This window comes from Zingiber officinale, chromosome 3A (assembly GCF_018446385.1).
Source record: "Zingiber officinale cultivar Zhangliang chromosome 3A, Zo_v1.1, whole genome shotgun sequence".
Classification (NCBI taxonomy): Eukaryota; Viridiplantae; Streptophyta; class Magnoliopsida; order Zingiberales; family Zingiberaceae; genus Zingiber; species Zingiber officinale.
The window spans coordinates 141,116,400-141,188,488 of NC_055990.1; the positions used below are offsets into that span (position 1 = coordinate 141,116,400).

The 72,089-nt window shown below is 39.6% G+C and overlaps 1 long non-coding RNA gene across 1 annotated transcript; it reads left to right on the forward strand.

Annotated features, from left to right (window-relative positions):
* Nucleotides 1-44,028: 44,028 nt before the first annotated feature.
* LOC122054080 lies at nucleotides 44,029-45,291 on the forward strand. The gene is made up of 3 exons (XR_006132549.1): nucleotides 44,029-44,096; nucleotides 44,621-44,715; nucleotides 45,249-45,291. It is a non-coding gene; the product is annotated as an uncharacterized LOC122054080 (long non-coding RNA).
* Nucleotides 45,292-72,089: the final 26,798 nt, after the last annotated feature.

The window sequence follows — 72,089 nt, forward strand, 5'->3', positions numbered from 1 at the left end:
TTGCCATGACTGAAGTATCAAGAAAAAGAAAGAAGGAAGCCGAAGGAAACTCGGAAACGGAGGACAGACAAGAGTTCGCAAGCAGGGGAACGAAAGGAGTTCCACGCGAAAAGGAAAGGCCGAACGAAAGGAAGGGAGAAGCTTACTGAGGAAAGGTGAACGGAGAAGATCACCAGAAAGCCGAAAACCACCAAGAGGCGAAAGCTAGGACAACCGGAATGAAGCAGCCGCGGGCACCTTCGACGGAGGACGAGCGATGAAACAGAGAAATGCGGCGTAAGGGTGGAGACGAAGGCTTTATGCGAACGAGGCTGATCGACCTCGTCCGTCGGATGCAGGTCACGAGAGACGAGGTTATCATCTAACCGCCCATTTCAAAGTAATCGCGTCCCATCGTACGGATCATCACCGCCACGCGAGAAGAGCCACGTGGCACTCTGTCACCAGGCGCAATTAATGCGCCCATACCGCGCATGCTTCGACTTAATGGAAAAGATTTGCGCGATTTTCGAGAAGATTTAGACAAGCAAACATCCACGCGGGAGGCCAAGACATTCAGAACGAAGAGCCGAGCGGATGATGAGTTATGAGGGCCGAACGGCTCTAGGTATATCATAAGCGGCGGTAAGATGACGACCGCCCGTTCGACAGTCCAGTCAGTCGGACTTCGCCTCCTTCGACTAGACTCGAGGGGGAGGCAAGTGATCCGGTAGTAAGAATGGGGGACCCCATTTAGCAGAGTCAACGCCGCGAGGAGGGCCAAAGGCCTTGGCTGAGCGGATAAGGAGGGCGACGACCGTGAGGCTTCGGCGGAAGCAATATACCCGGAGGCGGGTTCAACGCTCATGATGAACGGTAGGAAAGGTCGGCGGAGGGCCCGCTTGCCGAAGGAATAAAACATCAACGCTGCGAACAGTCCAGAGCACATGACCCGGAAGCTCCCGCGCGGATCAGGACATCCGATCGGCCGGACGCGAGGAAACGGCCGACCGGTCGGACGATTGATGGGGAGTAAGAAAAGGCAAGGATAGGAACATCTTCTGACAGCAGATGATATGCAGGATCCTAGGACATGGGCTCACTGTCCCATCAAGGACATGGGCTCACTGTCCCATCAAAGACATGCTCACTGTCCCATCAAAGACATGCTCGTACTGTAGCAGTAATGAGTCAGGCAAGCTCCTCTGACAAGCCCATACTGGGTATGGGTTGAGGACACGTGTGTGTGCCTCGGTATATGTACATCAGCCTCCTCAGAAGTCTATATAAGGCCTCCACTTCTTCAACCGGAGGTACGCGAGTCTTCATCCGGCAACCACTTTCATCTATTCCTTCGCCTGACTTGAGCGTCGGAGGGCCGTCGCCGGGACACCCCTCCCGGCTCGGTTTTGTTGCAGGTTCGCCGGAGCACTCGAGGATTCCGCAGGGAGTGCCACGTCCCCAGCGTTCGTTGACCCCTGGTTCGGACAGGATCAGTCTCATCATAGTCAATACCATGAATCTGCTTGAAACCTTTAGCTACCAAGCGACCCTTATAGATAAGTCCATCCATGTCAGTCTTTCTCTTAAAGACCCACTTACACCCAATGGGTTTTACCCCTTCAGGTGGATCAACCAAAGTCCTTACTTGGTTGGTGTACATGGATTGCATTTCGGATCTCATGGCTTCTAGCCATTTCTCGGAATCTGGTCTCATCACAGCTTCCTGATAGGTGGTAGGCTCATCCTCTATGAGCACAACGTCATCATGGTCAGACAAGAGAAATGAGTATCTCTCAGGCTGACGACGTACCCTATCAGACCTGCGAAGAGGAATGTCTACTTGAACTGGTTGTTGTTCCTCAACTCCTTGTGGAACATCATCCACAACACTTTGTGGTTCCAGTTCAATTTCCATCGAGGCATCAGTGCTATTGTTCGCATCTTGAACTTCTTCAAGATCGAACGCGCTCCCACTAGTCTTTCTAGAAACAAAGTCCCTTTCTAGAAAGACCCCAGTCTTTGCCACAACTACCTTGTTGTAGAAGTAATATCCCTTAGTTTCTTTGGGATATCCAATGAAATAGCACTTGTCGGATTTGGGTCCTAATTTGTCTGAGACTTGACGTCGTACGTAAGCCTCACAATCCCAAATCCTCATGAAAGACACCTGGGCATCTCTCCTAGTCCATATCCTATATGGTGTCTTAATCACGGCCTTGGATGGAACTCGGTTGAGTATAAAAGTTGTCGTGTCTAGAGCATAGCCCCAAAGGTATGTCGGAAGATCAGTGTGACTCATCATAGATCGTACCATATCTAATATGGTACGATTCCTCCTTTCGGATACACCATTCCACTGTGGTGTTCCAGGAGGAGTGAGTTGGGATAGAATCCCACACTCAGCTAGGTAGTCACGAAACTCATGGCTAAGGTATTCTCCACCTCGATCTGATCGAAGTATCTTAATACTCTTGCCAAGCTGATTCTGTACTTCATTCTTGAATTCTTTGAACTTTTCAAAGGATTCAGACTTATGTGTCATCAAGTACACATAACCATATCTACTGAAATCATCAGTAAATGTGATGAAGTACCTATAACCACCTCTAGCAGCAACATTGAAAGGGCCACATACATCACTATGTATGAGTCCTAACAAATCAGTTGCTCTCTCGCTGTGCCCACTAAAGGGAGTCTTGGTCATCTTGCCTCGTAGGCATGACTCGCATATCTCATATGATTCAAAATCAAATGAGTCCAACAAACCATCCTTATGGAGTTGGGATAAGCGCTTGTCATTTATATGACCTAAGCGACAGTGTCAAAGGTAAGTTTGGTTCATGTCATTTGACTTGAACCTCTTGGTATTTACGTTATAGATAGGGCTCTCAAGGTCTAGACTATAGAGTCCGTTTAATAGAGGTGCACTACAATAGAACATATCATTTAAATAAACGGAACAATATTTGTTCTTTATAGTAAACGAGAAACCTTTCTTGTCCAAACAAGAAACTGAAATAATGTTCTTAGTTAATGCAGGCACATAACAACAATCGTCTAACTCTAGTACAAGCCCAGAGGGCAGAGATAAAAAGTAAGTCCCTACAGCAACAGCAGCAACCCGTGCTCCATTACCTACTCGTAGGTCCACCTCGCCCTTTGTCAATGCCCTGCTATTTCTCAGCGCCTGCACATCAGTACAAATGTGAGAAGCACATCCAGTATCTAATACCTATGATGTAGAAATAGATAGATTGACTTCTATAACATATATACCTGAAGTGGAAGTCTCACTTCGCTTCTTCTTAAGATCCTCCAAGTATACCTTGCAGCTCCTCTTCCAGTACCCCGTCTGACCGCAGTGGAAGCAGGTAGCATCCTTGGCGACCCCTCCTTTCGGTTTCAGTGCCTTGCCTTTGCCCTTGGCTTGGGACTTTCCCTTCCCTTTGGGCTTTCCCTTGCCCTTATGTTTCTGAACCATCAGAACAGTGTTGGGCTTAGCCTTCTTAAGGTTTAGCTCAGCAGTTCTTAACATGCTGAGCAACTCGGGTAGTGGCTTGTCAATCTCATTCATATTGTAGTTTAGAACGAATTGACTGTAGCTATCCGGCAAGGATTGCAAGATCAGGTCAGTGGCCAACTCTTGGCCAAGAGGGAACCCCAACCTTTGTAGGTTCTCTATGTACCCAATCATTTTGAGTACATATGGGCCTACTGGAGCCCCGTCTCACTGAAACAGTGCCCTTGAGATCTCAAATCTCTCATGCCTCGCTTGACCTTGATACAGTTGACGAAGATGTTCAACCATATCATAAGCGCCCATTAACTCGTGTTGCTTCTGAAGCTCAGAGTTCATGGTCGCGAGCATTAGACAGGACACATCTAATGTGTCATCTTGATGCTTCTTGAAAGCATCTCGGTCAGCTCGCGGGGTAGTGGCAGGAGGAGCCTCCGTAATGGGCTGCTTCAGAACGTACAGTTTACGTTCCTGAGTGAGAACTATTCTCAGGTTCCTGTACCAGTCCAGGAAGTTTGCTCCGTTGAGCTTGTCCTTCTCAAGGACAGATCGCAGGGAGAAGGTGTTCGTATTTGACGTCATGGTTATCTACAACAGAATAAAAGTAGAAATAAATATCATATTCTTAATCATTTAATTAGGCCTTTAACTAAATGATGCTCCCACTGAATTCTATAATTCATGTGGGACAAGATCCACATCATACTAACCCTTAAGTTAGCTTTGGCTAATACGCCCAAGATTTAGTATGATCGGTAGGTAACGATTACCAATTACATCTCTATGCAACTCTTGTTTATAGGATAAAATCCGCATTTATATTAAAACTCGAGTTAGCTTTGGCTAATACGCCCGAGAATTAATATAAACGTGATTTTGTCCTACCTTTCCAACCATTGGAAGAATGCTTATAGTTGTACTCGATCCAACCGAGTAAACTAGGAATACTCAATCTAATTGAGTTTGTATTCACCCATGCGTTGATAGGCGGGACCAAGATTGTCCCTCCGCACCCTACCAAGATAGTATGCGTTGCTCTGCTTTGGCAGATTCAACAACATCATGCGATAGAGGTAGTGATGGGTATCACGGCATGGTAGGCATTTTGAGTTGTCGTGATTTAGATCTAATCTAAATGATGTTGTATCATATACTCGAAGTAGATCTAATCTAATCGATAGAGTGCATCTTGTACACGATGTAGATCTAATCTAATCGTAAGGGTGCATCTTGTGCACGATTTAGATCTAATCTTAATCGCTAGGCACTAATTAATTACTTAATTAAACATGCATCATATACACAAGTAATTAACTAAGTTTTGTGATTAGTCATGGCCCTACTACGATCTTCTCAAGCCAATGAGAAGATCGGATGGTCAACCTAAGGTCAACTTCTCAAGCGCCTTCCTTTTGACCACCTTGTGTTGCTCGCGCCTTCCTCGTAACTCCGTCTCGAGTGGACCTTCCATAGCTCCAATTTTTGTACATTACAATTTTTGAAACTCGAGTTACATTCGAGTCTAAATCTAATTTACAACCAGAATAAAAGAAAGGCACGACGCGCAGGTCACGAAAAATAAAATAAAAATAAAATACAAGCACGCACATCACATAACGGCACGCGGGCCATATTATGAATTACAACACAATTGTCCAATCGAATTGGGTCTTTGGGCCATGACTATCACAAAATTAATATATAATTCAAAATTATATATTTCTGTAATTTTTCTGTAATTTTTCATAATTTTACAGATTTTATGAGTAAATTTTTCCCGGGGTCTCGATTAGCGATTTCGGGCGCAATCGCGGAGCAAATCCCCTTGCGGGGTTAGGGGCAGTACCCCTAACCGCGATCTAACCATCGCGAGTTGCTCCTAAGCGATCAAAGAGCACCTTATCCCGCTGTCCCAAAAAGATTTGGGTCGAAACGATGCCGTTTTGGGAAAAACTTCTCGGTAGTCGAAGCCTACAAGTGTATAAACACTTGTGCTGCGCTTCTACGAGAAATATTACTCTTAAAACTATAAAAATCATAAATTTACAGAAATGTACAGTAGCTTTAATTTTTCATAAAAATCAAATTAAACTCGCACAAGCTTGTATGTGTTGGGTTTTTCGGGCCGCGAAAATCGCTTTTTCGCGTCGCGGAAACCCCGAATCACCCTAGCCAACGGATCTCGTGCGAAGAAAACTTCGAAGACATACAAGTACGAGTTACAAAACTTCTAGATCTACATGATGAAGATCTTTACCTTCGATGCGTGCCCTTTTTCGTATCCCGCTCGTCCAAGATTCGTCGGATCTCGAAAGTATCAAGGATAGATACTTCTCTATATGTATCCACACGAACACACTAGGTGGAGATGACCAAAACAAGGTGTGCTAGCACCTTTGGATGGTTCGGCTAAGAGAGGAGAGGGAGAGCAAAAATTGGAGCAAGGAAGAAGATGAAGGAATAAATGAGATTAATTCCAAAATGAAACTTATCTCTTCCATTCATGTGGCCGGCCACATTAAGAGCATGAGTAACTCCCATGGAATGCCAAGAGTCACAACTCTTGGTAACTCCCATGAGGTGGCATTCCACATAAGCAACCATGATGATGTGGAGCATTATCATTGGTCCACATCTTGCCCACTCACCAATTATGAGGTGGTATAAAGTCAAGTCAAACTTGACTCTTCATCTTCCTCTAAAGTCAAGTCAAACTTGACTTAATCTCTCTCATGGTTGATCTAATCCAACCATTTAATTCAAGCCAATTTAATATAATGAATCTAATTCATTTAATTAAATTGATTTAATGAGTCATAATCCAAATTAGACTCATTAAACACATGAATCAACTTGAGTCTAACTCAATTAGCCCAATTAGGATTACTCTTAATCCAATTTGATTCATCAAATGAATCTAATCCTCTTGGTTCATCATATGAACCTAATCTCCATCTAAATGTCCTTAGTGTGTGACCCTATAGGTTCTTGTAACGTTGGCAATGCCCCTAAACCCATTTAGAAGCATAAGTAATGAGCGGTATCTAGGAACACATCATTACTACCCAATGTTACAAGAATGTTGAGATCCAACATCACCTTGTGACTACTAATTGTGACTCCTCACAATATGTGACATTGTCCTTCTATCCTAGACACCTAGATTGATCAATGTGAGGCATAGACCGTGTCATCCTCTAATCAATCTAAATCTTGAACTCCAAGTAGACTCACTCGATAAAATGAGCTCAACATCTTATGTTGACTCATTTGGGCATGACCATGCACTTCGTGGTCTAACTCTATCAAGAATACCGATGTCGCTCCCGTCATATGGGAGGGATAGATCCCATCTACATCACTCACATACCTCTGCATAATTCGTTATATACCCAGTAATCGCCTTTATAGTCCACCCAGTTACGGGTGACGTTTGACGAAACCAAAGTACATAACTCCTTATGTAGGGAACCATGGTGACTTCAGGTCTAAGGACCAATAGTCATACTAATAGTCACATGAGAAAGTATATGACACTCATATAACGATCCATGATACTTTCTCAAGGCGGGTCATTCAGTATACATTCTCTAATGTATACCCATGTGTCAACTTGATATCTCTATATCCATGACTTGTGAGATCAAGTCATCGAGTTGACCTACATGCTAGTCTTATTGCATTAACATTGTCCCTGAATGTTAATACTCGACTAGGAATAATTAAGAGTAGTGTTCCCTATATCATCTCACTATCGGTTCAACTAACCGATTGATATAGGTGAGAACCGTCTACTCAAGGACATTATTATACTTAATTTATTTGGCACCAATACAACTAAGTATAATAACTAAAATCAAAAATGCCTTTATATATATAGAATATGATACAATAAGTCCAAAATACAATCATCAAATGATTGGCTCTAGGGCTCTAGCTAACACCCTCTGCTTCTACTTCTGAGATGGCCGTTATCCCTTCTGGGTCCTCTGCATCTTTGGCATTGGCCATGCCTCCCTTGGCTTCTAGGCCTCGAGCAAAACGGACTCCTTGCCGGAGATCTTCTCCTGGTGCCATTCCCTCGACTGTTAGTGTTCCCACAACTACATCAGCTCCCCCTACACTATCACCTTCTATTCCATCTAGGTCTTCCTCTGCTTCTCTTGTTTCTATTATTCCTTTCCCTGCTATTGCCTCCTCTTCTTCTTCGCCTCCTGCTTCCTCCCTTCCCCGTCCTTTATTTAAACAGGCTGTTGGTTTACCTTCTCAATTGGGACAACCCTCTAGTCCGCCTAGCTATGGTTACTTGCAACTACAAGGTCTATTAGCCGAATCTTGGATGCAGGGTTATGAACAACTAAGAGGCCTTAGTCTTCCACATCGAGCTGATCGCCATAGTCGTCAGGTAATGGCTGTAAGTATTTCTAGTTATATGTTATCAACTTTGTACCTTCATCTTTAACTTACATCACCCTTTCATTTAGTTTCTTGCTTCAAGTCTTCATATCGACCAGCTACTTACAGCTAAGGACCACGAGAACAATAAATTAAAAGCTCAACTGGAGGCGTTGAAGGCTACCTCACCTTCTTCCAACAGTGATATGGTTCAGTTGCAAGAGAAAGTGGCCTCACAAAATCAACAGTTGGGGACCTTGAAACAAGAATTGGAGGAGTGTCAGCAATTATTGAAAGATAAAGAGCTTGCCAGAAGAACTTTAGAATTACAGGTGGATCGGCTACATTCTGGTCTTCGATTAGAGATTGCTTTAAAAGAAAAAGCTCTCTCAGATGCTTCTCAAAAAAGTCTTATTTTAGAGAAAGTAGAGAAGCTTCATAATGCCTGTCTTTCTGACCAAGCTCAGGACTTAGCCTCTCATGATTTCATTCTCCTACAGGAACAAGAGCAGAGGAAAGCTCAAGAGGTTGAATTATCACTGCTCCAGAAGGAATTGGAAAAGCTTAAATCAGAAAAGGATGTTTTGAAAGAACAAAACACAAAACTGCAAGCTAATTTCCAAAGTTATAAGGAGCAAGAAAAGAGTCGGTGGGAAGAGTGGCGGCAGGCTTATTTAAAGTCTTCAGCATTTGCCCAAGAATTTGTCTGCAGGATAGTGGGTGCTTTGAATCATTTCGTATCGGGAGTTCTTCAACAACTAAGAGAGGGTGGTTATCTACCCAAGGAACCCCCCTTTCTTTCATAAATCGTCGCAGGCTTAATGAAGAACTGACCGCAGATTTGAAAGGTCCTTTTCCGAATGTTTAAGGAGATTATTCATAAAGAACTTGTAATATAAGAACTGATAATGAAAAGAAGTGCAATTAAAGCTTGGTAATTAAGTACTTGTAGTATATAAGAAATTTTTGATACTTACTTGCTTCTTTATTATGCTGGTTTGAGAATACCCCTTCTGGAATGCCTTTGAGTATTAAGTATAAGCTTTATTCGAGAATTCCTTGCTCATCTCGTGAAGTTAAGCCTTGTTCTGATGAATCCCTCTGCAGTCAACATCTGGTGTACTTCATAATTCCAAAAGAATGTATAATTCCAATTGATTTCTAGAAAAAGAACTGTATAAAACTCCTGAGTTCTGAGTTGAATATATTACTCCAAGCGAATTTTAAATAAAGACTTCTAGATGGATAGGCTTCCAAATGAATAATGTATCATATGCATCACATCTCTTTTTGAATCCTGGCTTCATGTCTGTATAATCCCGGTCGATTAGGCTTCGAAATTATAAGATTTCTCACTCGATTGCGTTCTGCGGTGGTTTTGAATCTCTGGTTCCTCCCATAAAGACCCGTCCGAGTTATTTCATGGGATTTCCTGATCGACTTATGCTTCTATGATAGTTTAGAGTCTCCGGTTCCTCCCATGAAGACCCGTTCGAGTTATTTCATGGGATTTCCCGATCGACTTATGTTCTATGATGGTTTAGAGTCTCCGGTTCCTCCCATGAAGACCCGTCCGAGTTATTTCATGGGATTTCCCGATTGACTTATGTTCTGTGATGGTTTAGAGTCTCCGGTTCCTCTCATGAAGACCCGTCCGAGTTATTTCATGGGATTTCCCGATCGACTTATGTTCTGTGATTGTTTAGAGTCTCCGGTTCCTCTCATGAAGACCCGCCTGAGTTATTTCATGGGATTTCCCGATCGACTTATGTTCTGTGATGGTTTAGAGTCTCTGGTTCCTCCCATGAAGACCCGTCCGAGTTATTTCATAGGATTTCCTGATCGACTTATGCTCTGTGATGGTTTAGAGTCTCCGGTTCCTCCCATGAAGACCCGTCCGAGTTATTTCATGGGATTTCCCGATCGACTTATGTTCTGTGATGGTTTAGAGTCTCCGGTTCCTCCCATGAAGACCCGTCCGAGTTATTTCATGGGATTTCCCGATCGACATATGTTTTGTGATGGTTTAGAGTCTCCGGTTCCTCCCATGAAGACTCGTCCGAGTTATTTCATGGGATTTCCCGATCGACTTATGTTCTGTGATGGTTTAGAGTCTCCGGTTCCTCCCATGAAGACCCGTCCGAGTTATTTCATGGGATTTCCCGATCGACTGATGTTCTGTGATGGTTTAGAGTCTCCAGTTCCTCCCATGAAGACCCGTCCGAGTTATTTCATGGGATTTCCCGATCGACTGATGTTTTGTGAAAAAAATATGAGGTTTGTACTAACCTTGTGACAGTTTTCAAAGCTGCTAGGTTCTTGAAGGGAGTCGCATAGGCTCTTAGGGTTCCCCCCTGTAGATTGCTTGAAATAGATAATGAAATTTCCCTTGATATTTATCAATCTGTATGAATCACACTTATTTCCGTGGCGGTATTTGTCTTGCTTGACTTTTATTAAAAGAAATAGAATACATAAGCTGTGGGTATACTTGTCCTCAGTCACCGAGGACCTCGAATAATTGTGAGTTGCTTCTCCAAACACATTCTTAAGTAGTGTGATGCAACTAGGTTCGATAAGGCTGTAAGTGATTTGCACTCCATGGACGTTCTAGAATCCTTCCTTTAGTATCTTGGAGATAATATGAAGCTGATGTGAGTTTTTCTATTACTTTGTAAGGTCCTCCCCATTGTGGTGCTAACTTACTAACATCTCCGACAGGTTTAATTCACTTCCATACCAAATCTTCGACTTGGAAAAATCTGGGGATGACTCTTTTGTTATAGTTTTGTCTCATCCGTTGTCGATATGATGCCAGACGAGTGGCAGCTTTATCTCTAACCTCCTCTATTAAATCTAGCTCTATGAGTCGCCGACCCTCATTGTCTCCATCATATAATTGTCTTCTGTCAGATTCTACTCCCACCTCGATGGGAATTATTGCTTCTCCTCCATAAACTAATTGAAAGGGAGTGATTCCTGTATCCTCTCGAGGCTTAGTACGATATGCCCAAAGGACGCTGGGTAATTTATCTACCTAGTTACCTCCAACATGATCCAGTTTGGTCTTTAAACCTCTTATGATTTCCTTATTGGTCACTTCTGCTTGACCATTACTTTGCGGATAAGCCACAGAGGTGAAGGCCTGAGTAATGCCATAACTGTTGCACTAGTCTAATATCCTGTCCCATTGGAATTGCCTTCCATTATTAGAGACCAATTTATGAGGAATGCCAAACCGGCAGATTATATTTTTCCATAAAAATTTAATAACTGCATCTTCAGTAATTCGAGCAAGTGGTTCTGCTTCCACCCATTTAGAAAAATAATCCACCGCTACCAATAAGAACCTTCTTTGTGCAGCTGCCATAGGAAACGGACCCACTATGTCCATGCCCCACTGATCAAAGGGACATGTGACTATAGAGGTTCTCAATAATTGTGTAGGATGATATGAGATATTCTGATGTTTTTGACAAGAAATACAAGTTCTTACCAACTTGTTAGCATCTTCATGTAGAGTAGGCCAGAAATATCCTGCTAGTAGAATTTTACGAGCCAAAGATCTCCCTCCGATATGGCTACCGCATGAACCTTGATGGACTTCTCGTAAAATAAACTGTATATCTTCCGTGCCAATACACTTGAGCAAAGGTCTAGAAAAAGCTCTTTTATATAGCTGCTCTCCTACCATAGTGTATTGAGCAGCTCTTTTCTTGAATACCCTTGCTTGTTCTATATCACTGGGGAGAATACCTTGCTGCAAATACAATATGATTTGAGCTCTCCAATCACCTCGAATTTCGGCTTCGGCCTGTCTTTCAATACACGATATTAACAGGGTTTGTTCTACAGGCCGATCTAGACTCCATGGCACTATAGCAGAGGCCAACTTAGTCAGTTCATCTGCCACTTGATTTTCAGATCTAGGAACCTTTTGTATATTTACTTCTTGAAACTGGGACTTCAATTTATCAAATGCTTCAGCATATAACTTAAGCCTGTCATTATTAATTTCAAAATTACCTGACAGTTGTTGAGCTGCTAATTGAGAATCGGAATAAATAAGGACTCAAGCCGCCCCTATATGCCGCGCGGCCTGCAATCCTGCTATCAGGGCTTCATATTCTGCTTCATTATTGGTGGCTCTGTAATTCAATATGATGGAGAGTTGAAGTCTGTCTTCCCTTGGAGATATAAGAAGAACACCAATTCCGCTGCCTTGTCTAGTCGAAGAACCATCTACATAAACTTTCCACATGTCTTCTTCCTCAGGGCTTTGAACTTCTATGATGAAGTCCGCTAGAGCTTGTGCTTTGATAGCCGAGCGAGGTTGATATTGAATGTCATATTCCCCAAGTTCGGTTGTCCATTTGATCAGCCGACCTGATGTCTCTGGGTTGAGTAACACCCGTCCAAGAGTACTGTTGGTTAATACAATAATCTCATGTGCTAAGAAATATGGGCGCAACCTCCGAGCAGTCAATACTAGGGCGTAAGCTAATTTTTCTAGTGTACTGTATCTACACTCAGCTCCTTTTAATAAATGGCTGGAAAAATATACAGGTTGTTGTTCCTTCCCTTCTTGTCTGACTAATACAGAGCCCACGGCGTTTTCATTAGCAGACAAATATACCCAAAGAGTCTCCCCTACTATGGGTTTAGCCAATACAGGGAGAGTAGACAAATAATCTTTCAATTCTTTGAAAGCCTCATCACATTCTTCATTCCACTGAAATTTATTGGCTTTTCTAAGTATTTTAAAGAAATGGAAACTACGACCAGCCGATCTAGAAATGAATCTAGATAAGGCTGTAATCCGGCCTGTCAGTCTCTGAGCTTCTCTCATGTTGCGTGGTGGCTCCATGTTCTGCAGTTCTTTGACCTTGCTCGGGTTGGCTTCTATCCCTCGTTCGGACACCATATATCCCAGGAACTTCCCCCCTTTTGCTCCGAATAAGCCTTTGCTTGGATTTAATTTGAGCCCATACTGCCTTAATATCTTGCAGGTCTCTTCTACATCCCTGCATAGATCAACAACTTGAAGAGACTTAATTAAGATGTCATCAACATATACTTCCATATTTCTACCAATCTACTTCTGGAAGACCTTATTCATAAGCCTTTGATAGGTTGCTCCTGTATTTTTTAGTCCGAAAGGCATAACATTATAACAGTAAGTACCTTCAGATGTTATAAAACTGACCTTTTCTTGATCTTCTTTAGCTAAGGGAACCTGATGATAACCCTGGTAAGCGTCTAGCATAGAGATGTATTCGCATCCCGCAGTGGAGTCTACCAATTGATCTATCCTGGGTAGTGGATAATAGTCTTTTGGGCAAGCTTTGTTGAGATCTCGTAAATCGATGCATACTCGCCATTTGTTTCCCGGCTTGGAGACTAACACCACATTAGCTAGTCAGCTTGGAAATTGTACTTCTCTGATGTAACCGACTTCCATGAGTTTAGTTATTTCTTCTTTAATAATCTGGTTTTGTTCCACACTAAAACTCCTTTTTCTTTGCATGACCGGGCGAGCATCTGGGAAGACATGCAAAGAATGCTCCATGACTGTAGGAGAGACGCCCGAGACTTCTTTGGGAGTCCAAGCAAATACATCATTATTCTTCTTCAGGCATTGCACTAATTCGGCTTTCAGAGCAGGCTCAAGATCAGCCGCAATATATGTAGTAGCTTCAGGTCGACCGGCCTGGATCTGAACTTCTTCCTTTTCTTCATAAACCAGGACGGGCTGCTTCTCCCGAATGGCATTAACGTCCATTCTTTGAATCTTTCGGGCGGTGTTAGCTTCAGTCCGAATTATTTCAACGTAACATTTTCGGGCTGTCTTCTGATCACCTCGCACCTCCCCGACTTGGTCATCCACAAAAAATTTGATCTTCTGACAAAAAGTAGAAACGACCGCCCTAAATTCGTTTAAGGCAGGCCGACCCAGTATCACATTATAAGAAGATGGAGCATCTACCACCATAAAATAAGATCTCCTGGTTCTCATCAGAGGCTCTTCTCCCAGAGATATGGCCAATTTTATTTGGCCTAATGGTTGTACTTCATTGCTTGTGAATCCATAGAGAGGAGTAACAATCTGTTGAAGTTCACTCGGATCAATTTGCAGTTGATCGAAAGCCTTCTTGAATATAATATTGACAGAACTGCCCGTATCTATGAAGGTACGAGAAATAGCGTAGTTGGCTATCACAGCTTTGATGATTAGGGCATCATCATGGGGTATTTCTACCCCCTCGAGATCTCTAGGTCCAAAACTTATTTCGGGACCGGCCGCTCGTTCCCTACTACATCCCACAGCATGAATTTCTAGTCTTCGGGCATGTGCCTTTCTAGCTCTATTAGAGTCCCCATCAGTGGGTCCGCCCGTAATCATATTGATATTGCCCCGAGCAGCATTGCTTCTATTTTCTTCTTGCCGAGTCGTCACAGCTTCAGAAGGTGCTTTCTTTGACACTTGGCTGGTACCGATCGGGACTGGTATTGCCTCCCGCCGAGGCTCGACCGGGCGATATTCAAGTTTGAGTGGGTTTTGCTGCATGGGGTACTGCTGTCGATAATAGTTCTGCCCCTGATAACACTCCCAATTAGCTCATTTATTTCTTAAAACAAAATAGTCTTCAGTATGATGTCTGCTAGTTTTATGATAAGTGCACCATCTCCTCAGTGCCTCTGGTTGTATTTCTACGTGTTGTACAGCTTGTGGACGATACTCTGGTTGTCGATGAGGTGGATGAGTTACTCTAGGCCCTCTTGGTGGAGGCACGGGGGCTGAAGCTTTCTCCTTGACCTGGGTAGGGGAAGAGGTAGCACCTTCCTTCCTACGAGCAGCTTGAGCTTCTTCTACATTAATAAACTCAGTAGCCCGCTCAATCAAGGAATCAAAATTAACAGGGGGATTTCTTACCAAATCTTCAAAAAATCATTATCATTTAAACCTTGAGAGAAAGCGCTTACTAATATTTCAGTAGTAGCATTAGGTACATCAATAACTACCTGATTGAACCTTTTTATGTATGCTTGGATAGACTCTTTAGACGCCTGCTTGATTGAAAACAAACTCCAAGGGGTCTTATGATACCTCTTGTTGCTGGAGAAATGGTGTAGAAAGACTTTCTTGAAGTCCTTAAATTTTCGAATAGACTTCTCCGGCAATCTTTTGAACCAGCGCTGTGCCGCTCTTCCGAGGGTAGTGAGAAACATCCGACACTTCACCCCGTCAGAAAATTGTTGTAATAATGCCACGTTCTCGAATTTCAACAGATGATCTTCTGGATATATTGTTCCAGTATATTCCCCGATCTGAAGATTTTGATACCGCTTAGGAAGCGGATCCTCTAGTACACTTTGAGAGAATGGGGAGATGACTTTCTCAGGTGAGCTATCACTAGTTATCATTTTGATCTTACGCTTTTCTTTATCGGGTGCTTCACCAGAGGATTCTTGGAACACAGGCCTTCTACCCCCCTGCTCCATAGGGGTACGAAGGAAGGCTCGTGGACGTCTCGTCGGAGAAACAGCAGCTGGAGGAAAATACGCATGTTCCTCTTCTTCTAGCTCTTTTCCTTTCCGATGATCGGTAGTTGATATTGCCGGATTATGAGCTGTTGGCAGAGTAGCTCCAGTGTGAGCTTGAAGTTGTTGTTGCTATTGTTGCAAGGCTTTCTGTACATGGGAGTTGATGAGAAAATCCAAATCCTCACGACTGATAGTAAGTAGGTTTGATTTTCCGGCCTCTTCCATCCTGTAGTCTCAGATTCAGGTGAAGTTCCCACAGACGGCGCCAAATTTGATCCTGTCTGAGAAGCTAGACAAGAAGGAGATCCGGAAGAAAGAAACCCACCGTACTGATAAAGAATAATGTCTGCAGAACACCAATCCGGGAAACCCAAAGCGGATCGGGAAAAATAGAGTCACCGGAAGCCCTCCTCGCACGAAGACCCGATGATGAAGAAGAAATCCAAACTTGAAGAGAAGAAACCCAGATACGAAGCTTCCAAGACTTCCTGCGCACAAGAGATCAACCAACACTATCGTCAGTGACCTAAGACCGGGGTGGGAATCCCTGGCTAGACCCTCCGACGCTCAAGTCAGTGATCTCTCTTGGTGTGAAGAAGGAAGAGGAAGATGAACAGTAGTTAAGAAATTAGGGTTATGAATGTGCGCAAAGATGTGAACTTACCTAGCCAACGGAGAGGATTCCCCCTTTTATACCACTTCATATAACCTCTGTGGTCATGAAGTGGACCTCGGTTTGTTAGAGTTTGTTATGAGATGATGTCAACTGTGTACTTGTAGTAAATGACTTTTAAGGAATCTTTCTTGTACCCCAGATGTACCTCTTTTGTCGTTTAGCACCTGCAAAATAATCTAAAAGCACATTTCCTGCCGAAATATATAATACCTATCATGTGGTTACATATTGTAGATATCCTTATTAATCATCCCATTTGAAATACTTATTTTTATTTTTCTCATGAGGCTCCTGTCTGCACCCTTTTATGCTATTTATCTTATCTAGTAATAGACCATATTTTGTCAAGTATCTTTCCAAGGTGTTGGTCGATCTAGCTGATATTAACTTCCATTCTTTAGGATATGTTGCGATCAATACTATTCTATATGCTTCTTCAGAAGTATCTCCCGACCAATATTAACTTACCTCCTTTGAGGTGTATAAATCTTCCTCCTGGGAAGCATATTTCGGTCGATATTGACTTACCTCTTATGTATCGGCCGATATTAGCCTACCTCCTTTGAGGTGTATAGATCTTCCTCCTGGGAAGCGTATTTCAGTCGATATAGACTTACCTCTTATGTATCGGCCGATATTAGCCTACCTCCTTTGAGGTGTGTAGATCTTCCTCCTGGGAAGCATATTTTGGTTGATATAGACTTACCTCTTATGTATTGGCCGATATTAGCCTACCTCCTTTGAGGCGTATAGATCTTCCTCCTGGGAAGCATATTTCGGTCGATATAGACCTACCTCTTATGTATCGGCCGATATTAGCCTACCTCCTTTGAGGTATATAGATCTTCCTCCTGGGAAGCATATTTCGGTCGATATAGACCTACCTCTTATGTATCGGCCGATATTAGCCTACCTCCTTTGAGGTATATAGATCTTCCTCCTGGGAAGCATATTTCGGTCGATATAGACTTACCTCTTATGTATCGGCCGATATTAGCCTACCTCCTTTGAGGTGTATAGATCTTCCTCCTGGGAAGCATATTTCGGTCGATATAGACTTACCTTTTATGTATCGGCCGATATTAGCCTACCTCTTTTGAGGTGTATAGATCTTCCTCCTGGGAAGCATATTTCAGTCGATATAGACTTACCTCTTATGTATCGGCCGATATTAGCCTACCTTCTTTGAGGTGTATAGATCTTCCTCCTGGGAAGCATATTTCGGTCGATATAGACTTACCTCTTATGTATCGGCCGATATTAGCCTATCTCCCTGGTTTCATTACCTCCCTTCTTTTCCTTATCGGGGACCCTCGAAACCTTACCCATATCACTATATCTAAGGTGCCAATTTAAACCATTATATCCTTTAATATGTGAGCATACACGATTTTTTAAATCTTCTATTTCTATTTTCAATTTTTTATTTTCCAATTTCATTTTATTAAAATCTTTTAATCGACAAGAAATAGCTAATGTTGATTTTAACTCCTTATTTTCTATTTCTAATTTATAAGACGTTTTAGTCAGAAACTTTATAAATTTAAATAGCTTATTAGGTGGTAAAGATCGTACCTGACTTACCTTGTCGATTTCATCATCTGAGACTCTCCCTGTAGAGCTGCTCTCTTCTGATGTTGCTCTCTCTTCATCAATGCTCTCGATGCTTATCACGGAAGAGCTTGCTTCGTACTCTTTTTCTTGGTGGCATGCCATTAACGCGATTCCAACGTAGGTCTCGATTTCTTATTCTGACGAGGTTTCATCCCACGTCGCTTTTAGATTCTTGTGCCTTTTCTAGATTGGTCTCTTGCCTGTGCTTGTGTCCTTATTCTTATCCTTGCCTTTCAGTTTTGGGTAGTTGTCTTTTACGTACCCTTCTTCATTGCAATGGTAGCATTTTACCTTTCTTTTTTGTCTCTTACCCTGCACTTGATTAAACTTATTAGATTTAAATAATCTTTTAAATCTCCTTACCATTAAAGCCGTTTCATTATCGTAAAGTGATGTCTTAGAATCTGGTTCGTACATTTTTGCTTTTAAGGTAATATTTTGCCTTGATTCCTTTTTAGACCTGCACATCTTGACTCATGAATTTCAAAAGTTGAAAAAGGTTCTTCTAAAGTGCTTACCTCTAAATTCTTAGAGATGAAATACGCATCTACTAAGATTGACCATTTTGGAGTCCTAGGAAATGCGTTAAGTGCGTACCTTGGCGAATCTCGGTTGGTTGCCTTTTCTCTAAGATTCACGAGTCCGGTGATTAGCTCCTTGATTCTTGAGTGGAGATGTGCGATGATTTCACCTTCTTCTAACCGAAGGTTGCTAATCTGGTTCCGGAGCAGGTCCCGTCTTGCAAGTTTCTTCTCTGAGGCCCCTTCATGTAGTTCTAGGAATTTCTCCCAAAGCTCCTTGGCTGACTCGTAGGCTCTGATATGGTTGACTTCTTGAGGTGGTAAAACACTAAGTAGATAAAACTCTATTTTGTCATTTGCCATAAAGTCGGCTTGCTCCTTCTTCGTCCACTGATATTCTTCTTTGTCTTTCGGGGCTACGAAACCATATTCCATAATGATTAATAATTCAAAATTTGTTTTAAAAAATACCTCCATCTTCTTCTTCCAGTTTGTGAATTCCCCCTCAAACTTCGGTGAATAGATGTTCGATCCGGCCATCTCGCGTGCTTCATTCGGTGGTTAGTCCTCCTGAAGCGAACCCGCTCTGATACCAATTGTTGGATCGTTGGTGGCCGGCTAGAGGTGGGTGAATGGCCTTGCAAAATTAAAATGAACCTTTCTCGATCTTTATAGCATAAAAACTATCGGCACTTGCATAAACAAAATAAATGACTAAAAAATAAGAGGCACGAAAGGGTTACTTGGTTACAACTGGGGAGGTTGTTAATCTAAGAAAGTTGGAGCTCGGTAAATAATTTCCTTTAGGCAGAGAAGCCTCTTACAGCAGTTAAAGCACTCAGTTATAGAACAAAACAAAACTAGAATGAATCACAAGTGTTGTTCTGAACCTCTGGGACCAGGGCTATATTTATAGCCTTGGTCAGGGCGCCGGGAAGGGTTCTAGATGCCTGGAGCGGGATAAAATTTTATGCCCATCGTGACGCAATGTGCCACGTTGTGAATGACTAAAATTTTTGGTCCGGGCACTCGAATGGGTTCCAGGCGCCCAGACAAAGAAAGTCAACATCCTATTGACTTTTGATCGCGGTCTTCCACTTCGGTTCCACTCGCCTTAGTCCGAGTCTTCCGTTTTGGCTCCACTCACTTGGGTGATATCGGCTATCCGGAATAGGGGTCACCCGAACCCAACTTCTGGCCTTCAAGCAATCTTCCTCTCTGGCTTCTCGTCCCTTGGAAACGTCGCGCGCCTCCTTCTTGTCCACTCGCGTACTCTTCCGTAGCACCTCATCCCTCGGATGCATCGAGCCCGTTGGCTTTCTTTCGTCCCATCCTTCTCGCTAGTTGCGTCTGTCGCTCGACTTCCTGTGCTCCTAAGTTCCTGCACACTTAGACATAAGGGTTAAAAACCAACAGGACCTAACCTGACTTGGTTGATCACATGAAAACTATCACGGGGTACTTATTGTTGGATCGAGAAGCGCTAGGGGGGGGGGGGTGAATAGCGCTTGTGGCTTTCACTCATTTTGGATTCGAAAATCGACAAGAGTAAAGCATCAGAATAAGAAATAAAAACAAGACACAAAGACACCAAGATATACTTGGTTCGGAGCCTTGGCCGACTCCTACTCCAAGGCTCACGCTCCTTGAGCGTTTACTTTGGGCAACAACAAATATAGCGCAAAAGAGTACAATTGAATATTACAATAAGTGCAATAAAAGCTATACCGACAACAAAATGGAAATTTCAAAGCTCCGGGTCGTCGGGGACTTGTTGTAGCTTAGCCGGATCGTTTCTTGAGCAGCACATGAAAGATGAATCGCTTTGGAATTGATGGTCTGAGCTGCTGGTCGAATACCCCATATAAAGGTTGTTGGAGGCGCCTCAAAGCCCCTTGAGGGCACCTCCAATGAGCCGAGTCAGCTGCGTGGATAAACGCTGAAGAAGTCCTCGCCGATCCTTTTGAAGGCGCCTCTATAAGCCTTGAAGGCGCCTCCAATGCTGTCTGAGGCGCCTCAAGCCACCATGAGGGCGCCTCCATCTTGCCGTCCACAGCCTGCCGTCCGAGGCGCCTCAAGCCTCCATGAGGGCCCCTCCAATGTAGCTTCCAGCGCTGCTTCTGCTTTGCACCCGAGGCTCCTCAAGCTCCATGAGGGCGCCATGGGTACTGTTCATCCGAGGCTAATCTTGCTCCTTTGTCCCTGCAAAACATGTTAGTCCACAAACCAACCACATATCCTGTAAAAGAAAGTTAGCATACACAATAATCATAATAATAAGAAAGTTTGACAATCACGGGCTGTCCGGTTCTGACTTTGGATTTTCGACCGGAAACCCTAGGTCGAACCGACGCCTACTGTTCCCTCTTCCGGGGAACGCGTCATCACCTACTCCACTCAGGAGAGTATACCTAATGCTAGTCCAGTCCTCCAGACCAACTGGACTTTTCGCCTAGGGTTACCACCCCTGGGACCTAGGGTTACCACCCCCTTGGATTTTTCGCCACTTAGGGTTACCTCCCCCTAGGACCTAAGGTTACCCCCCCACCCTTAGGATTTCCTCCACCTAGGGTTACCATCCCCTAGGATTTTCTCCACCTAGGGTTACCACCCCCTAGGATTTTCTCTACCTAGGGTTACCACCCCCTAGGACCTAAGGTTGTCGCCCCTTAGAATTTTCCTCCACCTAGGGTTACCATCCCCTAGGACCTAAGGTTACCACCCCTTAGGATTTTCCACCACCTAGGGTTACCACCCCCTAGGACCTAAGGTTACCGTCCCTTAGAATTTTTCACCTGCCTAACCGCAATTAGCACTTTCCTGCAAACTCATTCAAGCACATTAGATAACAACACAACTTAACTTGAACCCTTTGACATAATCAAAACATAGGTTCAATCGTCAGATGGTTCATGCACCAACACTTACAATAACTTCCCTTGTTACATTCTTAGTGACTTTCTTAGGCTTCTTAGAAGCCTTAGTCACATTGGTCTTTTCAAGGTTAACTCTAGGGATGACCTCCCTTATAACCTTAGCTTGACTCCCTAGACCTAGGATTGGTTCTATAACTATATGGAATCCTATGATAGACGTCACATCCTTCTTGGCTTTAGGTTTGTATCCCAAACCTCGATGGCCATTGGATGACTCTTGTCTATCTATTCCTAAACCTAGGTTTTGTACCTTTGATCCTTTGCCTTCAATCGTCAATTTCTTAAGGGTCTTTTCTAATTTCTCTAATCTTGATCTCAATACTTGATTTTCATTTCTTAAATCTTCAAATTTTGATTTTTCATTAAAAATTTGAGTTTTCTTATTCTTAGACATATATCTAAAATTCTTAAGGTGCGTTTGGTTCAAGTTAACATGTATAATCTTGGTTATATGATTACCAGATAATCAAATAACTAAGGTTATGGGGAATAAAATATAACCAAATGTCGTTTGGTTCAATCTAGGTAATGCAACAAAAACTTATTTATTTGAAGATTTTAATGAATAACCTAGTTTAATATTTTACTATATTACCCTTAGTTACAAAACTAGCTATATATTATTATTATTATTATTACTATTATTTTTTAAACGCTACATTTTCTTTATTTGTTTAGGTATTGTTTTTATTGTTTTCCTTTTTTTACATTTTTTTTGTTTTTGTTTTTTTTTATTTTTTTTTATGTTTTATTATTTTTTTAATGTTTTTACATTTTTTTTAAAAAAAATTTTACATTTTTTTATTTATTTTTTTATGTTTTTACATTTTTTATTTTTTAATTTTTTTACGGTTTTTTTAAATTTTTTTATTTTTTTTAATGTTTTCCTTTTTCTATTTTCTATTTTTTCTATTTATTTATTTATTATGTTTTTTCTTTATTTTTTTTACATTTTTAATTTTTTTTAATGTTTTTTTTTATTTTTTTACGTTTTATTTATTTATTTATATTTTTTTGTTTTTTTATATTTTTTTACATTTTTATTTTTTAACGTTTTATCTATTTTTTTTATATTTTTATATTTTTATATTTTTAATTATTTTTTCAATTATTTTTACATTTTTTATATTTTTATATTTTTTTACGTTTTTCTCTTATTGGAGAATATTTTTGGTAAAAAAGAATTTGTTAACCCTAGAATCAAGAAAATCTCAGTTTTTCGATTCCGGGTTGCATGACCATTTTGCTGATGTGTCAGGCTTGGTAACATTACAAGGGAATGATCGTTTACCTAAACCAAACAGGGTTTTAGAGTTATTGAGTAATTTATTATCAACCGTCCTATCCTTAGGTACGGTAGTTGCCCTCTTTAGATTTTTCTTGACTTGGTGAAGCAGAGGATTCTTCATGGATCTTCACCAACTTGCTCCATAGCTCCTTGGCATCTTGATATTTTCCAATTTTGCACATAATATCGCTAGGTAATAAGCTAACCAATAATTTAGTTACCTTGTCATTTGCCTCATACCTTTTGACTTATTCCTCACTCCATTTACTCCTTTTGATGATTTTGCCTTTGCCATCCCCCGGAGCCTTAAATCCTTCCATTAGAGCAAACTATTGCTCTATCTCCATCATGAAGAAATTTTCAATTCTTGATTTCCAAGAATAGAAGCTTGCCATTGTAAATGGTGGAGGCACCCTCGTGTCGAATCCGAGTCCATCTCGAAAATCCATAGTGAAGTTGAGCTTTTGAAATCTTTGACCCGTTGAAATTTGGAGCTTCAACTACTTCTTTCTCTAGCTCATTACCCTTCCGGTGATGAGTTCGGTAAAGAGAGGCCCCGCTCTAATATCACTTATTGGGATACTTCAAAGTTAGGGGTGTTAGGATGTATACTAAAAGCCTAGTTTTTTGTATGAACATTTTATATTTTGAAATGAGAATCACTCTGGTTAAATGTTGCATGTTAATGCAGTTGTCTATTTAATTTACATTGTAGATAACATGGTGTGTGGTGCCACACAGAAGATCATGTTATCAGTTCCTTATAAATTATAAATAGTAGCTCACGACCGAGATGGATAGGGACAAACCATTGGAACAGTTGTAGTGTAATTTGGAATTAGTTTGTCTTGACTATATAATTACACTAGTACACTATGTGTGTATTGAGCAGGATCATTTGAGGTTGTTCTTTTTATACTGACTGCATAAAAGAACAAAACCTCTGTTATTATGGATGTGCGTACTCTTAATTCCGATATAATAACAAACGCATATACTTAGTATTTATTTCTCTAACTTATTAAAGGGTGAGATTTATTCAGTTAAATCAATAGGCCCGATAAGTTGGGAAATAATATTATTTATATGGTATGTTGTTGATTATAAAAGGAAACTATGTCCTAGTAATCTAGGTTGATGATGTCCCCTTGAGGAGCTCATAAAGATTATCATGTAAACCCTGCAAGCGGATTTAGTCCGACATGATAATAAGGTTGAGTGACACTACTTTTGGAGCTAGATGTTAATTAAGTGAGTTGTCAGTAACTCATTTAATTAACGGGCATACGATATCTTAAACATAGAGAGACTAACACACTCATGATAAGTAGGAGCCCATATTGTAATATGAGATTGGTGCGGTAGTTCAATAATAACTCTTTAGTGGTATGAGTTATTATTGATGAACTTGAGTTGGGTGTTTGGGTCGAACACAGGAAGCTCAAGTCCATCAAGAGGCCAAAACCAATTCCTCCTCTCGGTCCCTGTTGTAGCCTCTATAAAGCCTCGCATTCACCCGTTTTGGTTTTGCTTCCTACCCAAGAAAGGGGCCGACCACATCCTTGCTTGGTGCCCAAGCAAGGGGCCGGCCAAGCCTTGCTTCCTACGCAAGAAAGGGGTCGGCCAAGCCTTGCTTGGTGCCCAAACAAGAGGCCAACCAAACCAAAAGAAAAGAAAAGAAAAAGAAAAGAAAAAAAAGGGGGAGATTTTTTCTCAACATAATTAGAGATTTTTCTAAAAAGAATTACGTTGATTCTTTCTTAGAAATTTTTTTAAAAGAATTATATTAATTCTTTCCTAAGAAATTTTTCTAAAAAGAATTATGTTGATTCTTTCCTAGAGATTTTTCTAAAAAGAATTATGTTGATTATTTCTTAGAAATTTTCTAAAAAGAATTATACTAATTCTTTCTTAAGAAATTTTTCTAAAAAGAATTATGTTAATTCTTTTCTAGAGATTTTTTTAAACAAAAATCTATTACTTTTTCTCATTTTTTATCTGGGGCAAAGGGTTATAAAAGGAGAGGAGGTTGTGCCACAAAAATCAGCAATTCAATCAAGAAGTGATAAGTTTTTCTCCACAACTAAAAACCCTCTCCTTTCCCTTAAGGCCGCCACCTAATTTTTCTTTCTTTCCTCTAGGGCTGGCTCCCCACTTCTTTTCTTCTTCCCTTTTCTTCCCTCTAGGGCCGGTATCCCATCTTCTCTTGGTTGCTGGAGCTTGGAGGAAAAGAAAACGAAGAGACAAAGCACCTTGGTGGTCGGCGGTTTGGAGGAGAAGAAGAAGAAGGAGGCGTTCCTTTCTTTGCATCTTTTGGTGGTAGGCGGCTTGGAAACAAAAGGGGTTCGGGTGTTTTTGTCTTGGTAGATCATTGCCCACATGACGTCCAAGAAGAGGAGAGGAATATGGCAGAAGATCAAGAGGTCTTTGTCTACGAAGAAAGGTACAACTAGTTTTGTTTTCTTTGTATGGATCCTGAAATACCAACACAAGAGGCTAGTGATTTCATGTTTTCATTTTTGTGCTTCGATTTTGTGTTTCGATCTTATGCTTTGATTAAGATCTCTGTAGTTAAACCTAAGGCTACTGTGAGAAGTTTAAATATTCAATTTCTCTGAAAGGCTTTATCTAGGAAGTGGTGGATGATCCCATAACCAAAAAGGTCTAGTGTCTCGCCAATGAACTGGAAGCTAATCCTTGAAATAAATATTTAATCAACTTTTGTAATATGGTTTAACTTCTGAAGAACACAAGGGTTGAACTTGGAGTAAAAATGTTAAGTTTCGTTTTCAATCCAAGTTTAACTTTGAAGAACGAACTTGGAGTAAAAATGTTAAGTTCCGTTTTCAATCCAAGTTTAACTTCTGAAGAACACATGGGTTGCTAGGAAACGTTCTGTGCTTGTACAAATTTTTGTATAGGGGAAATAGAATAGTATTCCGAGTAGCACCCAACAAGGGGGTGAATAGCTTCTCACTCTTTGTCGATGATAATGTACAACGGATAAACTCAATGCAAAGCTCCCTAATATTAACAAGGTAGCTTTACTTGGTACCACCTCAAGAAGAGGTGACTAATCCAAGGATCCAACCCTCATGCACACTCTCCACTATGAAATACTTTTGGAAACAATCCAGAGGTGGAGAAGCCTCGTACAAGCTCACACAAAAAGAAATACAAGAAGAGGAAAATACAAGCTAATGCAAAATGAAATCTTACAAGATTACAATCATGAAACCCTAGCTTGCTTCTTCTTCTTATTTGGGAACATCTCTTGACCTTGGAAGTGTAGCAGTGATGACCTCTAAGCTTCAAGAATCAACAGTGATGACCTCTAAGCTTGGCGAAGAGAGTGGGAGAGGAGATAGGTTGAACAGTACACGTGAAACCTTTTATCGAGCGTACAACAGCTAGTTTTCAACCTTAAACAATTACTCTAATCACTTAAGGTTTCTTAATCGATTAGCTGAGTTAATTAACAACCTTTTCGTTCATGTGAGAGCAGATCGTAAGTGATTAAGCTTCCACGCTTAATCGCTTACCACAACTTTTGTTTCACACAGAGGACTTCTTAAGTGATTGCCCTAATTGCTTAAGATGTGTTTAATTGATTAGCCTAATCGATTAGGAACCTCTCTATGCACTCATGAAAATGAGCTTAAGCAATTACTATAATCACTTAAGCTATGGTAATTGATTAGCCCAATCAATTACCAAACCCTAACTTCCAAAACAAAGTCTAGGGTTCCTTTACCCAACATCCGGTCAACCGTGACCTATTGGGACTCCTCCTTGCTTAGCATCTGGTTAACTTTGACCTGCTAGGACTTCTTCACCAAGTGTGCTGTCAATCCTTTGATTTACTTGGACTTTTCTCCTTGTGTTAAGTATCCAGTCAATCCTTTGACCTACTTGGACTTCCAATCACCAGGTGTCCGGTCAACCTTGATCCACCTGGATTTCCACATGCCTGACTTCACTCATCATAACTTTTCCCACTACCTAGCTTGACTTACTAGGGTTTTCACCTGGCTTGACTTATTAGGGTTTTCACCTAGCTTTACTCAGTAGAATTTTCATGACTTCACTCACCAAGATTTTCCTTCTTCCTAGCTTCACTCACTAGGGCTTTCTAGTTGTCTGGCTTCACTTACCAGGACTTCCCCCCAAGTGTCCGGTCAACATTGACCCATTTAGATTTTCATCTTCTGCGAACCTTCCCGTTGGACTTGCCCTTACCTAACCTCTAGTTAGGACTTTCTAGTCAAGTATCCGGTCAACCTTGACCTACTTGACTTTTTTCACATCAAACTGGGCAACCTGTGACCAAAGGAGAATTATAATAACAATTTCTCCAAACGGACAATTGCACCTGTAATCTCCATATATTGTCAAATATTAAAATTCAAATATCAAGACTTATGCTTGAGCTAACTCAAGCCTAGTCAACCTTGACACAAGGGAAAATTGCACCAACAAGTTATTCTTGATGTGTCATTCTTCTTGGCAGTTGTAGCATCTGACTTTCCTCTTTTCCAGAAGAAATTTCTTGGCTTGCGACTTATTAAATCTATTAGTTTTAAAAAACTTATTTAGCTTTCTTACCATAAACACTTCTTCTTCTTCTTCGAGTGAAAAATCTGACTCCGGTTCATCCTTCTTGTTGGCTTTCAAAGCTAAGTTCCGATTTGGCACATTTTCTTTTCTTATACCCATACATCTAGACTCGTATAATTCTAATGTAGAAAATAAATCTTTTAAAGTACTTACCTCCAAATCTTTTGAGATGTAGTAAGCATTTACTATTGGTATCCACTCTAGAGTTCTTGGAAAAGCATTAAGTGCATAACAAACTAAGTCTCGATTTGTTACCGATTCACCGAGGTTGACAAGTTTGATGATTAGCTCCTTAATCTTCGCGTATAGTTGAGCTATCATCTCTCCTTTTTCTATTAAGAAGTTTGTTAACTTACTTTGAAGGATGTCCCATCTTGCTAGCTTTTCTTTCGATGTGCCTTCGTAAAGCTCTAGGAACTTCTCCCAGAGTTCTTTGGCCAAGGTGTAGCTTCAGATGTGGTTGACTTCTTAAGATGGTAATATAGTCAGCAGATGGAATTCTACTTTTCTATTGGCCACAAATTCACTCTGCTCTTTCTTGTTCTAGAGGTGTTCTTCTTTCTCCTCTCTATGCTGATCTATGGGTGTTACAAAGTCATATTTAATGGTTAGTAAGATTTCAAAATCAGTCCTAAAGATACCTCCATCTTCTTATTTCAAACTATGAAATCTCTTTCGAACTTCGGTGGATGAATGCTCGCTCTGACCATCTTGTTGCTTCAGTTGACTGTTAGTCCTTCTAAAGTAAACCTTGCTCTAATACCAAGTCTTGGTTTCAGTGAGATCAGCTAGAGGGGGGGGTGGTGAATAACCTGTGGGTTAGAAATAAAAATAATCTCTTACTTTCTTCTTAGCAAAGGCAACACATGTTAGTTAATAACAAACAAATGCATAAAAAATGAAATAAGAGACTTGAGGTTACTTGGTTTGCAACTAGATAGTTGCTAGTCCAAGAACTATATAAAAGCACTAAAAGACTCCTTCTTCGAGCAAAGCATCGGAGGCGGAGTAGCCTCTTATAGAAGTTAAAGCACAAACATAAAAGACGATTATAGAATTCAAAAGTTTAGATCAGGTGTCTTGTTAAACTTCAAGGACTAGGACTCTATTTATAACCGATTGGTCGAATGTAGCTGTTGGCTGACGTGACACATCCTGGGCGCTTAGACCCGGTCCAGGGACCTGGACTTGGTCGCCTAAATCCACTATACAATGACTCTTCTTCAATGACTTATAGGTTCATGAGCGCCTGGACCTGGTTCGGGTGCCTGGAGTCGGCTAACGTGGACTCCTATACTAATCCTCGCTGCAACGGCTCATTGACATGGTTTGGACAGCTTCGGGCACCTAAACCTGGTCTGAGCACCTAAACCTGGTCCAGGCGCCTAGATAAAGTCAACTATGTGTTGACTTATCTGGTTGCTCCTTTGGTCACTTAGGTGGTCCTTTAGCCACCCATAGTTGAGCACCCGAATCTAACTTTGACCTCCTTCTCGAGTAGTCTTCCTCTTCAGATTCTCATCCCTTGAAAGTGCCGAACATCTTTGTTATCCACTGGTGTACTCTTCCACAACCCCTTATCCCTCGGATGCACCGAGTCTGTCAGCTCACTTCCCATGCCATCCTTGTAGCTCATAGTGCCTTTTGCTCGACTTCTTATGCTCCTAAGTCCCTGCACACTTAGACACAAGACATCAAATCGTAGAGCCTAACTTAACTCGGTTGATCACATCAAAATTCACCCAAGGTACTTATAGTTAGTACCTAGTTTGATGGTCAACAATTATCCTATCATAAGTTTGTTACCAATACTCACTTAAGGTTTTATACGAATTGTGATAAATTTAACCCCTCTCTCACTCTACCCAAACTTTGGATTCGACCCCTTCCACAACCTAATCTCCATTTAATTTTGGGACTTAGTTTTCTCATTGCTCAAGATCGAGCATTTCCTTACAAAAGACTATGCTATTTTTCTCTCTACTCCTATCGTCTCTCCAATTATTTCTGACTACCCTTCTACCATCCGGAAGCATGGTGATACCCTTAGAACCCAAAGTCCTACACCTATTCCCACCATCACTAACAAGGATATACCTTCAACATCCACCTCTATTACTGATAATGATACATGTCATTGTATAGATAAGACTTCCTATAAAGGTTCCTGTTTATTAATGCAGGAACTATCATGTACATTACCATTCCATGAACTACAGGAAAACTAACAATACTTGGATGCACAAGCCTTTATAAAAAGGAAACTTTTATAGAAGATCATAGTAACTCAGACTTAGATATTCCAGAAGATTTACTCTCTCCCACATATTTACTGCACTTAATAAAGACACAATTATACCTAGATTTTTTGATATCTTGATTAGAAAAACTAGAAATCATATGCGAGAATCCTACCAAATATCGAGAACGAGATAAGATTTACAGCAAATTAGCAATAATAAACTCATACGTTACCATAAAAGCCCAAGATTTAAGATATACCAATTGGGAAGTAGAAGAATGCATAATGTATATCAAACAATTAGTAGCTCTTGGAGTAATCCAAAGATCTACTTCTAGGCATAGAAGTCTAGTTTTTATAATAAATAAAGGATTTGAACAAAAACATGGATAGTCCAGGATGATTTTTAACTACAAAAGACTTAATGATAACTGTCAGGAAGATGAATATAAGATACCTATCAAGGACTAACTTCTAGACAAAATATAAAACTCAAAATGGTACTCAAAATTCGATATGAAATTAGGATTTTGGCAAGTTAAGCTACATCATAATTCTATAGAATGGACGTCCTTCTCATATCCAGAAGGATACTTTGAATGGTTAGTCATGCCATTTGGACTTAAGGTAGCACCTCAAATATTTCAAAGAAAAAAGATGATATATTTAGATATATTTCTTAATTCATGTGTATGCATATTGATAACATCTTAATTTTATCAAAAATAAAAGATGAATATTATGCTAATCTCCATATGATCAATAATCTATTCGAAAAACATGACTTTATAGGATCCCACAAAAAGATGAAACTAGCCACTAAATATATTGAACTTTTAGGAGCAGAAATCGGATAAGGAAAAATTTCACTTCAACCTCATATTACTTCCAAAATTTTGACTTTCTTGAACAAAATGGAAGACACAAAGACACTTAGAGCACTTAGAGCTTTCTTAGGATTATAAATTATGTCCGATAGTATCTAAAAAATATAGGACAAATTAGTGGACCATTATACAATAAGATGTCAAACATAGGACAAAAATATTTTAACCAACAAGATATCAAACTAGTAAAACATATCAAATCAATGGTTAAAAGTATTTCAGTCTTAACATTTCCACTAGACACTAATTACTTGGTGATAGGAACAGATAGATGTGAATTAGAATGGGGGAGTATTATTCAAAAAAATCTCAAAATATGATCCTAAGCCCACAGAAGCTTTATGTATATGCTTCAAGAAAATACAAAGAGAAAGGACACTCGCCTTTCTTAGATTATGAACTCTTAGCAGTAATTTATTGGCTTGATTTATTCATGTATTTTATTTGCAATAAGCAAGAAATTACCATTAGAACTAACTGTAAAGAAATTGTAAAATATAGCTAGCAAACAAAAGGATTAAGAAAAACTCTAAGCACCAAAAGCTGACTTAAATTTATAGACACAATTATAAACAAAGGATTAAAAATTAATTGGGAACATATTAAAGGAATAAACAATTCACTAGTAGATATTTTATCTAAACTTTTACATTAAATATTTTAGGATTATGGGTAGACAAAAGAAGGTATGAACTTTGTCACAAAAACTATGAGGTTTGGCAATCAAGACTTGTAACAATTCACACAATATGAGGACTAGTTACACTTCCCATCAAGAGGAAAACTTGACCATATACAAAATTGCCTACTCGACAACATCTGGAACATCCCTACAATACCAAGAAATTCTAGTTACAAAATTCGTATGATCAATGTATTATCCAATTACTTTTTGACAATAATACAAAGACCTATGGGTAGGAAATTCTCTTATTACGTAGTCTTTTTTGGAACAGAAGTTGGAGTCTACTATGATTGGGACGAAGTCAACCTAGCAATATAGGGTTGTGAACATCCCTCTTACAAAGGCTTTTACTTTCTTAAAGAAGCTTTTACTTTTGCCAGGGCTAACCTAGACCGAAACTATTTCATCAGTACTTTACTAAACACAGAGAAAAAAAATCCTAATGGCAACTATTCAGATAGATAAAACATCTGCCCAAGTTGTTGTTGAACCTGAGCCTGGAACAATGGACAAACAACCTTCAGGCCTAATCCATAGGCCCAATTACTTAGCTTTAGCACAACTTAGAGCCAAAGCGGTCAGTACATCAGGGCAACAAACTTCAGAATCTATACTATTGGGCTTTCACAACTGTCGGGACACTTCGGGAGCTGGGGGGGGGGGGGGGGGGAATAGTTCGCTTTGCTTGGTCGATGAGTTGTTGTAGTGGAAAACACTCAAGCAAATGCTAACGCCAAAGATTTACTTGGTATCTACCTTAAATGAGGTGACTAATCTAAGGATTCAGCGGTCTCTCACACATCCACTATGAATACAGTCCTTCTCGAAAATAATTTAGAGGCGGAGAAGTCTTGTACACACTCACACACAAAGAAGATACAAGAAGAGGAAAATACAATCTAATATACAAATGAAATCTTACAAGATTTACATTGATGAAACCCTAGCTTATTCTCTTCTTGCTTGTAGACACCTCTTGATCAACTTGGAAGTGCAGCAACACTTCTCTCTAAGTCTCCAAGCATCTAGTGTGAAGATCATGTAAGCTCGATGAAGAGAGTGGAAGAAGGGATATGCTGAACAGTGCACACGTTCGCCCTTTTCTTGGGCTCTGTGGGCACCTTAATCGATTAAGAATCTCCTTAATCGACTACCACGCCAGCAACCTGCATAACAACTATTTTTCTGAAACTTAATCAATTACCCCAATTGATTAAGTCTTTCTAATCGATTAACCTAATTAATTAGGGAGCTTTTGTTCGCGTGAGTAACACTGCTTAATCGATTACCCTAATCGATTAGGCCTTCCTAATTGATTAGACCAATCGATTAGGAAACTCTCTGTATATTTCCTGAACACTACTTAATCGATTATCCTAATAGATTAAGAATACCGTAATCGATTGCCCTAATGGATTACATCCCTTTCTGCTTTAAATAGAGAGTTCCTTAAGCGATTAAGCAAAATTCTTAATCACTTAACACATGGTGTAATCGATTACCAAACCCTAACTTCGAAACCTAAGTCTAGGATTCCTTTACCTAACATTCGGTCAACCGTGACCTATTGGGACTCCTCCTTGCCTAGCATCCGGTCAACCTTGATATCTTAGGACTTTTTCACCAAGTGTCCGGTCAATTCTTTAACCCACTTGGATGTTTCTCCTTGTGCTAAGTGTCCGGTCAACCTTAGCCCACTTAGACTTTCAATCACTAGGTGTCCAGTCAACCTTGACCCCCATGAATTTCTTGTTGGAACCCCAAGGTTGTTTTGGTGTGATCAACAAAGTTAAGTTAGGTCCTGCGTTTGTTTCTAACCTTGTGTCTAAGTGTGCAGGAACTTAGGAGCACAAGTAGTCGAGCGGAAGACGCAGCTAGCGAGAAGGACGACACGCTGTGCGTCCGAGGGACGAGGCGCTGCGGAAGAGTACACCGGCGGACGAGAAGGAAGCGCGCGATGGTTCCGAGGGACGAAAACCGGAGCGGAAGATTGCTCGGGGAGCAAGAGACGCAGCTAGAGAGAAGGTTGACGACCGAGGGACGAAGACTGCGGATGAGTACGCCGGTGGACGAGAAGGAAACACGCGGCAATTCCGAGGGACGAGAAACCGGAAGGAAGCACGCTCAAGAAGATCGGAAGTTGGGTTCGGGTGAGCCCTTTTCGGGATTGTCGAGATCACCCAAGCGAGCGGATCCGGAGTGGAAGAACCGGACTGAACCAGAGAAGAGGTCCCGCATGAAAAAGTCAACATTTGTTGACTTTGGGCTACGGGGCGCTCGGAGCAGTCCGGGGTGCCCGGAGTAGTCCGGGGCGCCCGGAGCCCTTTCGGGCGCCCGGAGCCCTTTCGGGCACCCGGAGCCCTTTCGGGCGCCCGGACCCTGAATATTGACCAGATCAAGCTTTGACTCGATCTAAACATTGGAGGATAAAATTTATCCCCCCAGGGCGCCCGGAACCCTTCCAGGCGCCCCAACCAAGGCTATAAATATAGCCTTGGTCCAGAAGCTTCATATTCAACTGAGAACTCAAGCATTCTTTCTACACTTGTACGCTTTTCTGTTTTAAGCTTCTGTTGTGCGCTTCATTGCTGGAAAAGGCTTCTCCGCCTGAAGGAGATTTTTAGTGAGCTTAATCTTCCTTGGATTAACAACCACATCGGTTGTAACCAAGTAAACCTTTTGTGCCTCGCTTTTTCTTTATGATTTTAATTTATCAGCTTACTTTATATATGCAAGTGTCAATTTAAAGAGTTCGAGGAGGGTTTGTCTTTTTGAGTTTTACAAGCTATTCAACCCCCCCTTCTAGCCGGCCGCAACGGTCCTTCAAGTGGTATCAGAGCCAAGACACTTCAGGAGGACTAACCGCCAATCGAAGCAAAGATAATGGCCGGACCAAGCATCCACCCGCCGAAATATGGAGGGGATTTCGCTACGTGGAAGAATCTGATGCAGGTATTTTTTACCACAGACTTTGAATTAACTCTAACAATGGAATCCGGTTTTGTAGCTCCAGAAGGTAAGGAAAAATGTCAATGGACAAAAAAGGAGCAGGCTGAATTCGTGGCGAACGACAAAGCAGAATACCATCTGCTAAGTGTTCTTCCACCTTAAGAAGTCAACAGAATCGGACACTACCACTCGGCAAAGGAACTTTGGGAAAAGTTCCTCGAGCTGCATGAAGGGACGCTCGAAGCCAAGCTCGCTAGAAGAGATCTGCTTCGGAATCAGCTCACCAGCACTACAAAAAAAATTGGACATTAGGACCGCAATATTAGTAGCGGTTGATGAAGCGGTTGTAACAGCAAATCCAATAGAATCGACCAAGTGTAATCGCTCCTAAAACCGCTTCAATTGAGATTTTTTTGATGCGGTTGGTAAACCGTTGCTATTGGACACATATAGAACCGGTTATTAGAACCGCTCCTATAAGTTCCTTTTAGAAGCGTTTTGAAACCGCTCCTATAAGTTCCTTTTAGAAGCAGTTTGAACCGCTTCTAAAAGGTTACATATGACCGCTCCTAAAGGGTACATACGAGATTAATAAAAAACCATGTTCGCATGTCATATTATTTTCACAATTCCAGCAAACCTTTCTATTTCGGCGACCCTCTTTGTTCCAGCGACCTTCTCTTTTCTATCGACCATCTATGTTCCAACGATCCTTTCTATTATAGCGACACATCAGATTAATTGCACCGTAGCATCATCCTTCGACATCCACATCATAAATCGCCTTTGATTTTGTTTCTCGAGGTAATTTCTTGGTTTAGTTTTCGTATGGTGACAATGTTTTTATATGTTAATGGTGATAAAAATTATAATCGATTAGGGTTTAATTTGTGTTGGCCGGTAGATTTGTAAAATTTTCCAATTAATTCCTTAATTTGATTTGTTTTTTTTCTACAAGTTATCCGTATTATTTTTCAAGTTTATTATTGTAGTTTGCTTACAACGTGTCTATGATGCTAAGCTTCATTTTTATATTTAGTAATTGTATTTATATATATGTTTGTTGAATTCTTGGAAATTTTATCTACGAAGTTTCTTTAATTTTTGATAAATCTTGCTTCAATGTTTTAACTTTTATAAATTATTGAACAACATCAAATTATGCAGAAGCAATGGATGGCTGCGCCACATGGCAGTCTTGAGTATCGGGTGGGAATCCTATATTTTTTACGTTATGCATTTGGTGATGCGGCTCCAGATGTCACGAGACCATGTCCTTGTTGCAAATGCATAAATTCATTGAGTCATGATCGTGAAACCAAGATTGCAACGGTTATTCATGTCATCTAAGACGTCTGAAAATATGCAGTGGCATTTCAAAAAACGTGTTTTAGATGGAAATCTAAGGCATCCAGCTGATTCTCGAGCATGGAAGGAATTTGATGAACATCATTATGAATTTGCGTCTGATCCTAGAAACGTACGCTTGAGACTCGCCGCTGATGGGTTTAATCCATTTAAAAATCAAAGCACTTCACATAGTACTTGGCCTATTGTCTTGATGCCTTACAATTTGCCGCCTTGGGAATGCATGAAGCCTTATTCTATTATTTTATCCACCCTTATTCCAGGCCCAAAAGCACCTGGCAATGATATTGATGTATATTTGCGCCCCCTATTGAATGAATTGAAAGATTTATGGGAAAATGGAATTGCCACATTTGATGCTTGTGACAAAAAAATGTTTCAAATGCGAGCTGCATTACTTTGGACAGTTAGTGATTTTCCTGGTTTGGGTTTGTCTAGATGGAATACATATGCCAAGAATGCATGCCCAACTTGTGCTGATAATACAGATGCAGTGTACCTAAAACATGCCAAAAAGTGGTCATTCAGAGGGCATCGTCGTTTTCTACCACCAGATTCAGAAATGCGAACAATGCCAAGTTATGGCAAACCTGAGCTACGTGAGTTAGATTTGGCACCATTGTCTGGATCTGATGTTCTACGAATGACCTTAAACAAGAATGTGATTTTTGGTAAGAGTAATGCATCAAAACCAAATGTGAGAATAAAAACAGGATCAATTGAACAAATGTGGAGAAAACAAAGCATATTTTTTAGCCTTCCATACTGGGAATTTAATTTGATCCGACATAATTTGGACCCTATGCATATTGAAAAAAATGTTTGCGACAATATTGTTGGAACACTTTTAGGTGATTCCAACAAGAGCAAAGATAATTATGCAACACGTAGAGACTTAAAGAATTTGGGTATTATGAAACAATTATGGCCCCGGGCACATTTAGATGGTAGAGTATTTGCCACCTGCATGTTACTCTATGTGTAAAGATGAAAAAAAGATATTTTGTTCTGTATTGAAAGATATTCGTGTTCCTGATGGTATGTCATCTGATATCTCAAAGTGTGTGGATGTTGGACGTTGTAGGATTATAGGCTTGAAAAGCCATGATTGTCATATTATGATGGAACAATTCCTTCCAATTGCTCTTCGTCACGTGTTGTCAAAAAAGGTAACTGCTCCACTTATTATGTTGTGTGAATAGTTTAGAACAGTATGCGCAAAGACCCTACAAGAAGATGAATTACAAAAAGCTGAAGAAGGAGTTATTTTGGTTTTATGCCAATTAGAGAGAATATTTCCACCATCTTTTTTCACAATAATGGTTCATTTGGTGGTACATTTAGCGTATGAAGCAAGAATTGTTGGGCCTGTACATTATCGATGGATGTACCCAATAGAAAGATATCTGGGGAAACTTAAAAATTTTGTTAGAAATAAAGCACGACCAGAGGCCAACATTGCAGAGGCATATTTAGCAGATGAATGTGTTGTGTTTTGTTCTCATTATGTAGATGGTAACATCTTATTAAACAATCCCGGAACACGACATAAAGAGCCACCAAATGATGTGTTTCCCACACTCTCGATGTTTCCACATGTAGGGCGACCAACAAAAGGGCTTCAAGTAGTTACCTTAGATGACAAAACTCTAACTCAAGCTCATAGATATATTCTCTCTAATTGTACAGTGTTGCAACCATATCGTGAGTAAGTATTACTATTTTTTTAAATTTTTTGCATAATATTTTACTATTTTATGATCAATAATTGGTTCTAATTATATATTAATATTGATATTGAACAGTGAAATAAAAAATGAACTGAAGAGAAGACATAGATATGGTCAACGCCCAAGTAATTCTCAATTGGATGACATGGTTAGAATGCAATTTCCAAAATGGTTTGCAAGACGAGTAAGTAATATATGTGATTTATTTTATATTATAAATTTTTAATAAATGGACTTGTTAATTTTTTTACTGTAAAAATTATATGTGTACCGTACAGGTTGATCGAGTAAATGAACGAATCGATGACTTAGATCTTTGGGTGCTTTCGCGTGGTCCAAATCCAGTAGCATTTAGTTATCATGGGTTCAACATAAATGGTTTTGCATTTCGCACTGTGTAATCTGAAAAAAACAAAAAGGTGCAGAATAGTGGAGTTATGGTGCAGGCGATGCATGATAATGATGATCATGAGTCAATCTATTATGGTCGACTAACTGATGTCATCTCACTTGATTATGGTGGTCGTGGACGAATTGTTGTTTTTCGATGCGATTGGGTTAACACTACTACAGGTTTCAAAATTGATCCATTTGGATTTTCAATGCTGAAATTTTCATGCTTGATACATACAGGAGAACGTGAGGAACATGAACCTTTTATTTTGGCTACGCAAGCTCAAATGGTTTATTATGTTCGTGATCCAAAGGAGGAGGATTGGTACTGCGCCATTCGTCACACACCAAGAGATACGTATAACATGGGCAATGAAGATGATATGGATACGATGCATTTTATTCATAATAATTTTTCTAATATGGAATCGATATTAGGCGATGTAAATAGAGTAGATATTGAATTAATTAGAACTGATATAGAGGGCTCAATAGTTGATGTTCTTCCAGTTGTGAACAATGAAACAGATGATGAAAGCTTTAGTTGATTTTTGTGTTTTCGTTCATTATGTTGAAACTATCTTTAGAATTCTAAAGCTCTATCAATGAGAATTTTTTCTAATGTATTGTGAGTACAAATCAAAATTCTGCTGAGTTTTATTTCAGCAACCATAGAATTATTTGTTGAATCTGATTTCTGAAATGAAAGCTGATTTCTAATTTCTATATCTGATTTTTAAGCAATTGCAATTCAGAAATTGAGAAACCTGTTTTCAAAATGTTGTTGTTGAGTTGTCTTTGTGCCAATTTGGAGGAATATGTGCAGGTTTATGGAAGGTAGTTTCAGAAATCAGGAGTTCTTAAACTGGTGTAACAAAAATAGGAGATAGAGTATGTGATAAATGCAGTTTCAGGAATTCACAGCCACATCAAGATCCTTCAATGCAGAACACAAACATGTATTTTAGCTATACTACAACTGTGAAATAACTAATCCTACTGAATATGTGTAGGTTTATGGAAGGCAGTTTTAGAAATCAGAAGTTCTGAAACTGGTGTAACAAAAATAGGTTCCTAAGGCAGAAGATCTCAGCCTCTGAGGACAAACTGCAGAAGATCATCGAATTGAGGGGGACAATTTTTCCTTGTACTTAGTACTTTCAAAATAATCCAATTACACTTCCATGATATTTTAACTCTTCAGACATGTTATCTGACTACCTGGGTTATATACTTCTTGTCATGTTTAGACTTAGCAACATATTGGTGATAGGTATGGTATTATTATCACAACTTTTCAGTTTCTGTAATCCGTGACATTATTCATTTCTCATTGTGAATTAGGATTCATGCAAGGATTTGCCTCATAATATATTTACTAATTCTTATTTAAGGAAGTCTATGATATTTTACCATTCTCTAATCCACTATCTGGTGAATGGAAAATATTCCATAAGAATGAAAGTAGAGTCAAGGGAAAGCAGCTCTGATAATGCAGAACATTACATGGACCTACTGAATTGACTTCTTTCATCACATTTTTTTTTTTACAAAATTACTGGTCTTTTCATCCATAAGAATAACTTTTTTTTTTACAAAATTACTGCGTGTCAGATTTTGTTGAGTCTTTTTTTGGCTTTATGGTCTTTACATCCCTCTTTTCCTTGTTTATTGCTTTTTGAAAAATTCAGCGCTGTGTAATTCTTCAAAATTGATTTATTAGTTCTGTTACTCTGAAGATTGGACACATATGACTCCTGTATAGAGTTGTGTTATCCTTGTATACAAGTCTATTAGGTTTAATCTATTTATGCAACTTTTTCATGCAAAGATGCATATATTCATATTTAGTAAAATACAATCTGACCTAGTTTGTATAAATATTAGTCTCACATATTCACAATTTTCTTTGTTATTGAGTTGCCATTATTTTGATGATAGATTTTCTTCTATAGGTGTCGGGAAGAGTTGTCTTCTCTTGTGGTTCTCTGATGGTTCCTTCACAACAAGTTTCATTACTACAATTGGGCGGGTTTTGCTTGAAACTCTATTAGGCCCTTCCGTTTTTAACTTGATTATATTACAAATCTCCAACTTCTGCAACTTGTTTATTATGATGCCCATGTTTTGTGCAGTATCGATTTTAAAATAAGAACTATATAATTGGATGGCAAGCGAATTAAACTTCAAATTTGGGATACAGCTAGTCAAGAGCGCTTTCGAACTATAACAACTGGTAGATTTATATTGTTTTTCCCTACGGAGTTTTTGTTCTGAGGGCATTTCTTGTAACCTTTAAAAATATTAAAGCCTTTTTTTTGGAGTTTACATTTTTTCCACTGCATGTTTCATATTTGTGTATACTTTTTAAATATTGACAAAAGTAATTGTCGATGCTAATCTGATTGTTGCTCCAAAGAGCATAGTTAACAGAAGATATCATTGCTTTGTTGGTTCGGTTTAAAAGGCATGGAAAGCAAAAAAAAATTGAAACTACTGTAAATTGTGTAAACATCCAAATCGATTCATGTGGTCTGTTAAATTGGATTCGAACGATGTTGAGGATTTCTTTAAATGGATTTTTTTTAGTTATTAAACAAATAATAATATGTGGGATTTTGATTCTTTTGATTAATATGCCAAATAAAATAAAGTGTCAGCTCTTATAAATTATTATTTTTTTATAAGATATTCAATTATGATCCTCTTATAAAATGTCGTTTAGTTTATTGATTAAGAAGTTTTTTATTTACAATATAAGCAATGCACAAGGTTAGCTCATATAATATTAAATTTTTTTTATTAAAAATAAAATAAAATAAATGAGACCCTTGTATTTACTCCCTAGTTCATACTTTCATCCCAAAATATCTTATTCTCATTTTATATATTCATCTTCCTTCCCGTTATCTTATGCTACAAAACACCATAATTAATCAAAAAACCCAAAATATAAAATAAAACTATTGAATCAACATCAAATTTTATAATCTAATACTTTCCTCGGCTCTGAAAAAGAATCTAGACTGTGTATTTTAGGGTCGAAACTTGAATAATGCCGAAACTATCAAATCCGTGTCAAATTTTATGATTTATCACTTTCCTCCCCATTTCAAAATTTTAATCAAAATTTCCATTGCCTTAACATAATTTATATTCCCTATTTTTTAATTTTTTTTAATAAATTAAATTAATTAAATAAAATATTAATATTAATACAATAAAAATAAGACTTGATATTAATTTCCCTTACACACCACGCAAATTTCACATTCCCGCTATTAATTCTCTCCCCTCCCATTACCTTAACATAATTTACATTCCCTATTTTCTACCGATTCTACTAAAGTCGCGTCGTCTTTCACAAACACACTCACCTTCATCCCATCGTCGACGAGCCTCCGACCTCCGCCTCTTCTAGTCACACAGCCAGGAACCTCCATCTCCTCCCAGGTACGCAGCTAGCATAACCTCCACCTCTTCCTTCCGCCGCTGATTCCGATTTTTTATTATGTTGCTTAATATTGATTTTGGAAGCCTTCTACATATTATTAGACCTATTTTCGAATCCTATCTGCTGATAGGGTTTTTATACTTCAACCTCTCTTTGCCCTATCTTTGATCCTTCGACTCTTTGCAGGTAAAGGCTTTTGCTTTTGGAATTTGTTTAGGGTTTTTTTTATGGGTTTTGTCAAAGGGATGAATCTCTTGATATAGGCAGTTCAAGGCAAAGGATGTTTGAGCAATGCCGAGACAAAATCACTAGCAATGTTCTTGATACTTTTTTATGGAATTTGAGAAGTATACAAATATCCTTGTAGCACTCTTTATTAGCATTGTTTTGTAGTTACTTTTAACAGCTTTGATGTAGTTTTGGTTGTTAGAGCTTCTGTTTTAGTTTTTTCCCCATATTTTGTGATATAGTTTGAAAGAAATATATGGTGTACAAGGTCTAAAGTTTTCATGTCATTGATGATACTTGAGCCAATCATTTAGATGTTCTCAATTATGTTATCTTTCGGTCCCTTTGAATCTTCATCAAATCAAACTAATTTTGTATAACTATTAGATTGGTAAATATCACTAAAGAAGGCAGCATGATGAACAACATAGTTCTGAATATGTTTAGTGTTTCTTTAGTGTTGTCGTCACCAACTCTATTTATAAAAAAAAAATATGGAACCGCCACATCAGCGGCCCCCCTAAAGTCGGTCCCACGGATATGGAGGGAGGTAAATGCAGGTACACAGGTGGAAGGTGCATGACGGAGATGTTAACCCCAGGCAATGACACCCCAAGGATCGACCCTTGGACCTTTCGGCCACAGAACCATGCACTCCCCATCTGTGCTACGCCCTGGCGACGTCACCAACTCTATTTATGCTATTGTTTGTAGTGATTTTCAGCTCAAGTAGGTCTCCGACCACTTCAACTAGATTAAATTTTTGTTGACAGAAATCTTTTCTTACAGCTACTAGAGTTATTCATTTTGACTAATACAATTCATTACTTGTGTTTTTTAATGCGGAACATTGTTTCTCTTTTGTTATTGATACCTGAGTCAATTATCTAGATGTTTTTTTAATGCAGAAAATTTGTTCTCTTTTGTTATTATGCTTGAACATTTTATGACAATTTCAGATTTTACACTTCAAACTTCATTCATATTTCTATATTGTGATTTGTAGGTAACTTTCAAAAATGGCAAACAAAAGAATGCGAAAACTAATACAAAATAGCCAAAGACGATCTACAAGAGAAGATTCAAGTAACAGAGGAGTTGATCATGAAAATGAATCACAAGACACAACATCTCATTCACCATTTGAGCTACAAAATGAGGAGGTTAATGAGCAAGGTGAAAAACGTTTTTGGATATGAATAGAAAATTATTTTTTGCAACACTAAGTGAAAATTATATTTTTCAGATGAAAATGAGATCATATCTTCATCCCAAGCTCAGAAAAGAAAACGTGGAAAGACTATTATGAGAGATATTCATGCACTACATCCCGATCATATGCTGATAGTGAAATTCAATGAAAGGGGATAGTCTTACGGTGATCTACAACCGACTCTTGCAAATTATATTGGGACTATTGCACGGAATGGAGTTGTGTTGCCCCTGAGCTTTTTAGATTGGAGAAAAATGCCGACAAATCGCTTGAATGATGCATGGAAACTTGTTACTGTAAGTTTACAAGATCATAATTTCAATTATGAATTTAAAGCATGTACATATTTTATTTTATGTTTATATAGGCACGTTTCTGCATCTCCAATTGCCATAGAAGAGTTATAATGCAAATGATGGGGGTTGCGTGGAGACGGTGGAGGACTGAAGTGAAAGCTACATCTTATGATTCAAATACTCCACTAGAAGAGCTTGTTGCAATAAAACCCATTCCTCATGGGTTGATACTTCAAACATGGGAAATTTTATGTAACTATTGGAAGTCTACCGAGGTACAACTAGTATTAATAGGTTTTTATATATGGTTATGGATGTTATTATTTCCTTATAAATTTTTGTGCCAGAAAACTTCAAAAATCAATAGAGAAAATGTGAACAAAAAGAAAGGGACTCATGCACAAGGACACACTAATATTCCATCATTGGAATATAAATTTGTAAGTATCAAAATTATTTCTTTTCTTTCTTACAGTTAGTTTCACACTGCTTATTTACTATTTTACACTTTAATGCTCTTATCCTTGAAGTTCCAAGGTTTTATGAGATTCTAGAAATTGATTACAAGCAATGTAATGTATATAGTTAGTTTTTGATGGAATTTGCAAATTAGAAGTATAAGTTGTTATGCAAATAGAAGAATTTATGCTATTAATATTTGGTGCTAAATGTGGATTTGTTATCCTGTTAGTCTCAAGAAAATGGAAGAAAACCGAATCGTATTGAAATACAACAATTGAGTCGAAGAAGTAGAAAGAAAGGAGACACCCCTATTGATGACGAGGCAATACGAATTGAGGTAATAATATATTTCACTTTTTAAGTCGACTTTTAAATATTTTTTTATTCTATTAATAATTTATTTTCTTGTTAGAATTTACTTAAAGAGACTGTGGATCGTCACCTTCAAGATAAACCTGAAGGAACACAACCAATAGAAGCCCATGAGGAGGCATTTCGGTAATAATATTTTTTTAATTTCATTTCATTTTTGTAAAAGCTGTTGCAAATGGTTCAACTTTAATTTTATTCAATATATAGTGAGGTTTTTGGACCCGAGCATTCTGGTCGGGTACGATGTTTAGGAGCTGGTGCGCTGCCTAGTCAAGTGTTCCCAGAGCTATGTAAACGTAGCTCAATGTATTGGCAAGACTATCACTCTAATTCAGATATGACGGACAAATTTAAGGAAATGGGAGAGAAAATTAAAGATATGGAGTTGCGAGAAGCACAACGACAAATGGAAATAGAGCAGATGAAAAGACAAATGAAAGAAAATGATCAAATCCAAAATTTTGCACGGGTAATGCTCAGTATGATGTCGGGTAGTGCTGGAGGTTCTCATGGACCTGAATCATTACCGGCATAGGTAATAACATTAATAAAATAAAAGAATTTGTTTAAAATTATTTGTATAGTTAAGTACATGATAGCAAATTTATTTATTTTTGTAGATGGCAGTTATGCTTACAAATATTATGCAACAACAAGTTTCATCAACTGCGGAAGGAAATAGATGTAGATCCTCCCCATCACCAGAATCAGATAATAACTAGACAGGTTAGAAATTTTTAAATACAAATGTTTTTGTTAAGATGAAGTTTTAGCAGCTCATCTTGTTTATCACAATTAAACTGGAAACAATTAAATTTTGAATTAGGTTCAAGGTCAAACTCCATTTTGTGACTCTATAAGTTTACTATTTTGTGAAGTTAGTATATAGTCATTAAAGTCGTAAAGTATGACTTCATTAAAGTCTCAAAGTATGATTTTGGCTGATGTTAATTGCTTAGTGCGATGCCTTTTCTGGCTTCTTAAGCAGTAAGATCAAATCTTGCTTTGGTTATTGCATCAATCTTGATCATCTCTCAACTTAATTGAGATGCTATGTATGATAGCTCTGATTGGAGCTGTTAACTGTGAAAATTTACCTCGCTGAAGTGACCTCTGCTGTACTGGTTCAGGAAATTGAATTGTTCAACCGAAAAAAAAACCTTACCTAATTGATAAATTTACATTATTTGCTTGCTAGCAATATACTAGAACAATGTGCTCTTTTGTAACTTTATTTTTTGTATCTGCAGAATTTGACCCAACGATCATTATCTTTTTTGAACAAGCCTGGAATGTCTATATTGCTCCTTGAGATATTAAACTACAGACTACTTCCTCTATACAGGTGCTACAATGAGATATCCTTTACCATGGTCTCTCTAAAAATCTAAAAAAGTTGTTTATTCCTTATAGAATTTAACTTGGATATTTCATGGTTCATATTGAGTTTTGTTGATGATGGAAATCTTGTAGATCTGCAATATCATATCTCACAACCTTGACTAGATAAGCATTGAACGAGTTAAAGTAGTTTATGAAGACCATGTATAGCTGCTTTGTGCCTTGATCTTGTCTAAATTTTCTATTTCATCCTGTATTGTATTTTTTTTCCAACTACTAAATAGTTGGATTGGCCAAACATATGAATAGATTGCTTGTTCTTCTCGAAAATGGTCATATGCTAGTCATTTTAGGTTAGCATGATGTTATGAATCTTTAAAAAGGCTATTGCTACTGTTATGAAGCAAAAAACTATATTCTTACTTTGATCACTAAAGTCGCAAGGGTATTCATCATTCTTTATAGCTATATAGTCTTTTATGTCTTTTTCCCTTCTATATGTCTTTGCATTATTTGAAGTTTGCATTTTTTTTTAAGGTTGCTATTGAAGGTTGGAGCAAATGCCTTTTGTCGCTTGAAGCAAATGCCTTTTGATGCTTTATTGGCGGAGAAAACTTGTTATTGAAGTTTCTATATATTTTGGGAATTAAAGAAAGGATTGTATTAGTGGTATAGTGTGGTGTTAAATGTATGTTATGAATATTTTGAACTTAAATATGAATATGACTTGTTTATTTGGTAATCCAAATTGTGTTATGAATATAAATTAGATTTCTGCAGTGAAATATTAATATTATCAATTGATTTAAATTGAGCATTTATTTTGGAAATCTATAGGTACAATATGATATAAAAGCATTTTTAAATATGGTAATTATGTATATTTAGAGGTGGTTTAAAACCGCTCCTATAGATAGTGTCACTGTTGTATAATAAACTTATAGGATCGGTTACAACCGCATCTAAACGACTATTTTCTAAAATGGTTTACAACCGCCTCTAATAAATCATCCTTCTGTGTCGGTTTTAGACCACTTCTAAAAAGTCAATTTTAAATTGCAAAGTAAGTTATAAGACCGGTTTTAACTGTTTGTAAAAGTTGACCTTCGGAATCAGTTACTAACCGCTCCTAAAGGTCCACCGTAAGGCGGCCCATATTGATCTATATACGCGGTTATTAACCGCTCCTAAAGGTCCACCTTAAGACCGCTGCTATTGGTAAGCATTAGAAGCGGTTTATAAGTTTAAACCACCGGTCAGTATTACCGTTTCGATTGCATTTAGCGTTGCCAACACCTGCACCGGTTTTGTAACCGGTGCAATAGGGTTAGCAGCGGTCGTAAACCGCTGGTATAGGCCTTGAAAACCGCTGCTAAACCCTTATTTTTTTGTAGTGCAGCCTGCAACTTGGGGAAGACGAGACAGTCGCGCACCTGCACTCGAGAATCAAAGAGATCATCATCGAACTGTCGAATCTCGGAGAAACGGTAAGTAACCGAGATTCGCTAAGGTACACACTAAATTCATTTCCTAGAAATTTAAAATGGGCATCACTAGTAGATGCCTTTTATATTTCTAAAGATTTAGAAAAGATCCCGTTAGAAGAATTTTTTTCTACTTTTGAAGTGCATGAGTCAAGATGTGCAGAAATGAAGGAGTCCAAGAACAACGTCGCCCTCAAAGCTTCGAGAGACGAACCAGAGTCGGAATCTTCTCTCGATGACGAGGAAATGGTAATGATGGTAAGAAGATTCAAGAAGCTTTGTAAATCCAGATCTACTAACCATCCGCAGGGGAAGAAGAAAAGGACGATCCGCTGCTACCACTGCGACGAAGAAGGGCACGTCAAGGACAATTGCCTCAAGCTGAAGAACAAGAACAAGGAAAAGGGTAAGAAGCCTATCAAAAAACGAAACGCCCTAAAAGCGACGTGGGACGATACGTCGTCGGAGTCGGAAGTCGAGGCATTCTCCGGACTTGCTCTAATGACAAGTCATCAAGACGACGACTTCGAGTCAAGCTCTTCCGAAATGAGCATCAAGAGCATCGATGAAGGGGAAGCTTCGTCAGAAAAAAGCAACAGTTCAGGGGGAGACACGGAAAATGAACTTGACAAGGTAAGTCAGGTACGTTCTCTTCCTCCCGATAAACTTTATAAATTTGTTAAGTTATTAACTAAAGACTGCTGTAAATTAGAAAAAGAAATAAAAGATTTAAAAATAATTTTAGCTAAATCCTGCCCTCTAGAAGAATTAGATAAATCAAAATTGGAAAATGAAAAATTGAAACTTGAAAATAATGATTTGAAAATTCAAGTAAATTTAAAAATTTAAATTGGTATTATAGATATCACCCGGGACAAATTAAGAATATCTCTAGAAAATATGTCCCTAAGAAATTTTTAATCAATCCAGTAGGCTGAAACCTTTATTGGGTTCCTAAATCTTGCTTAGTATAAGTTTTAAAATTAAAATTAGCGCTTTTCAGTGAGAAAGTTAAATAATGAATTTCTCTATGAGGCTTTGTCTAAGGAAGTGGTTGCTGCTCCAATAACCAAGAAGGCCTAGTGCCTCGCCACGACCTGGAAGCTAAAATATTGAAATAAATGTTTAATTAACTTTCTATCAAAGCATTAAAATTAGAATTAATTAATGCTTTCAAAGTTTTTTTAAACATTTTTCAAAATATTTTTATACTTAGAAAAATACTTCTTGCCGAAGTGAAATTTTTACTTAGGATTTTTTTTTTAACTTAGAAAAATTCTTTTAAAAATCTTAATATTTTCTAAGTCTTTAACCCGTAGATTTTTTTTTCTCTTCTTCTTGAAACCCCATTTTTTGTGATCAAAGGGGGAGAAGAATTAGTATAAGCCAAGGGGGAAATTTTTGAAATTTAATTTTGTTGCACATTATTGCAATAACATAATTTTTGAAATTTAATTTTGTTGCACATTATTGCAATAACTTGTTTTAATTTTATGTCTAGTTTTGACCCTAGCTTAACTTGGGTTGATCACACCAAAAAGGGGGAGATTGTTGGAACCCCAAGGTTATTTTGGTATGATCAACAAAGTTAAGTTAGGTCCTGCATTTGTTTCTAACCTTGTGTCTAAGTGTGCAGGAACTTAGGAGCACAGGTAGTCGAGCGGAAGACGCAGCTAGTGAGAAGGACGGCACGCTGTGCGTCCGAGGGACGAGACGCTGCGGAAGGGTACACTGACGGACGAGAAGGAAGTGCGCGGTGGTTCCGAGGGACGAAAGCCGGAGCGGAAGATTGCTCGGGGAGCAAGAGACGCAGCTAGTAGAAGGTTGACGACCGAGGGATGAAGACTGTGGATGAGTACGCTGGTGGACGAGAAGGAAACACGCGGCAATTCCGAGGGACGAGAAGCCGGAAAGAAGCACGCTCAAGAAGACCGGAAGTTGGGTTCGGGTGAGCCCTTTTCCGGATTGCCGAGATCACCCAAGCGAGCGGATCCGGAGCGGAAGAACCGGACCGTGGCGGGACTGAACCAGAGAAGAGGTCCCGCACGAAAAAGTCAACATCTGTTGACTTTGGGCTCCGGGGCGCCCGGAGCCCTTCCGGGCGCCCGGACCCTGAATATTGACCAGATCGAGCTTTGACTCGATCTGAACGCTGGGGGATAAAATTTATCCCCCTAGGGCGCCCGGAACCCTTCCAGGCGCCCCGACCAAGGCTATAAATATAGCCTTGGTCCAGAAGCTTCATATTCAACTGAGAACTCAAGCATTCTTTCTACACTTGTACGCTTTTCTGTTTTAAGCTTTTGTTGTGCGCTTCATTGCTGGAAAAGGCTTCTCCGTCCGAAGGAGATTTTTAGTGAGCTTAATCTTCCTTGGATTAACAACCACATCGGTTGTAACCAAGTAAACCTTTTGTGCCTCACTTTTTCTTTATGCTTTTAATTTATCAGCTTACTTTATATATGCAAGTGTCAGTTTAAAGAGTTCGAGGAGGGTTTGTCTTTTTGAGTTTTACATGCTATCCAACCCCCCCTTATAGCCGGCCGCAACGGTCCTTCATTTCTAACTATCTGGCCTCACTCACCAAGACTTTCTCAGTGCCTAACTTCACTCACTAGGGCTTTTCATACGGCTTTACTCACCAGGACTTTTCATCACCTAGCTTCACTCACTAGGATTTCCATCTGTTTAGCCGCACTCACTAGGTCTTTCACATGGTTTCACTCACCAGAATTTTTTTAACTATTTGGCTTCACTCACCATGACTTCCTCAGTGCCTAGCTTCACTCATTAGGATTTTTCACTCAGCTTCACTCACTAAGACTTTTCATCACCTACCTTCACTCACTAGGACTTTTCATCACCTAGCATCACTCACTAGGATTTCCTTCTTCTGCCAACCTTCCCGTTGGTCTTGCCCTTGCCTAACCTCCAGTTAGAACTTTCCAATCAAGTATTCGGTCAATTTTGACCTAATTGACTCTTCTTCACATCAAATTGGTCAACCCTTGACCAGAGGGGAATTACACCAATAATCTCTCTAAACGGACAATTGCGCCTACAATCTTCATATATTGTCATACATCAAAACTCAAACATTAAGACTCAAGCTTGAGCTTGCTGGTGCAATTGACCTCTAGGGTTGATGTTTGACAATATGACCAAGGGTTGACCCAAATAGGACTTGATGTTTGGGAGAGAAAAGTCTAGTCAGGACTAGATTACTAGCAGAGGTAAGTCTTAACCAAAGGTTAGGCAAAGTGGAAGTCTCGGTGAGTGAAGTCGGGCCTTAGTGAGTGAAGCTAGGTGGTGGAAGTTCCGGTGAGTGAAGCCGGGCCCTAGCAAGTGAAGCTAGGTGGAGGAAGTCTTAGTGAGTGAAGCCAGGTAATGGAAGTCCTAGTGAGTGAAGCTAGGCAACCCTAGGAGGTAACCCTAGGTTATACTTGAATTCTGTTAATACTGTGCTAACTCAGTGTTGCAGGGAAGCTCAGCTAGGTCGACGGGCTGACCAAGTAGCTAACACGAAGTCCAGACGGGTCGAAGGGCTGACCGGACATCTGATAGATAAGTGAAGGTAAGTCACTGGAGGAGAGTGACTGTGAGGACGTGTTCCCGGGAAGGGAGCATTAGGCTTCGATTTGACTTAGACCCATTTCGGATCTCTATGTCGAGATCATGACTAGATTCTAGTCTCGAGGAGACAGAATCTAGCTAATACTCTGCTTGTTAATGTTGAACTATACTAACACTTTGTTTTGCAGGATTATATTATTTGCATTTTGTCTCAGACTAACTCTTTTGTGAAGGAGAAGGGATTTCTAGAAAAGAGTGGTCTGGGCGCCCGGGATGCAAAATATATCTGCAATATCATTTTGCCGCGTGGAGCGTCCTGGTTGACTCTGCTATGTCATATTCAGGGCGCCTTGGAGGTTCCAGGCACCCCGAACCTCCTATATAAGGAGGGTAAAGGCTGGAGTCAACATAACAATGAGAAGGTCTTCCATTGCTTGCTTTGTCGTGCTACGCTCTTGCGACGCTCTTTCGACAACGCGCTTTTCTTGTCATTCCTTAGTTTTTGTCGGTCTTATTTTCCTTTAAAAGCAATTGTAACTTCATCTGTATTATTGTGAATTGCTAGTGGATTGCCCATCTAAGGCATCCTTGCGTGCGGGCCTTGGAGTAGGAGTCGACAAAGGCTCCGAACCAAGTAAAAAATAACTTGTGTCACTCTTTCTTTTCGTTTATTTTTTTTTCCGCTGTGCGCTTACTCTACGAAATTTTTAATCGATATTCCCCCCCTCTAGCGAACTCATCGATCCAACAAAGCCAACTCAAACTTAGTCAACCTAATCAACCTTGACCTAGGGAAATTGCACCACCAACAAGAACATTCTAGAAGATATTAATACATATGTTGTCATGCCCCCGGGGAGTCCCTGCCAAAGGAAAATCGAGTAGTATCTCCCCTGTACCGGTGATAATCTGAAGCATTTATACATACAAAAAATATACATCAGCCACACATGACTGGAATATATACACAACCACGCAGTTTATACTCAACCCACTCGGCTAGAACAAAATATTCACAACCACGTAGTTATATATATATATATATATATATATATATATATATATATATATATATATATATATATATATATATATATATATATATATATATATATATATATATATATTAAACAACCCACTCGGCTGTATAAAAACCAAAAACACAACGAAAAATGATAGAAACCATTACAAACCAAAACAAGACTGCTAGCCGGCTAGGCTTACACCACACAACAAAACAATACAAGACACCACATCACAACAATCCAGAAATAAATATGGAATATACAAAGCTAAGTACACCAAATACATAAACCAAATAAAGTACTAAAGAAACAAAAAAATAGGTCTTCGGATGTGACGTAGGACCGGCAAAAAGGATACTCCAAGCGACTCCACAACTATCTACCTGAAGCCTAAAATAACAATATATCAACGGTGTGAGTCCAACACTCAGCGGATACCAGATATACAGGCATAATAAGTTAAAACTAACAGTAATAATCATGCGGTACAATTTCTTGAACAAAAGTAGGAAATACAGACTGGAAAGGGCTGAAGAAAACTGTACTCACCAGGACCTCCTATTTAGAACATAAGGATCGTCAGACCAGATACAAAATGCCACCTGTATGCATGTCAAACATATGCAACCACCAAAATACAACAATCAATATGCAATAATCACAAGCAGTAAATACAATAATGTAAAATGGTACAAAATGACATGTGTCACTCCTGACGCTAGTCAGTCATCTCACATGCGATAGTGAGACAGAGTAGGTAGGGCTATGACAACTGTGCACTCTGCCATCACTACTCCTGAGTGACCGAGTGGGCAGGATGCTGCTAGAGTACACCTATCCTCCTACGTCAAACAGAGTGGAGGAGCGCAATGCTCTCATCTCCCTGAGATAGTCCAGAGGAGAGATTCCTGTCGTGCTACCACACTACGTCACGCTATCCATGAGTGAACCAGCGGAGCACTGGTAGAGCAAACTACACACACCCTGTCTGATATACCACTAACCCATGAGTGGTTGTGTGTACAGATCATGTAACTGGCGATGTGCTCAACAATACTGGAGTTGACAATCGCTCAACATGCAATCATGCAAGATGGTGCATGTCACTAAACATGTAGATACTAATAGTATACACCTCCATATAAAATACACCAAAAAGGAAATAGATCATACAATGATCTAGGAATCATAAATCAAAGTATACAAATCAAATATGACAAACAACGAGTCTACTACACAGTAGGTCAATGTATGCCACTATTTCTAAGAACAGGAGTACATATGGAAACAATCAAGATGGTATAAGCATGAATGTATAACAGATAAAGATATAGGCATACTACAAAAACCCAAATAGTGACATACCAAAGCAAATGCAAACATAAAAATTACTACTAGCTATAAACTATTATGCATATCTAAAATGACTATATCAAAGAGATAAGTCAAAAGTACCTGTCTCAAAAAGAAGATCGTATCAACCAAAATCCGACGTCGAGACGCTCATCTTGAACCAAGGTCCTGCATCAATCAATATATACCTTATATTTAGCTAAAATTCATATGGATTAAATAGCTAAATAAAATCCCTAAAACTAATTAAGGAAACCTTAATCCAACAATAAATCTCAATTAATCTAATCTATTTGATTGAGTCAGGTTTAATCCAACATTCCTAATTCATTGAATAAATCCAATAATCCTCAATCAATAATCAAATGCTCCACATATGCTAATCAATTCAATGAGCCTAACGACAAACATACAATCATGATATTCAACCAATCCCAATTACACAAACCATAAGAGATTTACTAACTCCAAAATCCATGATTAACATCATCAATTAACAAACCAAATCCAATGTAGAAATGAAATCAAATCTCAATATGTCTTATCCCAAGTTTGGCAGCTAGGTGGTACTGGAAAACGACTCATGGCCAACAACAATAATCCACTACTGTCCTCTACATCCTTCCCTTGCAACCTAACAATCCAATCAATGAATCCATCAATTAGTCTTATAATTCAAATCAAGCTTGATTCGATAACCTTACCATAGATTTATGTTAGCAATGCCAGGGGCCAATGATGGTCCTAGCTTAGCGACAGATGCTGGCTGTTTCTGGTCGCAACAATAGCGGCAACTCAACGATGGTGGTGTAGGACCGTTGCGATCGGCTAGGAGGGGGTTGTTGGATAGCCCTGTAAACACAAAAACAAACAACCCTTCCTCGAACTCTTTAAGCTAACACTTGCATAAATAAAACAAAGTAGTAAATTAAAAACATAAAGAACGAGGCACAAGATATTTACTTGGTTACAACCGATGTGATTGTTAATCCAAGGAAGTTGAAAGTACTAGAATACTCCTTCAGGCGGAGAAGCCTCTTACAACGTTGACGCACAGAAACAGAAGCTCAACTACAACTCTAGAGTACACAAGCGTTGAAATTAATTACTTGGAGTTTGTTATAGAGCTTCTGGACTAAGGCTATATTTATAGCCTTGGTCGGGGCGCTTGGAAGGGTTTCGGGCGCCCTGGGGGGATAAAACTTTATCCCCCAACGTTCAGATTGAGATTGACTCGATCTGGTCAAACTTCATAGTTCGGGCGCCCCGAGCTGGTCCGGGCGCCCCTGACCCCCAAGTCAACAGATGTTGACTTTTCTCCGTCGAGATCTTTGCTCCAGTTCGGTCCGCCTCGGTCCGGGTCTTGTACTCCGGATCCGCTCACTTGGGTGATTTCTGCCATTCGGAAAAGGGCTCACCCGAAACCAACTTCTGGTCTTCTCGAGCAAGCTTCCCTCCGGCTTCTTGTCCCTTGGAATCGCCGCGTGTTTCCTTCTCGTCCACCAGCGTACTCATCCGCAGTCTTCGTCCCTCGGTCGCACCCCGTGCCAGCCTTCTCGCTAGCTGCGTCTCTTGCTCCTCAAGCAATCTTCCACTCCAGCTTTCGTCCCTCAGAACCACCGCACGCTTCCTTCTCGTCCGTCGGTGTACTCTTCCGCAGCACCTCGTCCCTCGGACGCACTACGTACCGTCCTTCTCGCTAGCTGCGTCTTCCACTCAAGTACTTGTGCTCCTAAGCTCCTGCACACTTAGACACAAGGTTAGAAGCATACAGGACCTAACTTAACTTATTGATCACACCAAAACAACCGTGGGGTTCCAACAGGTGGTTCACAGAGGGGGCTACATTTGGCTAGTGAGAAGATAGGCGACACTGATCAAAGCTAGGGCACGAATCCATCGTCGCGTGGAAGAAAGGGAGAAGGCACCGACTCCAGATGCTTGCAAGAAGTGGTGGAAATAGGGACTGTACGATGATGAACCCAAAGGTGCTCGATCTACGACCAAGAGAGGAAAAGTGGCGCTCGGCTGACGACGACGATCGGGTGGAGCAGGCCCGTGAAAGAGATGAAAGGGGGAAGAACAGTGATCACCAAGATTCTGCAGCCTTGAACCTTCTTATGGACTAATGGCAGGCAACCGATGGTTGAGTTGGGCTCAGATGGAGACAGAGACGGCAGTGTTCGGCGATGTGGCGGAGCAAGGGTGGCGTGAGGAGGCTGTGGGAGATGGTCGCTGCTCCTGTCGCGACCGCAACCTGCACTGGAAGTTGTGAGTTTGAGCCAGTGGCATCCAACCCCTTCATGGTTGTCGGCACTAATGCCTAACGACTGGTGGTCGGCAGATCGGGGCGGCGCATATCCCGCGATGGGGAAAATCATAAGCTAGGGCACGACATGGTGTTGAGAGGGGACGATGCAAGGAAGAGAAGAGGCTTGGCGTCGCGCGCGAGAGAGGGGAGTCAGAGTCGGCATCGGGTGAGGGACGGCGGCGTTGCTCTGCGTCGCGAGGGGGAGGGGGTGCGAGTCGACGAAGTTAGGGCACGGGGAAGGAATAAAGAAAAAGGAAAAGAATAAAAATTATTTAAAGAATCTCAACATTTCCTCGTTTAATTGGGGTATCTTAAACAGGCTTTCCCTTGACCCAATAATTGATCCCCTTAAACTCGTCATACGAGTTCCTAGAAAATTCCTAAAAATTTCCTTATGGTTATTTTAAAGAATTTCAACATTTCCTCGTTTAAATGGAGTATCTTAAATAGGCTTTCCTTTGGCCAAATAATTGATCCCCTTAACTCGTCATACGAGTTCCGAAAAATTTCCAGAAAATTTTTAAAAATTCCTAAAAATTCTCTTATGGCTATTCACCCTTTTCCGGTATTTTACATATGTTCATAGCTTGGTAGAAAAAATCAACATTTCAAAATTTTCTAGACTTATGTGAGTTACTCAAAATCCTACATACAAGTCCACTGGAAGGTATGTCCATAGTCTATGAAGCCAAGTTTAGCTATAAACTTAAGTGCCAAAAAATTTCTAAAACATGTGACCAGCCCATGAATTAGGGTTGTCCATGCCAATTATTTTACTCTTTTAGAAGAGCAAATATTGATTATGAAAAATACGTTCTACAAAACTTTAAAGGAAAATTAATTTATCCGTGGGGCTGGCACTAGGGAGGTCGTTAATATAGCAGATCTACATTTAAAGGAAAATTAATTACCCCTTTACTCTAATGGACTATGGACTTCTACATACTTTGGGTTCATGATTTGAACTCTGAAAGACTTTCCTAAAAAATTAGGTGATATATTTGCTCGAAAAAACTTTTGTCATTTGTATCTTTGACAGTTTTCCTCCAGAATGGATAGATTTAAAAATTGAGCCAGCTAGACACCTGATTAAAATAAATATTCATGAAATGAATGGACTCCAGCTAGACATATCAAAATATCCTTTTGAACCAAATCTAGAACGACAACACTTGTTAACCCTGCTAATCAACTGAAGCATTAGCTAGCTTCTGTCTAGGGAAACAATTGGTTTTGGCATCAAGATCATAACCCTTCAGAATATCTTCTAGTTGGTGAAACATATACAGAGAAGATCTATTGTCCCATAGATTTGGGTAGACAATTTTTTCCTTTCAACTTTACTACTCAACACAAGATTCTGTACCAACACTACAGGAAGAAAAATGCAAAATGCATAGGAAAGAAAACGGTTAGCTCATCCAGATGTGCTACAACATATTTAGAGGCTTAGAATAGAGATGATACTTAAGCCTAGACCACCAGCTCCAGAGCCCTATCACTAGACTCCATTGGAGAACAGCGTAAGCAATGATGTCATGATACCAAAAATGTAAGTCATGATAATATGAAGCATTATTTTCCACCGACAACATTACCTAGTAATAGACAACTTTACTCACGGGTAACAACTTTATTCTCCACTATCCCACTTCATTCTCTATTTTCTTGACACCTTATCTTCACTAAAATTGTTCCCCCTTTAACTCTTTCTAAAGAGAACACCCCATTTTTTATTCACCCCGAAGCAAACTCTTCCTCTCCTTCTATAAATACCTCTCTTCTCCAAACGCTGGAGGCATCCAAGTAGTGTGCAAGAGTGCAAGTGTGTTTCTAGTTTTTCTATAAATATCTCCTATAATGTCCTTGTAATTTCTTTATGTAAGTTTGTAACTAGCTAAGTTAGCTTGTATGCTTTCAATTTCCTAGTTTGTATGATTTACTGTAAAATTTCTATGACAACTTAATAAAAAGGCTCTATTTTCGTCTATTAATTTGTTTTTGAAAGTTAGAAATTGTCTCGTGGTTTAAGCTTGTAAAGCTTGTGTTGACTAAGTTGGGTAGAAAAAGCTACTGAAAGCTCGTCATAAGACCCATCAAAATTGGGGTAAAGTTTGAATAATAGACATAACTAATAAGAAGTAAAAAATGAGGAAAATATTCTAGTTTTAGCAATTACTGTTCACAATTACGGTTTAAGATTACTATTCATAATTATTGTTTAAGACCACCCTTCACTTTTTTTACTGTTCATAATGTATGTTTAAGATTACTGATCATTTTTACCATTCACTAATCCTAAAACATCTTAAAAACATAACTTTTCAACACGAACCATTCACTTTTACGAATCACGTAAAAATTTTCTGCTTAGCATCTTGTTAGTGTAGGACCGTTGGGCCGACTAGAATGGGGGGTTGAATAGCCTAAAAAAAATAAACAGAAAAGACCCTTCTCGAACTTTCAACATAACACTTGCATAAAGTAAATTAGCAGTAAATAAAAAGCAGAAAGAAGAGGCTCACAACTTGACTTGGTTACAACCAAGGAGGTTGTTAATCCAAGGAATTAACGTACACTAAAATATCTCCTTCAGGCGGAGAAGCCTCTTACAGCGTTTAGGCACAGAAAACAGAAGCTTAACTACAACTAAAGCATACAAGTGTTTGGAAATAGAATGATCGTGATTGTTGAAAAGTTTCTGGACCAAGGCTATATTTATAGCCTTGGTCGGGGCGCCTGGAAGGGTTCCGGGCGCCCTGGGGGGGATAAAATTTATCCCCCAACGGTTAGATCGAGTCAAAGCTCGATCCTATGAAAAAGTCTCTTCCGGGCGCCCGGAAGGGTTCCGGGCGCCCCGGACAGCTCCGGGCGCCCCGGACAGCTCCGGGCGCCCCGGAGCCAAAAGTCAACCCAGTTGACTTTAGGTCCGTGCTCTCTTCTCCGATTCAGCTCGCCTCTGGTCCGGGTCTTTCTGCTCCGGCTCCGCTTGCTTGGGTGATCTCTGACATCCGGAATAGGGCTCACCCGAACCCATCTTCCGGTCTTCTCGAGCGTGCTTCCTTCCGGCTTCTCGTCCCTCGGAATTACCGCATGTCCCTTCTCGTCCACCAGCGTACTCATCCGCAGACTTCGTCCCGCGGTCGCACCCCGTGCCGACCTTCGCGCTAGCTGCATCTCTTGCTCCCCAAGCAATCTTCCGCTCCGGCTTTCGTACCTCGGAACCACCGCGCGCACTTCCTTCTCGTCCGCCGGTGTACTCTTCCGCAGCACCTCGTCCCTCGGACGCACAGCGTGCCGTCCTTCTCACTAGCTGCGTCTTCCGCTCGAGTACCTGTGCTCCTAAGCTCCTACACACTTAGACACAAGGTTAGAAACAACGCAGGACCTAACTTAACTTGTTGATCACACCAAAATAACCTTGGGGTTCCAACAATCTCCCCCTTTTTGGTGTGATCAACCCAAGTTAAGCTAGGGTCAAAAATAGATATGAAATTAAACAATTTATTGCAATAATGTGCAACAAGATAGAAAAAATTAAATTTTGAAATTTTTTTTGATTTTCAATTTGTACCTCCCCCTAGACTTATACTTTCCTTCTCCCCCTTTGATCACAATAAAATGGGGTTTAAAATTCTAAGGGTTTAAAGACTTAGAAAATTTTGAAAAGTTATCTGTAAAAATATTTCTAAGTCAACAATAACTTTTTGAAAAGTTTCTAAGAAAAAAAACTTTCTAAGCCCAAAAAGACTTTTATGCAAGAAAATTTAAACATTAAAAAAACTTTCTATGCATTTATTTATTTATTTAGTTCTCAATTCTATTTATCAGAAAGTTTTAAATTTCCATTTTAACTTATCATAATTTCTTAAATCAATCTTTTTCAGATTTAAAACCGCAAGTATTAAACATGTAAAAATTTATATCATGTTAATTTCTATTTTTTGAATTTTTACTTCACAAAAATACTTGAATAGCATAAATTTTAACTTGATAAAATTTTTTGACAATATAAGAAGTTCTTTCGGAAATGTGCAAAATTCATTCGAAAGACTATTTTGTGATTTGCAAGAATTTGACGACAAAAATTCTAACTTGCAAAAATCTTTTAACAGTCGATCTCTTAATCCGAAAAATTCTTTTGATAACATATTTGGAAATAAATCTTTTGATAAAGTACTTAATTCGCAAGAATCTAGTTTGCAAGATTTGTTATACAAAAGTTTTTCTGAACCGAAAATCTCTTTTGATGAATCAATTTCTAATTCGAAAAAATCTTTAGGCAGCTTTTCGATTGGTTTAACCAATTGATTAGAAGATGGAGACCATACCTGACTTACCCTTTTGGTCGTTGGTTCTCCCCCTGTTGAATTAATTTCTTCCGAAGATTCTCCCCCTTCATCGATCTCAGGATGTACTTCTGATGACGGCTCGATGTCTATTGAGGAGACGACTTCAACCGGTTCTTCGTAGAGCATTAAGAACTTTTCCCAAAGTTCTTTCGCGCTTTTGTACTCTCCGACTCTGTCGAAATCTTTAGTTGGTATTGCGATTAGAATGTGAAACTCTGCCCGAGCATTTGCCATGGACTCTTCACGTTGCTTCTCGTTCCAGAGGTGTATGCCGATTTTCTCTCCGTTCGTGTCTTTCGGTGCTTCATAACCTGTTTTCATTATTAGAGAAATACCAATATCAGAGTTAAGGAATACCTTCATTTGTTGCTTCAATGAAGAAAGCTCCTCCTCGAATGCTGGTGGGTAGTCGCTAGCTCTGGCCATTGTTGCTTCAGACGGCGGTTAGTCCTTCTGAGGCGTCTCGGCTCTGATACCACTTGTAGGACCGTTGGGCCGGCTAGAAGGGGGGTTGAATAGCCTAAAAAAAATAAACAGAAAAGACCCTTCTCGAACTTTCAACAGAACACTTGCATAAAGTAAATTAGCAGTAAATAAAAAGCAGAAAGAAGAGACTCACAACTTGACTTGGTTACAACCAAGGATGTTGTTAATCCAAGGAATTAACGTGCACTAAAATATCTCCTTCAGGCGGAGAAGCCTCTTACAGCGTTTAGGCACAGAAAACAGAAGCTTAACTACAATTAAAGCATACAAGTGTTTGGAAATAGAATGATCGTGATTGTTGAAAAGCTTCTGGACCAAGGCTATATTTATAGCCTTGGTCGGGGCGCCTGGAAGGGTTTCGGGCGCCCTGGGGGGGATAAAATTTATCCCCCAACGGTTGGATCGAGTCAAAGCTCGATCCTGTGAAAAAGTCTCTTCCGGGCGCCCGGAAGGGTTCCGGGCGCCCCGGAGCCAAAAGTCAACCCAGTTGACTTTTGGTCCGTGCTCTCTTCTCCGGTTCAGCTCGCCTCTGGTCCGGGTCTTTCTGCTCCGGCTCCGCTTGCTTGGGTGATCTCTGACATCCGGAATAGGGCTCACCCGAACCCATCTTCCGGTCTTCTCGAGCGTGCTTCCTTCCGGCTTCTCGTCCCTCGGAATTACCGCGTGTCCCTTCTCGTCCACCAACGTACTCATCCGCAGACTTCGTCCCTCGGTCGCACCCCGTGCCGACCTTCGCACTAGCTGCGTCTCTTGCTCCCCGAGCAATCTTCCGCTCCGGCTTGCGTACCTCGGAACCACCGCGCGCACTTCCTTCTCGTCCGCCGGTGTACTCTTCCGCAGCACCTCGTCCCTCGGACGCACAGTGTGCCGTCCTTCTCGCTAGCTGCGTCTTCCGCTCGAGTACCTGTGCTCCTAAGCTCCTGCACACTTAGACACAAGGTTAGAAACAACGTAGGACCTAACTTAACTTGTTGATCACACCAAAATAACCTTGGGGTTCCAACAGTTAGCATCTAAGTGCACGCGAGGACCTCGGAAGTGATTCGAACACCCCACTACACTTAGACGGTCAGCATGTACACCCACAGTATATATATATATATATATCCCTTACTCAGCACACTAGAGTGAGCACCCTCACATGTCCGGGTGTCTAGATACCTGCCCGAGCACCCCAACTCAAAAAAGTGAATCGGAGTGCTTGGGTGAGTATCTGAGTATATATATATATATATATATAAAAGGAAGAATTCGTGACAACCTTACTTAAGTGATTTAAGTGATAATAATCACCACACATCTGGTAGCACTGTCCTTTTAATTTTTTTTTTTCTAATGAAATTAAGTATATATAATTTTCCTAATGAAATTAAATACAAATAAAATATAGATGAATATTTTAGAGGTAGGCTTTTAAATGTGTACTCCAAATTTATGCCATAGATGAATTAGAAAAAAAAATCGTGTATCTATTATAATAAAAAGAATGAGATATTGATGAAAGGAATTTGAGTAGCATATGATGCAGAGATGCCGGCACTCATAATTTATCCATATTTGGATAAGATCTTAATTGTGTTTGGTTTGATCCATCCTTAAACGAGTCAAGTTCATTACTACCTATAGGTTTGTATCTAGCCAAGAGACTCATCGTTGACGCAAGCCCAACTTGACTTGTGAATCAAGATGAGCCAGTTTGTTATCTACCCTCTACCCAAGAGGACTCATCGTCGGCGCAAGCCCAACTTGACTTGTGAATCAAGATGGGCCATCAAATTTTATATAATAAAAGAAATCGTTTTAAATAACATTTATATTATTACTTTTTTGAAAAATAATTATTAAAAACGTAAAATAAAAAAGAACTTTATAAAAAAATAAAAAAAAGGCAAATGCATGTGAAAAATGAGATACCTATAATATTAAATTTTGTAATGATAAAGCATGTTATTCGTGCACGTTTACCATCTCTTCTCTCTCTCTTCCTTGCGGAGTTTTCTTTTCTCCATTTTGCTCTCCTCCTTCGTCTTCCTCGAACAATCCTAACTCAGCCTGGATTTCTCATGGCGGGGAGATTTGGATCTGGCTCTACTTCAGCGGCAGATCTCATGACTGTTGTGAACACGCTGAGTCAAGATCTTGCACTGATTAACTTCGATCGCCTCCCTTGGATCGATCGAGGGATGTTCTAGCCTCGAATGATTAATTGTTTTTAATCACATACTCTTTTTTGTTTGTCAAGAGAGGAAAGAGATCAATTTGTTATATCCATAACGAAAAAATAGTACTGCTCATCAGAACATTCCTAGCAATCATATTGTTCTAAATGCAACTTAACGTCCGCATACAAGAGTAGTTTCCTCTGGTGATCAAGTTCTTAAAGAAGTGAAACTTTCTCATGATTCTTTGAACATCGAAGTTTCTGGGTTAATGATATGATTATGCTGAATTTCGGTGGTAAACTATCTCTCCTCGTCGTAAAATCTGCTTCTCTAAACGAATGAAAGAATGTGATGCCTATATATATGTGTGTGTTATTGTAGATATCAATCAAGAAGTTATATGTGCCCGTCGAGATGGCTGCACAGGGGTCCTGACGGGAAAAGTGCAGAAAGCAATCATTATCGTAACCATTTCTACGATATATATACTGGGAGACATTTTAACGACTGTTACTATATAACTTGGGGTTTGTTTTGTTTTTGCATCACGTGACATCGGTTTTGGATTGCATCAGGATTGGAGTGTCATTGAATATCGAGTTTTCTCCTGCTCTTTGATTTCTGATACATGGAAATTCCAATCTCTCGTAGATATAATTTATCATATAGCTGCACCTAATGTGGTCGGTAGGGAAACTTACACATGACAGAATGGGTCAAAAGCCGAGTAGAGATAGAGGTCAAAGTGGTCACTTGACTCTTCGTATGCATAGACATAGTTTCCCTAACTTATTATCATCCAAAATTTTATCAGTACTTTTGTCAAGTTAAACTGTTGTCCCTAATTTAACTAGTCCTAATTACCCTACTAAGTTATTATTTTGGAAGTACCAACTAATTTGGAACCCCCCTGAATTATTGAACATTTTGAGTTTAAATTTTGGATTTATGTCGATTACTTTTATAATCATAATATACTTGATTATAATTTTTGTTTATATTGTATTTATTTAAGTTAGGTTTAAATAACTTAATATTTTTCTTTTGTTTTGTATTTATTTTTGAAGATTTGACTTTAGAGTTTAAGGGAGAGTATATTGATTTATTTTGATTTATATAATAAATTTTATCTTTAGGTATGTAATATTGATTGAGTCCTACTTGCATGGTTAGACATGTTTTCAGAACCTAAGTTTTACTTTTATTTTTATTTTGGTTAACTAAAGATATAAAGAATTTGTTGGTTGAGCTTGGCTTATATCTGAGTCCAGACTTGTTGTACACAACTCTTTGTAATCCAAGTATCATGTCAAGGTACTTGGATCTAGTTGTAAATTTTTCAAGTAAGTCTTTTAGTTTAACTATTTCATTTTTCAATCTGAAATTATCCTCCTCAAGTTTTGCAATTTGAGTTGGGATTTCAATTTGAATTAATTTAGTTGTTGAGTTCAATTTTAATTGTTCATTAAGTTTATCATTATCTTTTGTTAGTTCGTTTATTTGAGTTTCATAAGTAGTTAATTTCCTATTTAAGCATGTAATGATTTTAAAGAATTTTTTATTTAAACTAAAGTATACCTCATTAGAACCTTTGGAAACGAGTACGGACTTGTGGCTCGGACCCATCTTCCAATTCACTTTCTGATTCTGGTCCATGCGCCATCAGTGCGAAGTAGTTGGAATGCTTCATTTCTTCGCTGTCTAAATCTTCCCCGGACGATTCGTCCCACGTTGCTTTAAGGGCCTTTTTATTTTTCAAATTCGGGCGGTTGGTCTTGTAGTACCCCTTCTTGTTGCATCCGAAGCAGGTCACATTCTTGTTGTTGGAGTTGGAGGTGGAGTTGATCTTCTGCTGGTTCTTTTGCTGAAATTCTTCTTTCTCCTGGTGAACATTTTTCTTACCAAGTTCACCAGGTGTTCTTCATCATCTGAGTTTGGGTCAGACTCGACTTCAGGTTCCAGTTTGGATTCGGAATTATCTTTTGATGACCCTGCAATAAGAGCAAGACTTTTCTCAGATTTGGCATTAGTCTGTTCGTGCAGTTCTAGTTCATAGAATAATTCATCTAGTTTTAACTTTGACAAGTTCCTCGAAATCTTATAGGCATCCACAATGGATGCCCATAGTGCATTTCGAGGAAATACGTTTAAGGCATACCTTATCAGGTCCCGATTCTCTAATTGGTGTCCGATTGTGTGGAGTTCGTTGAGGATGTCCTTTATCCTTGCGTGCAGTTGACTGACAATCTCACCCTCCTTCATTTTGACATTAAGCAATTTATTTAAAAATAAATCTCTCTTTGTTACCTTAGCTTCGTTGGTTCCCTTGTGCAATTCTATGAGTTTGTCCCAAAGTTCCTTTGCGTTCATATGGGCTGATGCGGTTCGACTCTTCTTTTGTTAGCCTGCACTGAATTGTGTCGAGAGCTTTGTGATAGATCGAATGCGAGCGATAGAGGGGGGGGTGAATATCGCTTGTTTTAAAACCTTTTCTTTTGTCTTTTAAAAACAGAGTCATGCACAGCGGAAAGTAAAAGAATAGACAAGTCTGTTTTACTTCGTTCGGAGCCTAGCTCGACTCCTACTCGAAGGCTTGTGATCCTTGATTGCACCGATGGGCAATCCACTATAACCCTTCTTTCCGAGATCCTCGGAAAGAAGCATATCGTACAAATGAGTAGAGTAAAATAGTAATAGCCTACTATCTTACTTGAATTAAGTACAATGCAAGTTAAACAAATATACTGATTACTTAGGTAGAAGATATAGCTCGATCGACACTTCTTGGATGGTACAACAACTTGCTTGATGGATGTGTAGAAGAGTAGTAGCATGAACAACTTTTTCACAGAGATGATATCAGAACATGTTTCTCAGCCACGGACCTGGAGCTTCACTTTTATAGGAATCGCAATGTTCGGTTGACCGATCCTTAGGTTCGGTCGACCGAACCCCGCTCCCTTCTTTCCTGGCTGGAGTCTGATGCTGGCTCGATCTTTCTCATTAATTGCTCATTAAGGGTTCGGTCGACCGATTCCATTTTTCAGTCGACTGAACAGCTTCATTCCCTGTTCGTCAAAATTTGCTGAGATCTTCATTTAATGTTCCATTAATACTGATTGGATCGGTCGACCGATCCCTAGTTCAGTCGACCGATCAAGCTTCGATCGGACTGTGCTTCGCTTTGGTCTGAACTGATCTCTGGTTTGAGTCAAGCTGGTTCGGTCAACCGATCCTCCTGTTCGATCGACCGATTAGGCCGAACCTACAAAAAAGAGTTAAACAATATTCCTACAAAACAAAGGTTAGCACAGTAATATAATGCATGAGTAATATAGACAGTAGAACTGTCTTGATCTCAACTTGAAAACCTTCTCAGTTTCTTCAGTTGGATCAGCGACCTTAGGTTGTTCCCTTTAGGAACCCGATCTCACTGTCGCTCCTCCAATTGCATACCTCAACTTACCTGCCAAACATAGGTCCTCCAAACATGTTTGGACTTTTGCCTGCTCAGTGTCTGATCACCTGATCCACTAAGACTTTTCCTGTGATACTACATTAGCCAACAACAATAATAGTAATACAGAATACAATGATAAACCTAGATTTACCCAGATCCGCTGGTCCGGTCGACCGCGCTTGGAGTTCACTCCTCCAAGACTTCTCGTTACCTAAGGTTACCACCTCCTAGGGTTTTCTCAACCTGGCTTCACTCACTAGGACCTAAGGTTACCACCCCTTAGAATTTTCTCCACTTGACTTCACTCACCAAGACTCAATATTCGGCTACCCAGGGATTAAGTCCTCCAGACCTATCCACCTGTCTTCCACGACATACCAAGATTTCCCTTACCTAGCCTACAACTAGGACTCAATATTTGGCTACCCAGGGATCAAGTCCTCCAGACCTATCCACTTGACTTCCACGATATACCGAGATTTTTTCCCTTGCCTAGCCTACAACTAGGACTTCCCTTGATCAAGTTTCATACATAAACATACTTAAGCATACTTAAACATATTTGTCTGACATTAAAACCTTGGAGGTCGATTGCACCAACACTTTGAAGTCGATCTGTGCCTTTTTCTTCATTTCTGGATTCCAATATTCCGGGTCCATTATAATTCTGACGTTGTCGATGGGAGCTTTGTAGCCTCTGGTGATGTTGAACCACTGATCGAAGTCGGTCTTCAGGTACACCTCCATCCACTTCTTCTAATAAGGGAAGTCGTCACCGTTGAATATGGGAGGACGAACAGTGATGTACCCTTCAAGTTGTGCCATTTTATAGCTGTAGAAAGAAAAACTAAAAGGGATACCAAGACTTGGTCTTGGATTAGCGGTGTTTGAGATATAAAAAAGTGTAGCAAAATTTGAGAGATGTTGCATCAATCTCAAATTAAAACCGAACGAAAAGAATTATCTGAATAGGTAAAGTTTTACCAATTCAGATAGAATAAAAAAATTGAAATTCCCCTTTCTTGATTGGTGGCTGCACTAAATCAGAGTAAAATATGCTATGATACCACTTGTTGGATCGAGTCGCACGTGAGAGGGGGGAGGGGGGGTGAATCACGTGGTTTTCAAAAATTCTCTTTTCGTCATTTTAAAATCAGAGTACGAACACAGCGGAAAAGAAAAACATGAAAAGTAGACACGAGAGGAACACAAGCGGTTTACTTGGTTTGGAGCCTTTGGCGACTCCTACTCCAAGACTCAGGTCTCGCGGACCTATCGATGGGTAATTCACTATAAACCTCTTCCGGTACCTCTGGAAGAGGGAATTGACGTACAATGAAAGTTAGAGCAAGTGCAACACCCTGCACTTGTCCTTTTGTAGTATTTAATTACAAAAAAAAAAATATCGACACTTTGGAGATCGAAGTGGGAGCGCTCGTGTCGATGTCGGTCTACCGGTCGCGATCAGAAGTCCTTGGAGCAGTTGTCAGGCATAACAGCTTTGCAGCAGAGTTGTAGCAGAAGCTTGGAAAGTTGAAAGTTCAATTGGATGCACGACAGCTCGTATTTCAGTTGTTGAAGAAGCTTTGGGCGAGCAGCCTTAATAGAGCATAGAAGTTGCCTTCCATAGACAGGGAAGGCGCCTCCAATGATGCAAGTTTGATCCCGAACAGCTCGGTACTTATCCGCTGCGACGCCAAAATTTTATCCTGTGGAAGGAGCCTTCCATAGCCATGAAAGACGCCTTTTATGAACAGTATGAAGGCGCCTTCACTGCTTGAAGGCACCTTTGGATACTGTTCATCCGAAGGAAATTTTCTTCTTTTTGCCCTGCAAAACAATGTTAGTCTAAAAAATACCCTGCAAAATAAGTATTAGGACAATTTAATACAGAGTAGTAATTAGTTCTTGTCCTTTCAGGACCAGGAACTAGTCAAGGTCTCAACTTAGGGATCCAAAATGGGCCTAAACTGGACCGACCCCTACTGTCCTTTCAACCGGGACGTGTCCTCACTTGATCACTCTCCTCCAATGACTTACCTTAACTTACCAGTTTGGCAAACATCCGGTCAGCTCCTTGACCTATCTGGAAGGTCAGGAACTAGTCAAGGTCTCAACTTAGGGATCCAAAATGGACCTAAACCGGACCGACCCCTACTGTCCTTTTAACTGGGACGTGCCCTCACTTGATCACTCTCCTCCAGCGACTTACCTTAACTTACCAGTTTGCCAAACATTCGGTCAGCTCGTTGGCCTGTCTGAACTTTGTGGCAGCTATCCGATCGGCCTGTCGACCTTGCTAGATTTTGTACCAGCTATTTGGTCTGTCCGTCGACCTAGCTGGATTTCATACCAGCTATCCGGTCGGCCCGTCGACCTAGCTAAATTTCGTACCAGCTATCCGGTCAGCCCGTCGACTTGGCTGGATTTCTTGCACACTTAATCAAGTGGTTAGATCATAACAAGACCTAACTTAACTTACTTGTCATTCATCAAAACTTGAGTTAGACCGTTAGTGCAAATCGCACCAACATAATGTACAAGCCCTAGAATTTCATGTTTTCCAATAGATCGATGGCCGCTTTAACAATTATTTTGGTGCCTCGTGGAGGTGTCAGATTGTTCTTCCCACCCCAGATAGGGTCGTGTGGCTGAATAATAGCCTGGACAAAGATGAGACGCTTGCTCCATTCTCATATGTTTATGAGACTTACCTTCATAGGTCTGTGAAAGGGAGGCTATCTCCGAGTTGGCTCGGTTTAATTCAGCTTGTAAGAACCTCAATTTATCTTCTTGCTGCTGTTGCAATATTAGTCGACCATCTACTTGGGTCTTCTTTGTCAGGATGGTGATCGCGGAAGCATGCTTCAATCCCAGGTCATCCAGTTCGACGATCCTTTGTTCTAAGTCCAAATACGTTTTTTCTCTTAAGGCGAACTCAAGTCAAATTTGGGAATAAGCAGCAGATAGGCGCACCTCAATTTCTTACTGTTGTGAGTGATGAAGATCTAGAGCTTGCATCACCTCTGCTAGGGATCACTCTTTCTCGGATAATAGTTGAGCCCAAGGAGGAAAATCTGAATTCATAGCTCTCGACAATATACCCAGGAGAAGATGGGGAAAGAAAAGGTAAGATCAGTGCAGTGAGAACAAACCAAAGTCAAATCCCCCTTTCTAATCAGGTCATGGGACACGGGATGGGGGTCACGGAATGACTGTAGTCGATATGAAGTTTCAGGAATGATCAATATTTATGAAACAAATGGGGAGGATGACATGTCAATCAAAGTCAAGGTGACGTGGTGGTTAAAAGTCTAGGTCAAAGTTAAATTAGAGGAATATTCCTCACATGAGACAAGGATTCACCCAACAATAAAGTTCCTGAGTCTATCCCACATGGTCCCAGAGTAGGACGCTTAGATATGGTCGGCCGACCACAAGCTCGAACAGATCTAAGAACGCAACGGTACTTTAAGACTAAGGAAAATTTCAAGGAGGCTCGACTGGTTAGGAGGTCGTCTGGGCTCAAGATACTTAAACCTTAGTAGACTCCGAATATACGATTGGCCAGATAGAGGCCGATCGAACATAAGGCTTCCTGAATGCACTCAATCGGTTCAGGGAGGCTCGACCGGTTAGGAGGTCGTCTGGGATCGAGATAGTTAAACCTTAGCAGACTCCTAATCTACGATCGATCGAACTGAGGCCGATCGAACATAAGGCTTCCTAACTACGCTCGATCAGTTCAGGGAGGCTCGACCGGTTAGGAGGTTGTCCGAGCTCGAGATACTTAAACCTTAGCAGACTCCTAATATAAATCAGCTGGACAGAGGTCGATCGAATATAAGGCCTCCTGAATACGCTCGATCGGTCAAAGCCCAGACGAACCTAGGAATACTGAGCATCATACAAAGATCCTAATATACGATCGATCGGACAAAGACCAACGACTAGCTGCTACAACGGTATAGTAGCTACTTCGACAGATAACTGCTACACCTTGTAGCAGCTACTTCGATGGCTAACTGCTGCAATGTTGTTACAGCTACTTCGATGGGTAACTGCTATAATGGTGTAGCAGCAACTTGGATGGCTAGCTACTACATCATTGTAGCAGCTAATTGGAATGTTAACTGCTAGAACGGTGTAGCAGTTACTTTGACAGGTAGCTGCTACAACATTGTAGCAGCTACTTAACTGCTACAATAGTGTTGCTGCTACGTCGACGACTAGTTGCTACAACATTGTAGCAGCAACTTCAAAGGTGTAGCAGCTACAATTATGTAGTAGCTACTTCGATGGTTAGTCTACTATATCATTGTAACATCTATTTTCGTTATGTATATAATTTGGTAAAAATTTATTTAAAATCATTTTAATACGTAATTATCTCTAATTCTAAGATATTATTAAGATTTATACTACAACGTAGAATAACTAACTACTACACGTTGTAGTAGCTACTTTGATAGTTAGCTACTACAACATGTAGCAGTTAATTGGAAAGTTAACAGCTACACGTTGTAGCGGCTACTTGGAAAGTTACCTTCCACAATATAGTTGTAATTCCCTCTATTCATAATATGTATTGTTTATACACGATTCTAAGTGATATATTTAATACAAGGCAAAATATATTTAGCTTTATTGGTCGGCAGCCAGGTGTTTATAACACCTGGATAGAAGCATCTACACAAGTTTATCGTTTTAGGGGCGCTATACACCAGTGTTCTCCTTGAACGATCATCCTTGTTCAATGTAGATAGTGTTCTGAACACTAAACAACATCTATTATTTTCCATCTCCCTCAGGCCCTTTGGTCGTGGCTGGGAGAAGTTCGTCGAGGCGAGCATCCTCTCCCTAATCCACTTATTCCTCAGGGCATTCCTGAGGAGGCTCTTTGTCGCGCACAGAGGGTTTTGAGAAAACTTAGACCACTCCATGAGCGGCCTAACCTCATCAATGTACGTTGATTGGGGGTAGAAGTTGGTGTTTGCATTAAAGATATTCCTTTACGAATATGGAAGCTTACACTAGACCGTGGAAGGCAACACGACCATTTTGTTATTCCTGATTTGGGAGCAAGATACACTTCAAGATTTACAGTGGATGCCATGTAAGAAATGATGAAGGCGGTGTCGAAAAAATAATGTCAATCCATTAATAAGCTACTCGTTCACCTTTGGATGACATGAAAGGAGTCTCCCTCTTATATAGGAAAATAGAGGCGCTATACTATTCAATATGGCAATAGTTGTATTCACAAGCTCACAATGGCCTTCTAACAAAGCAGGATTTTACCAGTATTCATGGGTCATGATTTGTGACAGGTATGACTAGTCATAAGATTTATGACAGTTATGAGTGGTCATTTTATCGACACCACAGATCAATGGACCAGATTTTGAATTCGCCATTAATAAATTGATGTGTCTCTATAAATTCACTAGTTTCAAATTATATAAGTGACCATTAATTTATTAATAGAGATTAGGGTTTGTTAGCTGCATCGACAGTAGCTGCTACATGTCATAGCAGCTCACGTCTTTGGAGTAGCTGCTACAATGTGTATCAGCTAATTCGTAATAACTACTACATAGTGTAGCAGCTACTCTTGAGAAGCTGCTATACGTTGTAGCAGCTTCTGTGTACTAGCTACTACAATGTGCGGTAGTAGCTATTACAACGTGTAGCAGTAGCTGCTACAACATGTAGCAATTTCTAGCTATTTAGATTTTAGACAGTAACTAATACAATATGTAGAAGCTACTTGATTTGATCTAGATAAAAAACTGAGAAGATCTAAACTAAAGGAAATAATTATTAATATCTAAATATATGAGCTATAATACTGGATATAAAAAATTAAAACCCATACAAATATAAATGTATATTAACTATTTAGTATCATCTAAGTAGCTAACTTGAAAAGACTTACCATCGAATGAGTTATATATAAATCCACACAATGTGTAGCAGCTTCTCAAGACTAGCTGCTACAATGTGTACACTTGAAAAGACTTACTAACGAGGACTGAAAAATTACAGTGAATGCTCAAAGATGCATTGGAAGAGATAGAGCAATAGTTATATTCTCTACAAATTTGTGATGAAGAATAGATATGACATTTGAAGTTGTAGTGTTTATAGGTTTTCTGACCTTAAATCTTCTACGATGTTTTAGATTTTGAACAAATTAGTTATAAATACATTTTAATTTTTTGAATACAAAATTGTATGGGTTTTAATTTTTTATATCTAGTATTATTCTTTGCAAGTTGGATACATTTTAATGTTTTATGATTCAAGTTGTAACTGCTACAACATGTATCAGCTATCAATAAGGTAGTTGCAACACCTTGTAGCAGCTATCCGACAGAAGCTACTACACTATGTAGCAACTTCCCTTAAATAGCTACCCCACGTTATTGCAGATAACCTACATGCGTTGCTATAGGTTATAGCGGCTAGCTGACACCGATTATTATATGACGACACATTAATTAATATTTTAATGGAGACCTACCTACTCCAGTTTATTGATCCGTCACTTCAAGAGAATGACCACTCATACCTGTTATAAACCATAGCCCATGAACGTAGGGAAAATCTGACTTTGTTAGGAGGGCAACTTGGAAAGTTAACTGCTACACATTGTAGCAGTTATTGTTGTAGAGTATACATTATGTGCATGGAAGGAATCAAGGCCCGACGATTGGTTATCCTTGTCTTTACTATTTGTATTATCTTTTCACAGGTTTTGATGAGTTGTAGTGAGTAATTTGATGACCCATTTTTAAGGTATTGGAAAGACGCTTTCGTTTGACTTGTCTTTATCAAGAGTTAATGTTATTAGAAATCATTTTCCTATAAATCGTCTATCAAACTAACTCCCTCTTTCATGCTACCTAGCCCTTCATTCTCTTATAGAGTGGTTTGATTATAGTTGTTCAAGGAACATGTCTTGCTTTAGCAGGAAAATGAAACTCACTCTGGGTGGTGTTAAAGAACCCCCTATTGAAGAGGATTCAAGCTCTACATCTTCTGCCTTTGAAAGACCATCTCTATCAGTAAACTCATCTTCTTTTCGGTTTGTATTATCCATTCTTCTTCTATTATATATATCTTTTTTACTTGAATTTATGAATTTTCTAAAATAATCCTAACAGGTA